Source organism: Pipistrellus hanaki, assembly GCF_964339955.1.
Source record: "Pipistrellus hanaki genome assembly, chromosome: 12".
Taxonomy (NCBI): domain Eukaryota; kingdom Metazoa; phylum Chordata; class Mammalia; order Chiroptera; family Vespertilionidae; genus Pipistrellus; species Pipistrellus hanaki.
The window spans coordinates 1,005,898-1,074,388 of NC_140514.1; the positions used below are offsets into that span (position 1 = coordinate 1,005,898).

The 68,491-nt window shown below is 59.7% G+C and overlaps 2 protein-coding genes across 5 annotated transcripts; one reads left to right on the top strand and one right to left on the bottom strand.

Moving 5' to 3' along the window:
- Nucleotides 1-12,600: 12,600 nt before the first annotated feature.
- Nucleotides 12,601-14,739, top strand: ID2 (inhibitor of DNA binding 2). Its single transcript, XM_084899998.1, has 3 exons — nt 12,601-13,074; nt 13,418-13,479; nt 14,179-14,739. Exons 1-2 carry the CDS (start codon nt 12,730-12,732, stop codon nt 13,472-13,474), a joined length of 402 nt encoding a protein of 133 aa, XP_084756124.1. The 5' UTR covers nt 12,601-12,729; the 3' UTR covers nt 13,475-13,479; nt 14,179-14,739.
- Nucleotides 14,740-22,490: 7,751 nt separating this feature from the next.
- On the bottom strand, nt 22,491-57,916 carry KIDINS220 (kinase D interacting substrate 220). Of its 4 annotated transcripts, XM_084900051.1 has the most exons (29): nt 57,783-57,916; nt 56,482-56,580; nt 55,209-55,307; nt 53,760-53,858; nt 52,871-52,969; nt 51,425-51,523; nt 50,531-50,728; nt 50,264-50,362; nt 49,999-50,097; nt 49,194-49,292; nt 48,050-48,227; nt 47,266-47,430; nt 46,485-46,830; nt 46,125-46,276; nt 45,694-45,983; nt 44,978-45,118; nt 44,019-44,259; nt 43,170-43,258; nt 42,049-42,193; nt 40,506-40,668; nt 34,337-34,515; nt 33,662-33,888; nt 31,733-31,846; nt 31,030-31,086; nt 29,232-29,267; nt 26,553-26,681; nt 26,143-26,241; nt 25,060-25,293; nt 22,491-24,791 (listed from the first exon to the last, which is right to left on the bottom strand). In XM_084900051.1, the coding sequence occupies exons 1-29, from the start codon at nt 57,888-57,890 to the stop codon at nt 23,553-23,555; spliced, it is 5,322 nt and encodes a 1,773-aa protein (XP_084756177.1). In that variant the 5' UTR covers nt 57,891-57,916; the 3' UTR covers nt 22,491-23,552. The 4 variants fall into 4 exon arrangements, with proteins under 4 accessions (XP_084756177.1, XP_084756178.1, XP_084756179.1 ...); XM_084900052.1 differs by lacking the exon at nt 31,030-31,086; XM_084900053.1 differs by lacking the exons at nt 29,232-29,267; nt 31,030-31,086.
- Between the last annotated feature and the right edge of the window lie 10,575 nt (nt 57,917-68,491).

Genomic DNA, 68,491 nt, shown 5'->3' on the forward strand with positions numbered 1-68,491 from the left:
CGTGCCGAGAAAGTGCCCAGCCCCGTGGACAAAGCAGAGGGAGCTGTGGGGCTGCAGGAAAGGGGACTCGGCTGAGGCCAGCGCTCCCCCGTCCAGCCGGCCGCTGCCCTCGCCAGCGCCCCGGGCTCACCCGCACCTCAGACCCACCCTCACACCGGGCTCAGAGCGGACTCCAGCGCCGAGGGGCCGGGCTCAGCCTGGGGCCCAGTCCAGCCCGGCTCGGAGGGGGCGGCTGGGGGCATGGGGACTGGAATAGATGAGGGTGTGAGTGCGAGTGTGAGTGTGTGTGTGTGTGTGTGAGCATGAGTGTGTGTGTGAGCGTGTGTGAGAGTGAGTGTGTGTGAGTGTGTGTGAGCATAAGTGAGTGTGTGTGTGTGTGTGAGCATGAGTGTGTGTGTGTGTGTGTGCATGTGTGAGCGAGTGTGTGTGTGTGAGCATAAGTGAGTGTGTGTGTGTGAGCATGTGTGTGTGTGAGTGAATGTGTATGTGTGTATGTGTGTGAGTGTGTGGTGTGTCTGTGTGTGAGTGTGTGTGTGAGTGTGGTGTGTGTGTGAGTGAGTGTGTGTGTGGTGTGTGTGTGAGTGTGTGTGTGGTGTGTGTGTGAGTGTGTGTGGTGTGTGTGTGAGTGTGAGTGGTGTGAGTGTGTGTGTGAGAGCGTGTTTCTTTGTGAGCATGAGTGTGTATGAGCATGTGTGTGTGTGAGTGTGTGTGTGTATGTATGTGTGTGTGTGTGTGAGAGTGTGTGAGTGTGAGAGTGTGTGTGAGTGTGAGAGTGTATGTGAGTGTGAGAGAGAGAGGGCGGGAGGGAGAGAGGGGTCTGACTAACGTATAGTTTGACTCTAAGCCAGACACACAGGCCCTGAGGCACAGCCTCTCCGCCAACGGCCGGGAGAGATAAATAAGGAGGAAGCCGCTCTCGCGTGAGAGCCGGGCGGCCGATAAACCGCTATCTGCCGGGGGGGGGGGGGGGGGGGGGGGGGGCAAACAGGCAGACCCTCCCCCGGCAGCCCCCGGCGCCCAGGCCGGACCCGGGCCCTCCACGCGGAGTCAGATTTCCCTCGGCAGCCGCGCTGTCTGCGGCCGATGCCGCTGAGGTCTGCCTCCGGCACAGTCCGCAGTGCGGCCTCAGATAAACTCACAATTCTTCACAGGTTTCAGTGTCTTAACGTTCACACACTGACCGCTGCCTCCTGCACGCCCCCCACTGGGGACCGAGCCCGCACCCGGCCTGGCCCTGACGGGAATCGAACCCTGACCCCCAGGTCCCCAGTGGACGCTCGCCCCGAGCAGAGCGGCGTGCGGGTGCTGACGCTGAGTGGACACCGTGTGTGGTGGGAACGGTGCTGTGAACGCCTCGGCTCTGCAGAGGCAGCTCCCCCGCTCCGGAGCAGGGATTCCCAGCGGGGCACCCGGCCTGAGCCCAGGGGTCTGCTCCCGAGAAGCCTCAGCGGCCGGGTGGCCCAGGAGCCCCTCACACAGAGGCTCCCCTCGGGGTGTGTCTGGGGGGGTGAGGGGGAGTCTGAGCCCGGATCCCAGCCTCGATGGACCGATCCAGAGGCCAGGCAGCCTCTGACCACCCCTGCAGCCCCCTCAGCACCGTGTGGAACCAGTGGCTTTCACCCTGAGTGGAGTCTAAGACCCCACAGGACAGTCCCAGCACCACCCTGAGAGCGCCCTCACCCCTCCCCACACCTGCAACTTCCCTGACACCCCCCCTCCAACACACAAACCTGAGGGCCCCTCAACAAAGCCGGCTTTCCAGGACTCCAGCAATCACAGGGTGACACCCCAAACCACCCTGCCCCTCCCCCTCTCCCCTCCCCACCCCGGGGGGCTCCGAGCTCCGGGCTCAGACCACACACCCTGCGCCCGGAGAAACCCCGGGGGACCCGAGCCAAGGCCCTGGAAGCAGACACCTTTTCAGACTGCAGAAACCAGAGGCGCAGGTAACCCGGCACTCCGATAAGCCCGCCCGTCTCTCCTTAGCTCTCACCCGGGCTCTGAACCCGCAGCCCCTCCCCACGCCTCCCTTCCTTTGTGGTGTTTCTAAGGGACCCACAATGGAGGCTTACAGGAGGAGAAATCTCAGGAGGGGAAGGGAGAGGGGAGGGAGGTGACGGGAGAGGTGCCAGGCCCCAGGCACTCACGCCGGCCCGGGCGGAGGCCTCTGTCCAGGCCAGAAACGGGCCCCCTGGCGCCTCACTCTCCCTCGGGGCCTACCCCACCCTCCTTGCTCCGAAGCTCCCTGCAAAGCTAAAGGTTCAAACGCACACTCTCTCACACACACACTCACACGCACACACACGCTCACACACACTCACACACACACTCACACACACACACACACACACACTCACACTCACACACACACACACTCACCCGCTCACACACACACTCACACACACACACACACTCACACACACACACTCACACACACTCACTCACACACACATACACACTCACACTCACACACACACACACTCACCCGCTCACACACACACTCACACACACACACACACTCACACACACACACTCACACACACTCACTCACACACACATACTCACACACACACTCACTCACACACACATACTCACACACACTCTCACACACACACACTCACCCGCTCACACACACACACACTCACACACTCTCTCACACACACACATCACACAACACACACACTCACACACACACACACACTCACACACTCTCTCACACACACACTCACACACACACACTCACCCACACACACACACACACACACTCACACACACTCACACACACACACTCACACACACACACTCACCCACACACACACACACACACACTCACACACACTCACACACACACACTCACACACACACACTCACATACACACACACACTCACACACACACTCACACACTCTCTCACACACACTCACACACACACACTCACACACACTCTCACACACACACATGCACACACTTACGCACACTTACACGCTCATGCACTCACACATACCCACATTTACACACACTCACACACGCTTGCACACACACACTTGCACACACTCACACAACTCATACACGCGCACACTTGTGCGCACTCACCACGGTCACATGCACATGCACTCGTGCACACGTGTGCACACTCCCCTCACAGGCTCTCCTTGCAGCAGCCCTCCACCCCCAGCTCAGGGCACTCGCTCCGCCAGAGAAGCGGGAGATGGCGGTGACGGGTCCATGAGAGGCCACGGGAGGAGAGTGAGCACTGGGCGCCAGCCCCGGGCCTGGCCCAGCGATGGGGCTGTGCTTCCCGGTGCCCCCCGCCCTGTCTGCGTGCTGCCCCCCGCGGCCCCCCGCCATGTCTGCGTGCTCCTCCCCGGTGCCCCCTGCCCTGTCTGCGTGCTGCCCCCCACGGCCCCCGCCCGGCCTCCGCAGAAGCTGGCTGTCAGAGTCACAGCCCCACTGTCCTCACAGAACCTGTTTGTCCTCCTGCGCCCGGAGCAGGACTGAACACCGCCGGCTCTGGCCGGAGTCAACGGCCGCTCTGCAGCCTCCGACTTCCTCGTTCCTGCCCGGAGCTTAACGGGGACGGCGGGCAGACCGCCCTGAGCCCCCGTTTCCTGGGGAAACGTCTGTTTTCACCCCTTTCCCTCCGTGGGGACCCAAGGTCCCCCATTCCCCATTCCCCTCCCGGCCCGAAGGCTCCCAGGTTTCTGCCCTCCCCAGCCGCCCGCCCGCCACAGACACACTCCTGGGAGGACACGCCTGGCCACCCGTGAATGCCGGCCTCCCAGGGCAGCACCTGCCCGCCGGCCCACCCGGCTGGCCGCACCGCGGAGGGGCCGCGGGGCCGCGGGGTCACAGGACACAGCGAGGACTCGCCAGGGCCGGCGGCTGCTCCCAGCCTCACGGCTTATTGAGACTCCGAGGAGCCCCCTGATAATCCCACCCAATAACCCCGTTCACCTGCCAGTGGCACCGAGAAAGCCAGGCCAGACTCAAATAAAGCAAATGCCGGAGGCCAGCGCCGACCTTGAGAAGTCCCCATCTGGTGAGAGGACAGACGCAGGCGTGGGTGACCCGCTGGGGCCCAGGCCGGAGGAGCACGGGGGGGGGGGGGGGGGGGTGCCCCAGGTGGGAGGAGCCGGGAGGCTCAGCCGTGGAGGCACACGGGAGCCGGCGTGGAAACAGGAGGTCTGAGGTCTGGTCAGACAGAGAATGGAGGAGGGTCAGCCAGAGGGGGCGGGAGGGCGTCTATTCCGTGACCTCATCGGGGATCTGTGCTCAGTGACCCCGGCCGCGCCCCGGGACCAAGACCGCGGTGAGGACGGGGGGCCTCAGGGTGAGACCGAAGGGCTGCCCAAACTCGGTGGAGAGGCGTTCACGTGCCACGTCTGAGGACCAGCACCGCCGAGGAGCCCGGCGGACAGAACACTGGTTTTCATACGAACTGGGGCCCGTGTGACGGACGCCACCTGTGTCTGACCGAGTCCCGTTCAATGCCACCCGCTCTGTTCCCTGCGGAGGGTGAGTGTGCTCGTGTGGGGGCGTGGTCGTTCCGATGTTTCCCCTGATTTCCGGGGGCGGAGAGGGCGACGACGACAGGAGAATGGCTGAGCCTGCGGCCCCTCCAGCCTGTCTGGCCTCCAGCCCACGGCCAGGGCCCCGCGGCCTCGGGAAAACCAGGACCGGTGTGGCTGACCCCGAAGCCAGGACCGCCCGTCCCCGGTGGGCATCCCGCTCACCGCCTCTTCCTCTGCTGCCCGGCCCACGGGAGGCCCAGGGCGGGCTGCGGGGCGGATGCGGGTGCATCCTGGGGAAGCCGAGCCAATCACAGCGGCGCCTGGCTGGGGGCCTGGCTGGGGGCCGGCGGGCTCCTCAGGAGGAGTGCGGGGTGAGTGCGGGGTGAGTGCAGGGTGAGTGCGGGGTGAGGGCAGGGGTGAGTCCAGGAGTAATCAGACCGCAGGTTCCAAAGGAAAGGCAGGACGTGACGCCCGCCTGGCAGGTGCCCAGCTCTCTCCCCAGCAGCACAGACAGACCAGGATGGAGGCCACTGGGCACGGCCGGGCGGCCCCGGGGTCCCTCTGAGCTCTGCCCGGCGCCCTCTCTCAGGCCCAGAGCCCTCCAAGCTCCCCCTGCACCCTCCGTCCCTGTGCATCTGCCCGGCAGGTCCTCCTCCGAGTTCTGGGCAAGCCCCTTCTCTCCGTCCTGAGGGGTTCCTCCCAGCTTCCCAGGGCAATTCCCACGTTTAGATGGAGCGTCTCTCTCTACGGTCTTACAATAAGATACATTTTTTAAAAAGAAGCTTAGAATTGTGGGTGAAACTGCATCTTCCCCCGATGAACAAAGCCGCCGCCGCCGTGGCAGAATCCCACCCGCCGCGGGGCCGCCGTCTCCCTGTGGCTGTTCCGTTCTCCTCCCGGGGGGCACGTGGCCTCAGCACCTCCACCTGGAAGCTCCCCCCGCCCCCCAGCGGCCCTCCCCCAGCCCCGGGAGGGGGTGGCCCTCTCCCCGGGCTCTCTGCACCCCTGCTTGGGTCTCCCCGGTTTGGCTGTGAGCAAGCCCAGGCTTTCCCCCCCGTGTGTTGTTTGATTGACGGGGATTCTGCTGAGCAGTGTGCGTGCTCGCCATGTGCTGATGGTGTGGCAGACATCCTGGCTCCCCTCACGCAGCTTGCTGAGTCATGCTGAGTCAGGCATCCAGAGAAATGGCCGCCTGGGGCTGGTCATCAAAACCAACAGATGCCAAACAAAACAAAACACCAGCTGGCTCTGACAGATCCAGGTACGATCCAGATTCTCCTAACGTGGCACTCAGAAGGCCATACCAAGAGCCGGGAAAAGCTCAGCCTGAGTGAGAAAGGCCAACCAGCAGCTGCCAACATGGAGTTGACATCAAGTGTTGGCGTTGATGGATAAGGACCTATAGCAACTGTCAAAACAGCCTTTCAATGAGCAATTGTGAACATGATCAAACGACAAAAGGAACTCTCAGGAAAGAAAAAGAAGACTTAAAGCAAAGGCAAATGGAGATTTCACAACGGAAAATCGCAACAGCCAAAAATAAAAAAATCTCGCTGGACGGGCTCACAGGTAAATGGAGAGGACAGAGGAGAGAACTGGTGAACCTGAAGACAGGACAACAGAGATGACCTAATCTGAACAACAGGAAGGAAACATTAAAAAAAAAAAAAAAAAAAAAAAAAGAGTGTTTTCTGTGAGACTCTAACGAAAGGTCTAGCATTCCTTGCCACCGGGATCCTGGAATGAGAGGAAAAAGAGTGGGGGTGAAGAAATATTTGGAGAAATAATCGCTGAAATGTTTGCAAATCTGACAAAAGACTTGAACATACAGAGTCAAGAAACGGAGAGGACCTGAAACTGGAAAAAGACAGAGAAACCCGGGCCACGCTACCTCCAGGGCAAAGTTCTGGAAACGGAGGATCAAGGAAGCCAAGACCAAGCGGCCCCTGTCCAGAGGGAAACGCAGCTGGAATGACAGCTGATTGCTCCCGGGATCCAGTCGCCAATGCGTCACGTGCTAGAGCAAAGCAAAGGGAATGCCAGCCCAGAATTCCAGACCCAGCAAAAGTAGCTGCAGGAACCACAGGGAAACAACTCTTCCTCAGAGGCAGTAACTACGGGAACTTGCCAACAGCCCGCCTATCCTAAAGGAGTGTCTAAGGATGCTCTTGAGCCCGGTGGGTGTGGCTCAATGGTTGAGCATCAACTTATGAGCCAGGAGGTCATAGTTCGATTCCCGGTCAGAGCACATGCCCAGTTTTGGGGCTCGATCCCCTGTGTGGATACATAAAATAAAATAAAGGATGCTCTTGAAACAGAAAAGAAACTCCTCAAAGCAAGAGCTAGATTGGCAGGAGGGAAAAGGGGAAATGGGGGTAAATAGAATCAGCTGGCCTTGGATGCTTGAATTTTCTGAAAACAAATGCCTATGTCCTCAAGGGACCCAAGATGGCTCATTCTCACCCGGTGGGCACCCCCTTCTCCCCCCCAATGGCAGGCGCCCTGAAGCGGCTCAGGGTGGGCGGTCCCGCCCCACCCCATCAGCATCGGGGTCAGCGTCAGCGCAGGAGGCTGGTTCCAGAGCTGGCTCCTGAGTCAGAGTGTCTGGAGGGGCCAGGACTGTGTGTGGAAAGGGTTCTTTCTTTCTTTCTTTCTTTCTTTCTTTCTTTCTTTCTTTCTTCTCCTCCTCCTCCTTCTTCTTTTTTTTTTTTTTTAGTGGAAGCAAAGGTTATGGAGAGAAGCCAGTCCTGGAAAAGGCGCCGCTGGGGTCCCAAGCGCAGGCCGGGGTCCAAGCTTCCGCTCCAAGCGGCAGGCAGCTCCGTTCCGCTCCGAGCTCATCAGAGCCCAGTAACCCGTGTGCGGCTCCCACACGCCATCAGCCCCGTGGGCACAGGGGCACACCTCCCGGAACCAGCTCGCACCAGAGAGAGGAAGAGGAGAGAGAGGAAGAGAGGAGGAGAGGGAGAGAGAGGGAGAGAGAGAGGTAGAGTCTTCTGTTCACTAAGGTCGACAAAGTCCTCTGGGCTCCCTGGACCTTTTGCCAATAAAGGGCCAGGCTCAGTCACTCCGCGTGAACGTGGAGGAAGGTGAGAAGGTGGTGTTTTGAGAAGTCCTGGCTCTGGCAGGCCAGCCTGCAGGCCTGGGCAGATTTCAAACTAAAGGAGCCAGCAATGCCCACCAAAAGTGAAGGTGGCACAGGTCTGCCCCACCCCTGGTGCCGCCCTCGGACGTGCCCCAGAGGGACCTGGCACTCACCTGCCCCTCCCTCTCCCTGAGATGGTCAGCTCTCTCCCGGCCTGACCCGGAGGAGGGTCACGGTGAGCCATTCTCACCCCGGTGAATGGTTAACCTCCCTGCCAGGAGGCCACAGTTGCTCTTTTTCCTGGAAATGGAATGTCTCTGTCCTTCAGGTTCCGGGGAAGCAGGGCGGTTGGAAGAAAGTACATGACAACGCACACGGCCTTTCCTCCGGGCCCACAGCCGTCAGCCCGGGCACGGGGCAGGCCCCTGGCTTCAGAGGGTCAGCAGCACAGGAAGATGGCAGGTCACCCCCCCCCCCCCAGAGCGACCACAGGCACCCGGGGACTGTCCCCCCTCCCGAGGGTGCAACCCTAGGTTCCTGCCCCTGCCCCCGCCCTGCACACACATGTGACAGGCGTGTGGCTGGGGCTGTAGGACCCCAGGGACTTCTAACTGGGAAGGTAAGGGTGTGGGGGGGTGAGAAGTGGGGGCAGAAAGCTTGGAAGAACGGAGTAGGGGAAAGTGGAGGGTATCCAACTATGTTATTTACTTGTTTTTAAAATATGCATTTATTGATGTCAGAGAGGAAAGGAGAGGGAGACACGGAAACACCGTGATGAGAGAGATTCATGGGTCGGCTGCCCCCTGCACGCCCCCCCCCCCCCAGGGGATGAGCCCGCACGGGGCATGTGCCCTGAGTGGGAATGGCACTGTGACCTCCGGGTTCACAGGCCCAACCACCGAGCCACACCAGCCGGGGGGCAAGGGTGTCAAGGATTTTAAAAACAAAAGTCTCTCCCCCAGCCCACCGGAGAGGACACGTGTCCACGGAGCCCCCCTCCCCCCCCAGCCCCTGATGGGGGTGTGGGCCGGCAGCGGGCGCCCAGGGCAGCCTGGGGGCGAAGGGGGGCACATGGCATGGGCCGAGGGCGCCTCCCCACTGAGGTCATGGGTTTGGCTCCCGCACCCGCATGGCCGGGGCGCGAACAAGGTTTGGGCCAGACGCACCATGTGGTTTTGGTTAGGGCCTCCGGGTTGGTTTGGGGCCGGTTACAGGATCGGGACAGGCAGGCCCTCCCGGGGCCTTGGCCAGCCTGGGGGACCTGGGGGCGTGCAGCGGGGGTCAGCAGCCGGGGTTCCCCTCCGGGACCGGGCGCCCTGTGGGGGGCAGGCCCAGCCGCCCGCCCGGGGTGCAGACTGGGAGCCGGCGGGACCGTTCTCATCGGGCGGATGGATGCTCCTCTGCCGCCGATCGCGGCCTCAGGCGGGAGACCCGCTGCGGGGACCACAGGCCTCACCGGCCGCCCCGCCCGGAGCTGCGCGTCTGCCCGCGGGGCCTCCCCGCCCCCCGCCCCCGTGGCCGCTGCGCGGGGCCGAGGCCTCTGACCCCGGGGCCGGGCTGAGCGGCCGGACAGCCCCCTCCATCCGGGGGGCTCGTGCAGCTCCGGGATCTGGGCCGGAACCGGGCCGGGCCGGGGGCAGGGGTGCCGCCCTGAGGCCGGGAGGGGGCTGCGGGTCTCAGGGACACCCCGAGGGCAGTGAACAAACACCCCCCGCCGCCTGCTTCCCGGGGTCCCCCCTCCCCATTCAGGCGGGTCTCGGTCCAAACGGGCTGGTCCGGCTCCTCCCGCCGGAGTCAGACACCCGGAGGCACAGCCGCGTCCTCCGGGCCCCGGGCCGGCGCGGGTTCCTAGAAAACCACAGCCGGGCGGCGGGGAGCAGCCGGGGAGCCGCCCCGGGGCCGGCGGAGGACACAGCCCCGCGGGCCGCCCCTCCCCGGAGGGACCGGTCTGCGCGCCCCGCCCCGGCCGCGGGGCCCGGCGCCCGCTGCCCCGGCGGGAGAGGCGGCCGCGGGGCCGGGACGCCGTGCTCTGCGGGGGCGAGGCCGGCGGGTGGGGCGCAGCCTCCCGGGCGGGGAAGGTGCGGTTCCGGAAAGCCTGGTGGTTAGTGCGGCCTCCGGGGACGCCCGGGAGGAAGCGGGGGAGGGGGTGTCTGCAGGAGCCCGGTGTCCGCCAGGCCCCCAGGACCCCCGGCCATAACCCCCAGCCCCGCCCGCCCCAGGACCTCGGCCGCGAAAGCAAACAAAGCGGCGTCTCTGGCTGCGGCCGCCGCTCAGCCGCGTTCCCCTCCTTCTCCTCCGGCCCAGGACGGTGTCTCCCCCCCGGTTTTTCTCTCCCCCTTTTCCTGCCCCCGGGCCGCGGCCTCCCCGGACCGCCGGACACCCAGGCCGCGGCTGCAGGTGCGGGCGGCGGGGCGCGCAGGGGCGGGGCCTCCGGGGAGGGAGGCGGGGCTCCGGGGACCGCCGGGCGCGCTGAGTGACGGGCCGTCGCCATGGCAGCCGCCGGAGCGGCGCCGCGCGGACAGGGCTCGGGGCGGCGGGAATGGGCGGCGTCACCGCCCGGCGCCAGCGAGTCTGCCCGGCCCCGCTCCGGCCCCGCCGCGGCCCGGCCCGCGCCCGCCGCCATCCATCAGCTGTCAGCGGCCGGGGTCAGGGCGGAGTGGACACAGCTGTGCGGACAGGCGGGCGGGGGGCAGATGTGCGGGGGGCCCGGGGCGCCCCCCGGTCTCCGGCACCGCGGCGCCGGCTGCTTCTGATCAGCGCGGACACCCCGGGCCGCGGAGGGCTCGCAGCCGGTTGGGGGCCTCCCAGGGCCCGCGTGTTGCTTTGGGGGCGTTGTCTGCACCCACCGGGGCCCTCACACCGCCCGCCCCGGACCCGCGGGCGGGGCGCTGCCGCAGCCGGACCGTGGGACCCTGCGGGGCAGCGCGCACAGCGCCCCGGACGCGCCGCTCGGCCCGGTCACCCACCGGGACCCCCGCCCCCACGAAAACGCGGTTTTCCAGCTCATTCCGCTTGGGCAGCTCCGCCAGAAACCGGGGTGTCCTTAAATCAGGAGCGTGCCCAGCCGCGGACCCCTAACAGGGACCTTTGGGTGTAGAACCGGGTGGCGGACCCACCCCGGGGGCTGGACGCTGGCACGGCCACGAAGGAGGCCACAGCCAGAAACCCCTCCAATTCTACCGCATCGGGGTGCAAGCCCGGCCGGGAGAAGGCCCTGCCTCGTGCATCGCCAGTGGGGGTCCCCGGCGGCACGGAGGCGGCAGACCGCGTCCTTGGAAAAGCGGGGAGGGCGTCCGCCCCCGGAGCCGCGTGTCCAGGGCCCACAGCGGCGATGGAGGGCCCGGCCGTGTGTGTTGACGTTGCTTTTCTTGTAAAACAGTCCGAGCGTCCCATCCCGCACCAGATGGTGTCAAAACAGTCTGTCCCCGTGGCGCGACTGCGACAGGCACGGTGCACGGAGCCCCCCAAAAGCTGGGGCGGGGGGGGGGGCGGGACTCGGGGTTCGGTCGCTCGGGGTGGGGCCCGCAGGAGCCGGTTTGTTTTTCCCTCCGCAGACCTCCCTGCCGAGCCAGGAAACCAGCCAGGCCTCCCGCAGGAGGAAGCGCTGGGTTTCCTGCAAGCGGCACCCACCTCAGCACCACCCACTGGGCCGCCCTCCGGAGCAGGCCGGGCGCAGGCACTTGGCCGGCCTGGCAGCCGAGGAATTAATTATTAATCGGAGAAAATAGTTTCCTGATTACGGAGCGTTTTCCTCCAGGCCTGCCCCCTTTCCTCTGGTTAAATGCAAAGGAAGGTGGAGATCAAGAAAAAAAAGTGAACACGGTTCTCGTCCACAGGATGAGCTCTGGGCTTTCCCGCAGATCGTGTTCTGGAGAAGTCTGACTTCCAGAACACACCACTGACGTGCTGTGGGCTTTGGGTGGGCTGGAATTATGTGTGAATTAACTGAAAAGTAGTTTAGCCAAGAGCCCCAAACTGTTTAAAGATGCAGACAACATGGATAAGTTTTTAAGGATTTACAGAAAACAACAAAACCCTGAGGCTGCATTCGGTACTCGTGTTGAAAGATCCCAAACCTCGCCCAGGACAGCATTTTTTAAAAATTATCATAAGAAGATGCCGGAGCTTTAAACACGCCGCAGGTGCCGGAACGGGACACCAGAAATCACTCTTCCCGCATAATTAACTCCGTCGCTGGCTTCCCGCGCCGCAGGGCCCGCAGACCGCAGCCTCAGGGCGGGGGTGTGAATAGGCTTCCGCCTGCAGATCGCCCTGATGACGCCCACCCGCGGGGTGATCAGCGGGGTCCTCGGGACGGTTCCTCCCGGTCTGGAAAGGCCCGGAGCCCGGCCTCCCGGAGCTCCGGCCTGAGACCCCGCGGCCTCGCATCCGCAGGCACGTGCCGCGCTCCGCCGGGTTCGCACGGAGCCCCCGCCGCCCGGGCAGGGCCCCGCCGGAGCGGCCTTTCTCTGGGTGCCCGCGGGGTGTTCGTTCTCCCACAGAGCGGTCCCTTATCTGAGAGCGGAAGCCGCTGCACAAACGCCCCTTGTCCGTGGCAAACGTGGTGCGTTTTCCCTTTGTGCGACCCGCTTTCCGTCCGAACGGCCGCCCCGCACCGCGGGGAGCGCGTCCCTCCCTCCGCGGCGGAGCTGGCCCGGGCGCGGGGGCCCCGGGGCTGCGGGGGGTCCCGGGGCTGCGGGGGGCTCCGAGGGCCGGGCACACCCCGGCCGGGCCCGGCCTCGCCGCTGAGGGAGAGGGAACCCAGATGCACATTCGGATTCCCGGGTCCCCCGCCCCGCCCGGCGCCCACTGTCCTCTATTTACCGCCCCAGCTGGCGCCCGCCCCGCCCACTCCGCACCCATTGGCTGCAAACGCGGAAGCGCGTAGGCCCCGCCCCTCGCACAGATTAGCCAATGGAGGCGCCCGCTCGGCCTGATGGACGTGGCGCTTCCCACCAGCGGGGACGCGGGACCGCGGAGCCCCGGCGCCGGCGCATAAAAGCCGCCCCGCCGCGAGCCCGGCTTCATTCTGAGCGGATCCGGCCGCGGCGCGGGCACCTTAGGCGGCGGCGGCGGCCTGAGCTCCGGGCAGCCCGCTCCCTCCCTCCCTGCCGGCCTCCCTCCGCCCCCGGCCAGCATGAAGGCCTTCAGCCCGGTGCGGTCCGTGCGGAAGGGCGGCCTCTCGGACCACAGCCTGGGCATCGCCCGCAGCAAGACGCCGGTGGACGACCCGCTGAGCCTGCTCTACAACATGAACGACTGCTACTCCAAGCTCAAGGAGCTGGTGCCCAGCATCCCGCAGGACCGCAAGGTGAGCAAGATGGAAATCCTGCAGCACGTCATCGACTACATCCTGGACCTGCAGCTCGCCCTGGACGCGCACCCCGCCATCGCCAGCCTGCACCGCCCGCGGCCCGGCCCGAGCGCGGCCCGGACGCCGCTGACCGCGCTCAACACGGACATCAGCGTCCTGTCCCTGCAGGTAGGCCGCCCGGACCTCCCGCTCGGCCCGGGACCCCCGCTCCGCCCCGGGGCCCCTTCCCGCCTCCCGCGGGCGATGGGCTGGGCGGCCCTGGCGGACCCGCTGTTGGAGCCGGGAACAGAGGGGACGAGCTCAGTAACTACTTTCCTAGAAACGCGCCGAGATGCGGCCGGTGAGACAGGGCCGGGGAGTTCTGACATGCGGACGCCTCTGTCTTTGAGCTGAATTGTAGCCTAAACGTGTCGGATGGGACTCGCTGTTCTAGGAACTGAGAGAGACGAAGAGGGAGAGAGCCCGGCTCCTGAGCTTGCCTAACGCCCGCCTTCATCCCCTTCCTCTCCAGGCCTCCGAGTTCCCCGCCGAGTTCACGTCCACCGACAGCAAGGCGCTCTGTGGCTGAGGACGGTGAGTGTGAGCTCGTGGCTCCCGGAGTGTTTTGTCCATGCGTGTGCGAGGCGTACTTTGTCATGCGTGTGCGCCTGTAAAAATGTGCATGTGTGTGCCCTGCGATGCATGCAGGAGCTTCTGGTGCCGGTGACTCAGGATCACAGGACACTTTCCTTAAAAAAAAAAAAAATTAAACTAAAAATAAAAGGACTTGCTGTGCGGTGGTCGGGGCGAGCAGAGCGTGTGCGGCTGCTGCCGGGCTGGCCGGTTATTTATGGGGCCGTGCTGCCAGGTACTGACCTCCGCGCCGTGAAGCCGTGAACCTCATCGTCCGGATTCCGCAGGCACCCTCCGCCTCCGGCACCCGGGCCGTGGGCTCGGCCAGGCCGCCCCGCGCCCCGGACTTCCCTCTCCGCGGAGAGGCTGTTTCCAATCACATAATTGTTCCCCGGCAGACAGGCGCCTGCGGCCGAGATCCCGGCAGGAGATTGGCGGGAGCCGCGGGCCTCTGCTGTTTTCTGTTTAGTTTGCGCGTGGGGCCGGGCGGCTGTGTGCGAGCATCTGGGCGCCGGGTTTGCCCAATCCCCGGGGTTTGGGTAAATGTTCAAACTGCGGCTTCCTCCTGGCGCCCGCCCCGGCGCCTCTCCCTCTCCCTCCTCCTCTCTCCCTCCCTCCCTCCTCCCTCTCTGCCTCACTCATTCTCTCAATCTCTTGCAGGTGGCCAGGACTTTCCCCTCCGCTTTGCACAACAGCAGATCCACAGGAACCTCCTTTTCGGCCTCGGGGAGGGCAGGGGTGAACCGGCCTCTTTTCACACATGGACATGAGCCTGGAGGCCCAGCCCCTGCCCGGCCGGCCGGTTATTTATGAGAAGACGGTGATGCCCTGTCTGGAGCCGGAAGGTTTCCTGGTCACTCTCCCCGCGGGGAGCGGACTCTAATCTGTGGCCGGTCAGCAGCTGCCTTTTCCTCAAAGGCGAGCGGGACTGCCAGAGGACCCAGCCTTCAGTGACTGCAGCGACGTCTGTGGGTCAGAAATTTGCCTTTTTGACACAGGCCTGCTCAACGCTGTGTGTATATTTATACGTAAATCTATCTATCTATCTATATCTATCTCGCGTGCAGCCCCGCGGACTCTCCGGAGTCGGCTGGGCGGGCGGCAGAGATGTCCTTTCTGCAGACAATGTGGAGTGATGTACTCATTCATGCTAAACTTTTTATAAAAGTTTGGTTGTACACTTAACCCTTTTATACGAAACTAATAAACCAAGTGTGTCTATTGGAGGGTGGCTGCCTGCTGTGTCCGGGGACCAGAGCCGCCATGTTTGTCTCCTGTTACCACTGAACCCGACCCACGCGCGTTCACGTTCGTAGACGGTAACGCCGACCGTAAACGGTCTGAGCAGCCCCGGGGCCCGTGGTTTCTCAGTTGCTCTCCTCTCTTCATCTCCCCCCTCCCACCGTCCTCTCTGCCTCAGAGCGGGTGTGGGGGTGAGTTTCATGCTGAGATGGGGTGTGGGGGGGCCAGGAGGCCTCAGGAGGGGCCACCTGAGCAGGTGTGCGGAGTGGAGGGAGGAAGAAAGCTGCTCCCTGAAGAGCTAGCGCGGCGGCACCGGAGTCCGCACAGGAGGGCGAGGGCAGGGAGGCCCCGTGGCCCCGTGGCCCTGCCCCGGAAGGGACTGAAGGGACTGCCCGGACTCCTGTGCCTCCTCACCGGCCCGGCCCCGGAGGCAGGGCTCCAGGGAGGGGGAGGGGGGGCGGAGCTGCTCTGGCTCCCACAGGCCTTCACACGGGTTCTCAGCGCCCACGGCGGGGGTGGGGTGAAGAGGGTGGGGGTGGAGGGGGGTGAGGATGGAGGGGGGTGAGGATGGAAGGGGGTGGGGGTGGAGGGGTGTGAAGGGGGTGAGGGTGAAGGGGGGTGGGGGTGGGGGTGGGGGTGAAGGGTGGGGGTGGTAGGGCTGGGAGGCCTGTCCGAGGTGGGGTGCAGGGGGAGGCTCCCCTGGGACCCCCCAGCCCAGCAGGTGTCGGGGCCCCTGTGCCCGGCGCCCGGCTGAGCCCGCGCTGGGATCGGGCAGCACCGGGCGTCGTTGATAATCGTACCGGGAGGCGGGCTGTGCCACCGGGACGGCTGGTCACCCCGCCGCCCCCTCCCCGCCTGGCCTGGGCCCTGTGCTGCGGGCCGGTCCCGCCCGACCCCATACCCCCCCCTTCCTCCCCCCAATCCGGACGGAGGGTCACCCACCTGCAGCGGCGGGGGATGGGCCGGCGGGCCGGTCCTGGGGTCCCGGGAGTGCGCCCCGTCGGGCCGCGGTGGAGGCCGGGCGCCCCCTGCTGGCCCGGGAGCGGCTGGCGGGCGGGGGCAGGGCCTCCAGGAGGATGGGTCACCCTCCCACCGCGCCCAGCCCTTCCTCCGGCCCCGTGTCTCCCCTCCTCCCCTGTCCCCCTCCCCCCACCTGCCCCCGCTGGGGGTGAGGGTGGGGGCTGGGTTCAGTGCCTGCACCTGCTGGGGGGGCCACCCCGGGTTCAGGACCTGCACCTGCTCCCCCTGCGCCTCGGCCGAAGGAGAGCCAGGCCCCTCTGTCCCTGAACCGCCTGTGGCTTCGCTCCCCACCTGCCGGCCACGCCGGGGCTGCGGGCTGCGGGCGGGGCTGCAGGGCCGGGGTGCGGGGGGAGGGGGGGTCAGGGCAGGACGCCCTGGGCTGCTGCTGGGGGGGTGGCCTGGTGGGCAGGGCAGGGCAGGCGGTCTGCTTGCTGAGTTTTACTGCGTCCTTGCAGGTGTGTGTGGGGGCGGGGGGCTGGGCTGTTTGCTGCCGGGGTGCCCGGCCTTCCTGTGGGGCGTCCTCAGGACAAGGGCGCGGGCCTGTGGCTAATGTTCCACCGGACCCGGCTGTCCGTCCTTATCTGGGCTCCGAGTCAAGGTCGGCCCAACCGCGGCGGCGGGGGCGCGGGCAGGTCAGTTTACTCTCCTTCCAGTTCCCAACACGGCCGGGGCCGGGCCTGGGGGCGGCGGCCGGGGCCCTCCCCTCTGTAGAGCGGCCGGAGGGCGGAGGGCGCAGGGCAGGCCGCCCACTGAGAGGGCCGGGGTGGAGCAGGGACGGAGGGTTCCTGAGGGTCCGAGCAGCGCCCGCCTGAGCCTGCAGAACGCCAGGAGAGACATCACTGAAACGGAGTTGTTAAAGGATAAATAATTTAATGTTGTTAAAGCATAAACACCATCCAAAGCAACCCGCAGACTCAGTGCAGTCCCTATCAACGTCCCAATGATCCATGTTTTATTTTTACCGAAACAGGAAAGTCCGGGAGTGGCCAGGACCCCTGGGGGCCGGAGTGGGCCGCGGGAGCTGCGGGGGGGGGGGGGGGGGGCGGGTTGGGGTGTGTGTCTGCGGCCGGGAGAAGCAGGAGTGGGGAGGTGGCCGCCGAGTGGAGCAGACGAGATGCCATCGCTCGCCAGCCCGGATGGGAAACTCACCCTGGAAACCCGCAGCCACAGGCCCACATCAGCGTGAACACCCGGGGCTGGCAAGCCCAGCAGCCCCTGCGAGAGAAACCCCCGACAGCACACACAATCCTCACACTCAGTGGCCTGTGGGGGGAAAAAATGTACTTTTAAAAAATATATATAGTTTATTGATTTTCTTACAGAGAGGAAGGGAGAGGGATAGAGAGCTAGAAACAGCTGCCTGCTGCACACCCCCTACGGGGATGTGCCCGCAACTAGGGTCCATGCCCTTGATCGGAATCGAACCTGGGACCCTTCGATCCTCAGACCGACGCTCTATCCACTGAGCCACCCCGGTGTTGGCCAAAACTGTACTTTTAAAAAAATATATATATTTTATTGATTTTTCACAGAGAGGAAGAGAGAGGGATAGAGAGTTAGAAACATCGATGAGAGAGAAACATCGACCAGCTGCCTCTTGCACACCCCCTACCAGGGATGTGCCTGCAACCAATGTACATGCCCTTGACCGGAATCGAACCTGAGACCTTTCAGTCTGCAGGCCGACACTCTATCCACTGAGCCACACCGGTTTCGGCTCATTGATTTTTTTACAGAGAGGAAGGAAGAGGGATAGAGAGCTAGAAACGTCGATGGGAGAGAAACACGGATCAGCTGCCTCCTGCACGCCCCACACTGGGGATCAGCAGCCCAGGCTCAGCTGCGGAGCCACGCCGGGCGGACTAAATGCTGTGTGGCGTTGCACCATCTGACTCTGACTCTGTAGTCACATCCCGGATGGGCTGGCATCTCCACACGGCCACGCAGAGGACTGAGGCCAGCGTTCCCAGCCCCCCCCCCAACCGCCCCCCCAGGGCTGGGGTCGCCCTCCCGAGCTTCACACAGGCGACCTCTGGGAAGATGCCCAGGTCACACAGAAAAGCCTTTGAGGCCACACAGGTGAAGGGTGAGGGGCGGGGCTGGGCTGGCCCGGACGACCTGTGCGCACAGGTGAGCCTCCTGGTCAGTGCGGTTTGGGGTGGACCCTGCAGGTAGGCCATGGTGCCTGTGTCGCCCACACATACACACAGGTGCTGCCCGGCGCCCCCTGGCCTCACCCAGCCTGACCTCACCAGCCTGGCCTCACCCAGCCCGGCCTCACCAGCCTGGCCTCACCAGCCTGGCCTCACCAGCCTGGCCTCACCCACCCCGGCCTCACCAGCCTGGCCTCACCAGCCTGGCCTCACCCACCCCGGCCTCACCAGCCTGGCCTCCCAGCCTGGCCTCACCCACCCCGGCCTCACCAGCCTGGCCTCCCAGCCTGGCCTCACCCACCCCGGCCTCACCAGCCTGGCCTGACCCCTCACCACCCTGGCCTCACCAGCTTGGCCTCACCAGCCTGGCCTCACCCACCCTGGCCTCACCAGCCTGGCCTCACCAGCCTGGCCTCACCCACCCTGGCCTCACCAGCCTGGCCTCGCCCACCCTGGCCTCACCAGCCTGGCCTCACCAGCCTGGCCTCACCAGCCTGGCCTCGGCGCTCCCGCCCCACCCCAGCAAGGTCTCCTGTGAAACTGGAGGACACAGGACAACAAGACAACAACTAAAGACACAGAGAGTGAACAGAACCAGGTGAAAGCAAGAGGAAGAACAACAAAACTCCAAAAGAAAGTGGTTTCTTTAAAAATAAAAGCAGTTTACTTTGCGTTAAGTGTAACAACCTGCAGCCTGTACACTCTCGGGAACACAGCCGGGGCAACGGGCGAGCCAGGAACTGGGATTCTGAAAACCATCGGCCACCGTTCCAGGAAACCCGAGCCCAGAAGCCCCGAGAGGAGGCCGCAGGCCACGCGCTCACACGCGTGCTTCCCGCTCTGCGCGTGGCTTCCCCCGCACGGCTTCTAACCGGACCAACTCAGACTCAACAGCCAAGAAGCACAGCCTGCTGGGGCGCGTGGGCCCCTCCTCCCGGCCTGCCGGCAGCAGTGTCCTCCCCTCCGCTGGCGAGGAGCCTGTGGCAGAAGCTCAGCCGGTGGAGGACCGGGCTCCGGGCCGGAGACGAGAGCCAGGCCCTGGCTGCCCTGGAGGGGACGGTGAGGAGGCATCGGCAGGGCCGTGAGAAAGAGACGGTGAGCCAGGCAGTCTCCGTTATGTGGAGCAGCTGCTTCCCTTGAACAAGGAGTGTGCAGCTCTGCGTCCTTTGTTAAAGTTTCATTTGTCCGAGGCTCTGATCAGTGTTTGACAGAGATGAAGGGAGAGAGAGAGATAGTTAGAAACATCAATGGGAGAGAAACACCGATCAGCTCTGAGAAAATCCAAAAAAAACCAACTAAGTCCTAATAGCCCTGGCCTGGTGGCTCAGTGGCTGAGCATTGACCTGTGAGCCAGGTTGATTCTTGGTCAGGGCACATGGCCAGTTTGCAGGCTCCATCCCCAGTGCGGGGTGTGCAGAAGGCAGCCGATCAATGATTCTCTCTCATCATGGATGCTTCTCTCTCTCCCTCTCCATTCCTCTCTCTGAAACGAATAAAAGCATTAAAAAAAAAAACTCTTTAAGGAATCATTCTACTATTGGTCTGCAAATGATTGTTCTCCCTTCTCTACTGACTCTTTACTCTTGTGATTCTTACCTCTCTTCACGCCACAGTGATGGGAGTTCAGGATGGAGCCCCTCCTGCTGCCACCCAGGCCCCTTTCAGACCGCGTTGTGCTCTCGGTGCCGAGGTGGGATGCCCTGGCCACGAGGCCGCTGGCACCCAGGCCCAGGCCGCTGAGCCGAGTTAACCAGGCCCAGGCCGCTGAGCCGAGTTAACCAGGCCCAGGCCTGAGCCGAGTTAACCAGGCCCAGGCCGCTGAGCCGAGTTAACCAGGCCCAGGCCTGAGCCGAGTTAACCAGGCCCAGGCCGCTGAGCCGAGTTAACCAGGCCCAGGCCTGAGCCGAGTTAACCAGGCCCAGGCCGCTGAGCCGAGTTAACCAGGCCTTGGGAGATGAGTTAATGAGACTCCGGGCAGCTGAACTGACTTAACCAGGGCCGAGGCAGGAGGGCTGAGATAACCCGGCTGGAGCAGTAGAGTCTAATTAACCCAGCTTAACCAGGCCCCAGGCAGCAGCTCTGAGTTAACCAGCACTGGGCTTCACTAGCAATGCTGCCTGCACAGCTTGGGCTCTGTGGGGGACAGTGGTGGGTTTCCAGCCATTAGTCCAGAGGCTTCTAGCTTCACTCTGTTTCTCAAAACGGGAGGAGGCGAGCTCTCAGGGTGCCGGCTGTTTTTGGCGCTGGCTCCCCGTGCAGGGCGGGGCTCTCGCCTGCCTGCCTCACACCGGTCCTCTGCAGGTGCCTCTGGCCCTCGGGCAGCAGGTCTCCCTGGCAGGAGAGCGTTTACAGTTATGAGACTAGTGCACGAGATGGTTGCCCATTAAAAGAGGATTATAGGAAATATTTTAATATTGCTATTTGCCCTTTATAATAGAAGTGTCAGAGAAAGAAAATTAGTAAAATGTATATGAAAACCTTCCTCCTATCAGAGTCTCGGACTCACCACGGGACCCAGAGTCAAATCCCCACCCATCCACATGCACCTCAAAATCGTGTGAGACCCAGACCCCCGCCCCTCCCCCACTGGGCTAGATCCAGGCCTGGCCAGTCCCACCCTTGTCAAGTCCCACTGGGCAGAGGGCATAGCCTCAGGTCCCCTGGTCCGGCACCAGGACAGGGGGCATGGCCTGAGGTCCCCCAGCCCATAACCCTCCTGGTCCCCCCCTGAAGTCCCCCGTCAAGCCCTGCCAGGCGGGGGTGCAGTCTGCTAGGGTGGGGCCACAGCCTGAAGCCAAGCCTCGCCTGGTGGGGGTGTGGCCGGAGGTCCCCTCGCCTGGAGCTGGGGTGCAGGGAGCAAGCAGTCTGAGGTCCCCTAGCTCAGCACCAGGACGGGCAGCTCACCTGAGGTCCCACGTCAAGCCCCACCAGGCAGGGGGCGTGGCCTGAGGTCCCCTGTCAGGCCTCACAGGGGCAGGGGAGGGCGTAGCCTCAGGTCCCTGCTGACGGCTCGTAAATGCTCCTGATGGGAACTTGGCCTCAGCTGTGGGTGCAGCCATCTTTGTGACGGAGTGATGGTCAATTAGCATATTCCTCTTTATTAGAGAGGATTCTCCATTCCATCTCTACCTCATTAGCCTCAACCAAGGACCCTCAGCCTTTCGGGAGTGACGAGCCAGGAGCCCGCCCAGCGTGGCCCATGGCGCACAGATCTCTTTCTGGCTGAGATGAGCTGAGGCGGCCCTGGGCAGCAGAGCTGAGGAAACCAGTTCACTGCGTGTCGATGGTCTCTTACAGCGCGGAGGCAGGGAAGAGGAGGGCACCACAGGCTGGGAATTAAAGGTGCGATCGTTGCCGGGACCGGTTTGGCTCGATGGATAGAGCCCCGGCTTGGGGACTGAAGGGTCCCGGGTTCGATTCCGGTCAAGGGCATGTACCTTGGTTGCGGGCATATCCCCGGTAGGGGGTGTGCAAGAGGCAGCTGATCGATGACTCTCTCATCGATGTTTCTAACTCTCTATCTCTCTCCCTTCCTCTCTGTATAAAATCAATAAAATATATTTTTAAAAATAAAAAAATAAATAAAAAGGTGCGATCTTTTCCGTTAGCCACTCCACCCTGAGCAAATGCCCACCTCTCTCCCCTGCTGCCCGCCGCCCGCAGCCTGAGCCTGGACGGCAGGAGGGCCCCGGCCTCCGCCAGGAGGGGATCTGACTGCACATTCCCTCTAAGCCACTGGTCCCTGCAGTAAGGAAACAGCGCCCCCTAGTCCTCCTTTTCCTGGGAGTTACGTTGATTTAGTCAGTTATCCAGGAATGCAGGGCTTTCAACTCTGGGAAACTTCTAAATAGGCTGAGCATTCCTGGTATTACCAAAGATTACGTAATATTAAAACTATTTAAATGCAGTTTTTTAGCCAGAAGGAAAAATATTTAATTTCATTCAAAAACTATTTTTCTAAAGGCGTTTGTAAGGAAAAGATGATTGAAATAGACTTTACTGCAGTCTGTAACACGCAGTCTAAAGAGTGGCCAATTTAAGATGACGACTTTAGCAAACAAGGTTCTAAACGTACCAGGCTGGGCGATTAGAATCACTGTCACTACAGGAAGCTCACGTGGGTGAGATACACCACACTCCCAGAGGATGGACTCAGCTCTGAGTGATCCTGGACGTGCAGCAACGGAAGGCGCTGGACAAGAGCCATGTGAGAGCCAGGCCGACCCACACGTCATAAACACACACACACACACACACACACACACACACACACAGACTCAGATTCCGTGGGTGACGGTGTGACTGGTTTGCTGACTCTGACGTGTGGAAAAGCAAACTTCCAGAGAGTTCATTCATCGAATAACTGAGAGCCCCCAGGACTGGGACGACCGACTTCTTGCAGAAACAGACGCGCACGGCCCAGCTCCACACGCGCTGGGACGGGCCCAGATCCGGGGCCTGTGGGGCGGCTCAGAGCTGCCCGGACGTCCCTAACAGGCTCCGGGCACACAGAACGAGCACCGTCATCGTCGTACGAATAAAAACTCCGAGCCAGCATCGCATGCAATCTCTTTATTTTTCCAGCGTTTTGTACACGAGGACCAGGGTGTGGCTCACAGCAGCACGGACACTGCGTGCACGGAGCGCGTCCGCTCACCGGAGGGAGGGGTTGCCTCGGAGATAATCACTGACTGCACGGCACCGCACGCTCACACACACATCCCAAAGCCAGCGGTTCAGGATCCGAGGTCCTCCACCCGTCCCGCCTGACTGGTTAGAACACGGGTAGGTCGTGCAAGATAACACGCTGTGAAAACGTTAGACACTTGAGCCTCAGGCGGGGAGATCCTAAACAGCAACTACGTCAAGCTAATAACTTATCTGCACACGAATGAAGGTCGTGAAGGAAGCCATCGGAGGGACACTGCACTAGGTACTCACACTACAATCACATCTGACATCTTCCGATGGCGATGCTACAAGAATTCATCTACGTGAGCTAGAAACCCCACGCCTGGCGGGCCCCTCCCCCCAAGGAGTCAGGTCCTCCTCACTGCAGGGCCCGGAGGGGAACCCCGGCACACGCTTCCCCGTTCCAGAGCGATGGCGGTCCCGGGCCGGAGAGAGGAGCCCAGGGGCTTTAGACCCTCTTAGAGCCCCTTTATCGTGTATTTCCCACTCAGAGTTAAACCCTTGGATAAGCGATCTGACTAGGTCTCAATTTGCCTCCAGTCTCTGGCTGCTCCACACCTGTCAGTCCTTCTCTCTAACCCTAAAAGCGAACTGGGCTCGAGCCTGCCTCAGTCTGCGAGCGGTCCCCAGGGCGCCGTTTTCTTGGCGAGTTACAGCCTTTGTATGTGAGATACCTGACCCATCCTTATCCTCGGACCCTCTCAGACGTTTTCATGGGGTTGGTGCCAATGGAAGGTGAAACAGCAGGGAGTCTGGAAGCTTCTAATCCTCTAGGTACAAAGGCAGCGGGCAGCCTGAGCCGGCAGGGGCCTCTGCCCCCGGCCTTGCGCTCACTGTACACACACAGCAGACACACGGGGATGGAAGGGTGCCCCCGCCCTACAGCCCGGCCAGCTGCCACGGCCTCGGGTGCCGCCTGCGGGCTCCCTACAGGATGCTCTCCCGCTCCTCCCCGAAGCCGGTGCCGTCGGCGGCCGCGGCCAGCAGCTCGGAGGCCTCCTTGGAGAGCCGGGCGTAGCTGGCCCGCGGGCCCCGCTTGGGAGCCAGGCCCCGCAGGTTCTCGTTGTGCAGGGCGGTGGCGCTGGGGCTGGGCCGCAGCAGGACCGGGCCGGTGTCCCGGGGCCCCTCCCTCTCGTCGAGGCCCTGGGGGGGCCTGCCGGCCGGGGCGCTGTTGTTGTTGAGGGTCGCGGTGCTGGGCGTGCGGTTGAGGTTGAAGGCCTTGGGGCCGGCGGGCCAGGCCTCCTCGGGGCTGCTGGCCACCAGGCTGCACTCGGACGGGCTGGGCTTGTCCTCGGAGCAGATGGACATGCGGGCCAGGCCGGGCTCGGGCAGGCCGCTCAGGCTGCGGGGCGGCCCGCGGGGGCCGTCCTCGCCCAGCTCGATGAGGTCGGCCTTGTCCGGCCGCGCGTCGCCCGCCTCGTTGAGCAGCGAGTGGTTGGGCGAGCTCTCGCAGGAGCGCACGCCCGAGTCGGACGAGTCCTTCTTGTCGAGCAGGGCGTCCGACAGGTACTCCTTGGCCTTGATGAAGGAGCGCAGGGGCTCGGTGCTGCGCTCGGGCGAGCGGGCCGCCCGCTCCGCCCGGCCCTCGGCCCTCCGGGCCTTGTCCTCGCGCAGCAGGGGCGTGTGGTCGGACTCCTCGGGGCCGGACTCGTCGTCGCTGGGGAGCTTCTGGTAGCGCAGGCCGCCGCCCTTGAGCTTCAGGTCCGTCTGGAAGAGGCTGGGCCGCTCGGAGGACCTGCGGCCCGGGAGCAGCTTGCTGGCGGCCTGGTCGGACTTCTCGTCCTCCTCGGTGATGGGGTCCAGCGGGGAGGCGTCGCTGGTGGAGACCCCGGACGAGGAGAAGTCCAGCACGTCGGCCCGCTTCAGCAGGAATGGCTTCCGCCCGTCCTCCGGCTTCGGCTCGCCGTCCTTGGCCTTGTCCGGCTCCAGGGCCGCGTGCAGGGAGCCCCCCGAGGCGCTGGGCCCCAGGTAGCAGGTGCTGTGCGGGGAGGACCTGCCGCTGACGGCCGCGGAGCCCGGCCCCCCTTCCAGCTGCGACATCTGCGCGATGTACTCCCTGTAGGCGTCCCGGTACTCCGCCTGCACCTTGTCCGTCAGCTTGGAGATCTCGATGCTGGAGTCCTGCGAGTTGAGGCTCGACAGGCTGGGCGTTCTGCGCGGCTGCGACTGCGAAGACAGAAAATAACGTCAGCGTCAGGGAACGAGAGGGGGCGGGGCAGCCAGCCCGCAGGCCTCGGCGGTGGAGCAGCGAGCTATGAACCACAAGGTCAGGGTTCGATCCCCCCGCCCCCCGCCCGCTTTCCTGTCTGCGCTCGCCCCGCCCAGCCCCCGAGCTTCTCCCTCGGCCCTCCCTCGGGCAGCACGGCCCCCAGCCCCCATCGCCGACCAGGCCTCCCTCCCTCCCAGCCCGGCCGGAGCCGCGGCGCGGGCGCACCTGCCAGCTGAGGTTGCTGTGCTGCGGGGCGCCCTCCTCCAGGCCCAGCGTGTTGAGCTCCTCGAAGCTGAAGTTGAGGGTGTAGGGGGCCTGGCCCGGGAGCTCGGTGTGCGGCAGCTCGTGGGGGGCCCTGCGGGCCGGCTCCCCCGGGGCCGCGGGGCCGCTGTTGTTCTCGTTGAGCAGCCGCAGGTCCTCCGCGGCTGCCTGCTGCTCCGCGCTCCGCAGGTCCAGCACCTGCGGGGAAAGCGCCCCTGAGACATCCACCTCCAGAACCTTCTGGAAGCCCCGCACACCCTGCCCGGCCGCAGGCAGCGGCATCAGAGGTCACTTAGACATAGAAGCAAGTTATCCTCTGGAGTGAGCAGACACTCCGTAAGCACATGTCCACGCGTGTGTGTGTCCTGTCCCCCTCGTGTGCACACGGAGAGGAGGAACGGGCACAATCACATGCATGTCATGCTCACATCTGACCGTCCCGTGGCTGTTTTAACCAAAGGACAAAACAAAGGGCAGCGGGGAGTGTGGGGACCGGGCTGGCGGTGCTCCCGCGGAGAAACCAGCCGTGATCAGGAGCCACTGCGGGGGGTTGGGGGGAACACAGGACCCCAGGGAGCACGGGGCCCAGTCCGAGCCTCAGGAGCAGAGGCCAGCGGGTGGGGACGGCTGAGGGAGCAGCCAGGGCCGGGGCTCTGTGAGCCTGCTGGGCGGATCCTGGCCGGAGGCCGGCGGGGGCCGTGTCCTGGAGACGCTGGGATGAGGGCCACAGGGGTGGGGGGTCGGACACCGAGTGCAGTGTTTGCTGAGGAGACACAGGACTCCGCTGTGAGGGGCGCGCAGGCCTGACCAGGACGAACGGAGGCCACGGCCTGAGCTTGGGCGGAGGGGAGGCGGCGGAGGGGAGGGGGGAGGAGTGGGCCTCTCCAGGGGAAGGCCGAGGGCGGCCATCGGGCTGGGTGCCTGCCTAGCAACACGCAGCGGCAGGTGCCCACACGCCTCCTCCGTGCCTTTCAGGACGCACAGGCCCTCAGCCTCGGCTAGACCCCGCCCGGCCCTGCTGCCCGGACGCCGGGAGCACAGCCTTACCGCGCTTCTGAACAGGTGCCAGTCCCCGAAGTTCATGTTCATCTCCTTCTTCAGCTCCTCGATGTTGCACTGCGCCAGCACGCGGCCGTTGATGTTGGCCTGCGGACGGGCAGAGGGAGGTGAGGCTCGGGGCCACCGGAGGTGAAGGGCGCGCACAGCTCACACGGCCCAGGGCCGGCCGGGGCCGTCCCACACCACCGGCCGCGAGCGTGTCCAGCGTCCTCGCTCAGTGACCCACCTCTTCCGGGACCAGGCAGGGGCCGGCCTCGGGTTCTGTCCATACCCCCTCCCGACAACCCTGCCCCATCCCAGCATGCACTGCGGCTGCCGGGGGCGGGGGATGGGGGGGACGGAGAGCACAGCTCAGAGCTGCGCACAGGCTCTCCCCCGGGCAGGCAGGGCCGGCTCACCTTGCGGATGGTGGCACAGTACTGCGGCAGCATGCTCGGCTCCAGCCCCTCGATCTGCTTCAGCCGCTCGCACACGGCATCCACGGTCATGGCGCTCAGCGCCCCCGCGCCGGGGGCCGGGCCCGCGCCCTGGAACGCGCGGGAGAACGTGTTAACGGAGGGGAGAGGCGGGCACAGCCGGAGCTCGGGGAGACACACCAGCACTCACTAACAACAGTGTCACTATAGGACAAGCAGGGAGCGTGGGGGGCGGGTCCCGCTGCCCGCGTCCTCAGCAGCTTTCCCCGCGCCACGGCCTGGCAGCCTCTGCAGGAGGGCAGCCTGGGCACGCCAGGCCCCCAGAGGGTGCACTCCGAGCGCCTGGGGCAGCTGAGCCTGATGTAAGGCAGGGACCGGGTGCCCTCAGGGAGCCAGTGCTGTCCCTCCTCAGACCAGCTCAGCAGCAGACCTGGGCCATCTCCGGCTACACTTCCCTCACGCTGTTCTATACCACGTATCCAGAAAGCAGTCCCTCTTCACACGTGAGAGCAAACAGCCCAGGACAACACGGTCTCCTCCAGAGAACCAAAACAAGTCCCTGGCGTTCACTGAGAGGGGCGTCCATGGCAGAGGATCCGCTTCTTTGGTGAAATGAGCTGCCCTGTAACCCACCAAAGCCAGTCTGGCTCGGCTTCTGCGCTGAGCTCTGGGGAGAGGGAGGTGCAGCGCACTGAACGTCAGCGTGCTTCTGGGGACAGGCGGCGGCGTTACTGCAGGTTTTCTACGATGGCCGCCGTCATAAAACTAGCTGGTGCCCGTGAATCTCACGGAGGAAGGAGAAACAGAACAAGCGCGATAAGGAAAAAGCAAACGCAATGACTTATCGGGTAAACACTCACTAAAACCTGACTCGATCACTGGGCACAGAACGGCAACACTAAAGCCCATCACGCGTTCTCACTTGGAAACGGCCTGTGACAGATGGTTTCAGCACACGTCACACTTCCTTCTTAAAAAACTTCCTAACACGAAAACTGGGATCAGAGGACGTCGGTTTGCTGAAACTGCTGTGTAAATGTCAGGGCGCACACCGCCTGGGACTCTCAGGCCCACGGGGCGTTCACAAACGGACTGGAACCGCCTCGATGAGCACCGGTGTCATCGGGGGAGGCGGGACCAAGCCCTGGCCCACCCACCCCGGGGAAGGGCGGGAGGCGGAGGGGCGCGGGCAGGGGCTGCGGCCGCTGCGGAGGCCCCGCGGGCGCGCACACCCAGCAGGCAGGCGCCAGGCTGCTCCGGCGGCCCCATGGGAGGAGATCTCGGAAAGTGTCGGTACCCGTCTCTGCGTGTTAAACCCACTGGCACACGGCTGCAGGGAAGGAGTGAGAGAGAATGAAGGGCACAGGTGTAACACACACACAGGACACGCACAGCAGCACCCGTCCCTTTCTCTCTCACACTCGCCTCCACGCAGCACCAGCGGGGGGCACCCACCCCACCACCCCCGCAGGCCCATCTCATGAACACGCCTGGCAGTTTCTAAGTTGCACTCTCGTTAAAATGTATGTTCTACTGGAAGAAGAAATTATTGGCCGTCCATTCAACAACAAAAAAGCCACGTAAATCAAATTTGTTCTGAAAAGTCAATAATCCTGCTGCCTCCAAGTTTAAAGTTAATCGTTAAATATTACGATTTAAAAATGCAATGACTTATTGCAGACCAATTTAACAAGATCTAAATACTTGGAATCCACATGATCATGTCATAAAATGAAATATTTTCTAGCTACACTATAGTCAATGTTCAAAACCACACTTTTCCAAATCTGTGTTGTTTCACTGGGCGTGAAGCACATGTATACGCACTAAAAACACCATTTAAAAGTAAGGCCTTTGCAGCCTCACAGCTCAAGCCAGCGTGGAGGGTGAAAACCCCTGCAAACTAGGATCCACATAACCTTTCTGGTGACGGAGAGGGTTTTGCTGTGTTGTTGTTTTTAAATATGTTTTTATTGATTTGAGAGAGAGAAAGGGAGACAGAGAGAGAAACCTTGGTGAGAGAGGAAAATTCGGCTGCCTCCAGCGCGCCCCCTACTGGGGATGGAGCCCACACCCTGGGCCTGTGCCCTGAGCGGCAGAAACCCTGACCATGGTGTACCCGAGCCGCACTGGCCGTGGCTCGGTGGGGAGATGGGAGTTTTTAAAGTATCCTTCCAGTCAGACATGGGCCGTGAGTTGTGTTTCCGTCCTGATGAGGGTGAAGGTGAAGGTTCTTAAAAGGGCCACAACCACCCAGAGCCGACAGCCCTGGCCCCTGGTGATGGCAACAGCACAGACGCTGCCTCTGACGCCGCGTCACCCGCACCGGCGGGGACCGTGTGGTTTGGTGTCAGCCCCGGTCTAAGGCTCTTTACAGAGCGGCTGTGTGTGTGTGGGAGACCGGGAAGCTGTCAGCGGTGCTGAGGGACAAGCAGAGGATGCCATTGGTCCTCCCGCTGGAGATGTCACCTCCTCCCCTCACGTGAGAGAAGCAGCGGCTCCGAGTGGCCGGCGGGCTCAGCACCGCGCGTTAAGGACAACGTTTAAAAACCAAGTGCTGAGCTGCTGCCGTGAACATGGTACAAAGTTTTAACCGTCCTCTAAATGCCAACCACGTCACACTACAGCCTCCCGTGCCCGTGACGACGGCTCAGCCCTTACCCACGGCGTCGGCGGCTGTCCCGTCCACGGCCGCGCCTGGCGAGAGAGACAGCGTCAGGGACACGCACTTGCCCCGCGCCGGGCTAGGCCAGTGGTGGAAACGGGCTGCCTGGCCGAGCCCATGGCTCTCCTGCCCCTGGGCCTGGGGACTGTCCCGGGAAGCCCAGGCCTGCGCGTTTAACCCCTTCGTGAGCGATCTGAATGGCGCTCTCTCGGGCTGCGGGCTTCTCTGCTTCCCTCCAGCTGGACGTGGCGGCTGTGCGCTCTGGCCCATGCTGGCTCCTCTACAGCGGCTGGCACCTACCCCCCCCCCTCCCTGCGAGCCCTGGCCTCCTGCAGTCCCCTCACAAGATACCCCCCCCCCCCACCGGCCTCGTGGTAGACGGGCCGCCCGTGCTCACAGGATGTGCCAGGCCAGCTCCTGACGTCTGCCCTCCTGCTGCCTGCTCTAAGCTCCTCACGTGTCTGCACTGACAGCCTGTCACCCGGTGCTCTGCTGAGGGACAGCTGAGCGAGCAGAGGGGCTCCATCGGAGACACAGGGTCCCCCGGGACCGGAAGCCACGGGCCACGAGGTAACCCTCCTCCCGGCCGCCGCGTCTCCACGGGCTCAGCGTGAGGCCCAGGCCGTGCCCCGCCGGCTGCCCCCGTTTCCACCACTGCTCTTAGTCGGTGTGAACGTGTCTACTGCGACCGGGCTACGCACACTCTACAGCTACGGCCGCCGTTAGTTTCCTAAAAGCAGAGAAGCTCGGTAAGGGCCAGTACTCACTAGGCAGGTCAGCACCGTTAACGTGAGGAAAGCGGCAGACGGCTATCTCACTGCACAGGGGCCGCGCCCGCTCGGGTGCCCCGCCCTGTCCCGGGCTCCTTTCCGGACGAGCTCAGACCTCCCGGGCTCAGCGCCCTCGCCGCCGCCCCCGGGCCCCGAGGACCCGCAGGCACTAACCGCGCCCGTTCACCCCGCCCGCTCGGGGCCAGCTGTGTCCCCGGGGCTGTATGGCCACCAGCGCCTCAGTGTCTGCCGTCCATGCGGGGGAGGGGCTCTGCCCGGAGAGTGTCCTCCTCTGGAGGCCCCGGCGGAGCGGCAGTCCCCCTGCGACGGGCAGCGACCGGGCTGCGGGCTCCTCCGGCGCCGAGCGGGCGGACGGCTTCCTGCGTCCCTCTCTCCTGGGAGCCACTCACGCTCCAGCTGAGCGCCAACGGCTTTACACGGCTCACCGAGCCCTCAGTGAGAACACCAGAGGGTTTCCTCTCTCTTAGGAACATTAACTAAAATGACAGTAAGAAAACTGTCTTCCCAGCGGCGAGCCCCCGCGGTGAGCCCGGGAGGGTCTGAGCCCCCGCAGCCCGGCGCCCGGCCCGCAAGGAGCTCCACCTGAGGGTCCCTCCGCCCGGGCCGGTCTGTGAGCAGCCAGAAGCGAAGGAAGCTTCTAGGCTCATCGAGTAAACGCAGGTCTGTGAGCGAGAAGCTGAGCAATGAGACACAGCGGCTTCCTCTCGGGGGCGCTGCTGAGACACCCGGCCTTCGCCCTCGGCTGGCATGGCCTTTCCTTACGCAGCCTCGGGGGAGGGGACCTGCACATGCCCTTGACCGGACGAGGAGGGGATGTGCCCTGTTTCCAAGATTATTCTCCCTGCGGAGGCTGGAGAGCCAGCAGAGGGAACACCACCCGAGCACTGCCCGGCCGGGGGCGGGAGGACACGGGCACCGGGCACACGCCCGGGTCATTAGCGGCCACACGCGGATGCAGTTAGTGGGCCGAGCGGGGCGGGCCACGCCACACACACGCCGTTACCCTCGAGGGGCTGGTGGGCGCGGGCAGCCCCTCAGCGGCGTCCTCCTTGATGACCTCCTAGCGACACAGAACAGAGTGGTGAGGGCGCGGGAGAGCACACGCGTTAGGGTCCCAGCACCTGCAGTGACACACGTCCCGCCCAGGGAAGGCTGGGTCCTACGCCTCTGCCCCGGCTGTACGACCTGTTCACAGGGACTTCCTCCTTTTTTAGGTTTCTTAACGAACCTGACCAGCAGGAGCACCTAATGTTAACATAAATGGGCTGCTTTGGATTAGATTAAAAAGTAACTACATTTGAATAACTTCCTTTTCCTATTTAATTTCTGCCATTAAACTTAACATGTTCTTTCCATGTATCACCTGATTTTTACACAAAAGGGCTAACATACATACAGATGCCACCTATGCGTGTCCTTTAAAGACACTGGGAACCAGCAGGAGTGAAGGCCTGTGTAACGCGGTGATAAACGCGCACTGTAAGCAGACACGCGCTGTCAGCTTCTCAGCCTTCCCCCCAGGCCGCCGGGGCCCTTCACAGAGTCCACAGGAAGGAAAACACGCTCACGTTGGTGACAGCTGAGCTTTCCTGAGGCTGTTTACAAAGTAAGCTGCACTCTCTCTCCACAGAAAGGAAATTACCCACTCTAATGTTCCAGATGGTTCTTAGCAGAGTAAGACTTTAGTTACCCCTTTTTATACTTACTAGGCCATTGGTTTGATCTCTGGACAAACTCGATTTTACTGTTGGACGTGAGATGAGATGTTGGGAACCGCCAGGGTAATACCGTGGCGAGTAAAAGTAGGGGGCAAAGAATGGCTATGGAAAAAACACGCAACAAAAGAATGGGATAAACAATCACGGAAATCAAAGGGCAATGAGACTTATCAAATGAAACTAAACAACAAAACACAGACTTTAATGCAAATGACAAACGAAAGAAAAAAGCCTTTTTCATATTCTACCAGATATCAAACCCCAAACTTGACATATTAAATTATTACACTGACTTACTAAAAGCTTTTTTAAAAGCAACTGAAGTCTTACACCTTATAATTTAACACACGAGTGTCTCTTTATATTAATAATTTTATGGGCTAATTACCAAGTGTTAGGTTCTAAATGATTTATAAATATTAACATAATATCTTACAAAAAAGCAGAATGGAATCTTAATAGAAAACTATCCTTTACCAAAAATGAATAAATAAAAGTAAATAAAAGGTTAGCCTCGGGTAAGACCAGATGGTGTGGTCTGTGTGACAACAGCCTGCACAGACCTCAGAGGGGAAGCCAGTGTCCCGGCGGGAGCTGAACTCTCAGCCTTTATCCCTGACGAGCTCCTTGTTAGCGGGAGCGGCCAGGCTGCGTGGGCAAAGGCCAAAGTTAGGTTCCCCCGCTTCAGGGCCCTACAAGGACACCTTTCTCACTCCTGCCACTTTAAGAAAATTATTCTGCTTTTACTTCCTGATTACAAACATCAAATAACTACAAAAAAGTAACTAGACTTAAAAATGTGAGAGAACTGTAAATGTTTTAGAAATAATAAAACATTATTAAAATATCACATGATTGTTCTTCACGTGAAATGGGTGAACACGAGGTCTCAGCCTGGATGGTGTGGTAATTTTTGAAAAATAAGTTCATGGTCTCAAAAGCTCAACTGTCCCCAAATGGTCAGCGGAGCCGTTCTGACTCCATGTCGGCGGCTGGGCCGGAAGTGCCCGCACCGCCTGCCGAGCGCCGGGTGTGCAGCGGGCACCCCTTCGCCCCGCACTCCGAGCAGCCGGGATGGGTGGCCAGTGACCCACGGGGCCAACGCTGTTAACAAATTTCATTTAATTTAAATCGCTCACGTGGGCTGAGTGTGGCCAGAAGACCAGCTGTTTCTGGATTAGACTGAAGCAGGAGACAACGCAGCTAACGTGACGAGCCGGGCACGGGGCACTCAGCTGCGCTCCCTCTCTCCAGCAGGAGGCTCCCAGGCCCCCGAGTCCCAGTCACACGTGCCGAGACGACCTGAATGAGACTGTAACGGCTGAGGCGCTAATTCGGCCAAGCGTTAGTCCCACAGGCAGTATTCCCATTACCGAATCCATTTAAAAGCTACACTGCAGCCCTAGCTGGTTCGGTTCAGTGGATGGAGCGTCAGCCTGTAGACTAAAGGGTCCAGGGTTCAATTCCGGTCAAGGGCATGTACCTTGGTTGCAGGCACATCCCCAGTGGTGGGTGATGCAGGAGGCAGCTGATCGATGTTTCTCTCTCATCGATGTTTTTAACTCTCTATTCCTCTCCCTTGCTCTCTGTAAACAATCAACAAAAATTAAAAAAAAAAAAAAGCTACACCGCACACGAAGCAGTCGCTGACCCGCTGCAGCAGCTCCGTCCGCACGTGTCCAGCCCCCGGGAAGCACGTGCAGACGGACCGTCCGGCCTGGCTGACGGGCACAGCGCGGGCTCCTTCCCTCCGGCTGAGAGCACACAGCCTCGCCTGACCTGAGACCCACTAACATGCAGCGTCTCCATGTTTAAAATATCATATAACTTAACCTTTCCCTAGTTTTAAAGCTAAAGGACAGCTTCTAGGTAACCCAGCCCCCTCAGCAGGAACGCCTGCTGCTCCCGCCGGCTCACCCGGTTGTAGAAGGGGTGCTGGGGCCCCGTCATCCCGCTGTAGTAGCTGCTGTGCGGCTGGGGGGACACCACGCCCCCGGCGAAGGGGCCGTTGAAGGAGGTGGTCGAGGAGCAGACGGACGGGGGCTGGCTGTAGCCGGACGGGGGCCGGGGGGCGGCTTCGTGCAAGGGCAGCGGGGGGTATGCCAGGCCACCGATGTTGATCTGCTCCCGGGCAGCGCGGACATCTGGAAGGAAAGGGGTTCCCGAGGAAGAGAGCGGACGTTAGTGCTCAGTCATCCGCGCCTGCCCCTTCGCTGGCTCCGTGGGTGGAGCGTCGGCCTGGGGACAGATGCCGTGTGCGCACCTGTACGCAGAGGCCCCAGCACAGTGTAATCACCCCACCACGTCCTGCCCCGCCCTCCGCGTCCCCGCTCAGGGCGAAGGCGCCGTCTCCCCAGGGAGCCGGGGGACAGAGCGGGGAGACAGCACAGGGCGGCCCGGAGGCCCGACACGGACGGAATGACTGCCAAGCCGGGGCGGGGAGGGGGAGCACAGAGCGGGGCTAAGGAGCGGCACTTCCCTCCTGCCCCGGACCCCACCGGCCGTCCTCCGCGGAGACGGTCCGGCGTGCTGGGCGCTCACGGGGAGGAGGGAGGCAGGACGTGAACAGCAGCGTTCTGGGGCGGCACCCACCGGCGATGATCTCCCGCAGCTTGGGGTCCAGGTTCACGGTGCAGGGCAGGAAGGTCTTCACGTCGCGCGCCACCAGCACGGGCGTCCGCGAGGCCAGGAACACCTCGAAGTTCCTGACGTCCCCGTCGATCTCCAGCAGCGGCTCCACGTCCTTGGTCGTCGGGATGTTCTTCGAGATTCTTCAGCAGGAAAGAGACGAGAAAGGTCACTCACGTCCCCACCAGGAAGGCAAACTCCGCAGAAAACTAAGTCACGTTACACACTCTGCCGCCATGAAATCTTTTCAAAGGAAAAACAGGCGGCACAGCTGCCCGGCAGTCAGGACACCATGGGTCCGCGTGGGCCTGCCTCTGCCAGCGGCACGTGGCCAGGAGGCAGGAAGGAAGGAGCGTGCAGCACACGCCGATGGAGCTGTTTGGGACAGCGACGGGCACAGGGGCCTCTGCTTTACTTGCCGGGATTCTGCAAAGGATTTCATTTGAAAGGTCTCCAGTGGGGACCACCCCGAGGCGGCCTCACTGCTGGCAAGTGCTCAGGCAGGAGCGAGTCAGATGCAAACAACACCCCCCAGGCCGGGGCCGGGGCCAGTGAAGAGGCAGAGAGGCAAACGCTCCGAGCCCAGCCCGGAGCAGGGCCCGCAGGACGAGCAGAGCCGCGCTCACAGCCCCCGAGGCTCACGCCATGGGCAGAGACACCCCGACAGCAGCTCTTAAGAGGCAAGACCCACTTCCACAGCGGCTTGGGCGGCGCCAATAGTGCCACAGGGGCTGCCAAGCGATGAGTGTTCACGGTGCTGTGCCTTTAAGAAGTCTTGAGGAGTTTTACACGAATCGTTCAGAGAAAGCAAATGCTCAGTACCACGCTGAGGAACTGGCAGAGAATGGGGCACTGCCCTCAAAGTGTACCCAGGAATGTCTCAGACTAAAGCAAACCCTTCGTTCTCAGGCTATCTTAAAGACCTAGTTTTACTAAGCACAGCACCCAAATTCTACAATGCTTAGGATTTAATATTTTTAAAAGTAAATACAAATGTGTTAAGACCAATAAAAACCGCCGAAACTGGTTTGGCTCAGTGGATAGAGCGTCGGCCTGCGGACTGAAAGGTTCCAGGTTCGATTCCTGTTAAGGGCATGTACCTTGGTTGCGGGCACATCCCCAGTAGGGAGTGTACAGGAGGCAGCTGATTGATGTTTCTCTCTCATCGATGTTTCTAACTCTCTTCCTCTCTGTAAAAGATCGATAAAATATATATTTTTAAAAAGACCAATAAAAACCTCCTCTCTTCATCTCCATCCTTTCCCAAATGTGAATGGAAAAGGTTTTAGAAGAAAAGGCACAACTGAGCTTTACAACAATCGAGGGTCAGGCGACTATCCGTCGGCCTGCAAGCATGATCCTCGGGGCTCATCGGTGGCCTGCGGGGCCATCTTAAAAAGAACAAGAAACGGATATTGAACTTGAGAATTGGACTCATTAAACTCAGCGTTCCCTGGCCTTTGCGCAGTGAGGGAGAGCAAAGCGCAGGTCTTGGCTGTTTCTGGGGGAACACTGCCACCTTGTGGACTTTATGGATATTACTGACAGGCCGCTCAGCGGGCTTGCCCTCAGCACCTCATCTAGCCTCTCATTAGTTGTGTTTTGTTGTAGTGACCTTTGTCAGCTCTCAGGCCGGGGACAATGTAAAAACACTTCTACTTGAGATGCGGAGATCACAGGCCTCCACTGAAAAGCATCCGTCCAGGGGCAATCAGCCTCCACCTGATCTCTGAAGCACATTACTGTAATGTTTTGGTGAATTCTTCAACAATGAGGTTTATTTTTAAAATGTAAACATGCATAATACTCTTACTGTATTATAAGATAAACTATAAGTCTGCAAGGGTAATGACTTTTTACCCATTAAAATATATATGTTAGAGAAACTGATTTTGCTATTTCTGTTTTCAAACAGCCTTAGTTAATGCACTTGAGTTTCCCATGCTGGAGTTAGAAACACACACTTTGGAGCATTTAAAACCCCTCCTTTGTTCTGCCCTAGCATTAAATACTAAAAATGGCATCGTGACAAGTTTAAATGAGAATGTATTTTAAAAATCCATTCTACCCTCGGAAAAGCAGAGGAAAGCGATTGAGAAGCGACCTAGGGAAGAACGACAGGCACAGGGCACCCATAAAAGTGGCATCGAGGCTGGAGCAAGCAGATGCGCCAGCTGTTTCGGGGGAGGCCTCACAGCTGAGTTCCTGCGGTCTCCATCCGAAGCTACTGCAGCCAAGGACACATTCAGGATTTTGCAAAAACCAGGGCTTCTTTGTAAAAAGATGAAGGTATCAACAAAGCAGGGGACTCTGGAAAGAAGCATCTGCACTATAAACACGTTAAGGGCAAGTGTGTTTTCAGAGTGAAGATGGAGCAGTAACCACACAGACAGCCATCTAACGGGCGCCGAGTGCTGACAACACCGCACCTACGGGCGGGCACGCTGTCCCGGAGGCAGACTGCGCTCCGTTCCACAGGACACAGACACCAATGGCCCGCAGAACATGCGGGGAATGAGCACAGGGGAACCGTCAGTACAGGACATACCTGGTGCTAAAAGCAGAGAACTTTTCACAAATCTAACATCTCACGCTGTTCCAGTTCACACATGCAGAGAAACAAACTGGTGCATAATCGGGCCACACCCGGGGCTGGGGGTCAGGTAACAGTCGCCCGGAACACGAGGGAACAGGAGGTGGTGAGGGAACAGGAGTGAGTGAGAGCCGGAGGCAGGAGGTGCCGAGAAGCGACAGAGTTAAGCTTAGAACTCCGCTGAGCGCCAGGCAGAAACACCATGATGTGATGTTCTGTTGTGAAAATATCTCCAAGTATGGAAACAGCACTGCTTAATTTAAAACACCAAGCTCCCGGCTGGCGTCGCTCAGCCTGAGCACCAAAGGGCTGCAGATTCGATTCCCGGCCCTGATTGGGGGATGTGGGAGGCAACTGATTCTTTCTTCCTATCTACCTACCTACCTACCTCTCTCTTCCCCCACTCTCCCTGTCCCTCCCTCCCTTCCACTCTTCCTGAAAAGTCAATGGAAAAAATATCCCCAGGTGAGGATTAACAAAAATATAAAACAAACAAACAAACAAAGAAATAAAGATACTGGGTTTAATATAAAGGCTTCTATGATGTCTGTTCAATGAAATGAAAGATGGCTCCTGTCCCCAGGCTCTCTGGGAACGCATCTGACCGTGTTTAGAAATGAGTATGCAGCATGCAAATAAAGGTTGGCATCATCCTTATCACAAAACTGTTCTGACCACAGCATTCTGAGCAGGACTTCTTAAGCAGTGTCAAAACAAAAGTGTTAAACGTTATCTTCATGAAAACGCTTAACGATGATCTTTTCAAAACCTCTATCATTGCTTTCTAGAAAATATGAGAAATAAAGTTTTATAGCTAAAATATTTCAGTGGCTGTCTAAAACACTATAATAAAAAGAAGACAGAAGATCTTAATCTACAGTTTTAATTTTACTCCCTTTCTTCTTACTAAATATATGTTAACAAAAAAACACCCCTCAAATGATCTAGACAAAAGCTTTTAGCTCAACACATAATTGCAAGGAAATTACAATAATTGTACCAATTAAAATAATCTTGAATGAACAGTATGTCATCTTAATGTTCCAATGGTTTATAGAGGGATCTACTTAATTAGCTGAAATTGCTTTTCAGTGTTATATCAAATGTCATTTGTTAAAAGTTGAACAATTTAGAAAATAATTTAACAAAGCAATTTTACCAAACACTAAGAGCCAACATTTTCTTTTTCAGAGAATAAAGCAAGCAGCTGTGTCATCAAATTGCTATAAAAGTAAATGAGGCTTTTTATAGATTAAAAAAATTTTACTACCAGCGTTAAAAACACTATTTTCTGATTGTTTTTACCAAGTCAGATTTCTTTAATAAAATAAATGAATATCAATTATATACTGCTGCTTTTTGTCGGCTGTAAATAAAACTTTTTCTTATTTAAAGGACAATGGCATCAAAGAACACAACTCCAGCTAATTAGAAAGTCATCGATATTATTCTAACATATTCCAACATGATTTTTCAATATGTTGATCAAACTCTCTTCCCATAGTTTTCCATTCAAATCATCTTAAATTTAGTTCTTTTGAGTCAAGTTCTTCATGAATTCGCCAAGATATTTACTACATTGTATTTTCTCTTCCTTAAAGTATCTACAAATCATTATTAAGTATTAGTAGGTATATAAGACATCTATTTCTTTTAAAATATATATATTATTGATTTTTTTACAGAGAGGAAGAGAGAGGGATAGAGAGTTAGAAACATTGATGAGAGAGAATCATTGATCAGCTGCCTCCTGCACACCCCCTACTGGGGATTTGCCCACAACCAAGATACATGCCCTTGACCGGAATTGAACCTGTGACCCTTCAGTCCGCAGGCCAACACTCTATCCACTGAGCCATACCGGTTTTGGTGTGGACGTCTATTTCTTAAAAGAAAAAAAGGGGAGGGGGCATTTCAAAATCACCCTGAACCCAACCCGTCCATAGGCAGCAAGCCCACGGCGGGCTGAGGGCTACAGGATGGATAAGTAAGTGGCAAACAGTCTCCCCACCTCATTAGGCCTCCAATATCAATATTCTCCATTTACTTGAACAAAATTCCCCTATAAAAATTCACTACACTGTTTTCCTTGTAGAATAAAGATACTTCCTAAAAACATTTCTTTGGCAAGTGTTCTTTTCACAGAATGAAAAAAGTACTATTCTCTTTGAATATAAATAATACATCTCTTCTGTCCTTAAGACATATTTTAATTAAAAATGTCATTTTGGGGAAATTTCCTTGAACGTTAGGATGTCACAGAGCTTGCATCCTATGCTCAGATGAAAATCAGGGTGGGAGCTTTCAGAGGGCAGGCAATCCTCCATCGGCAAGGACAGCAGTTTCAGCGAAAGTTTTCTGTCCCTGAAAGAACCGGTAGCCCGATCCTGACCACACGTCCTGATTGGCTGATCTGATCCCAACCACATGTTCTGATTGGCTGGCTGAGCCCAAGTGGCTGCTTCCTCCAGTGGTTTCTGAAGTGCTGTGTGCTTTCCCTCTCGGCAGAACACACACTCCTGGACGCTCCAGTGTGAGAACAGAGGATGCGTGTGTGACAGACCTCGAAGGGTCCACCTCAGGGCATCAGGTGCTGCTCACATCTGTCCCCCATCCCGCACCCCGTCCTGGGCCCCGAACACAGAAGGCGAAGCTCAGTAAGAGCTCACACTGAGCCCACACCAAGTGAAGAAAACGACTGAATGTAAAAGAACAGTAAGTTCCTTTATTACTTATAACTAGAGGCCCGGTGCACAAAATTCGTGCACTTGGGGGATGGGGGTTCCCTCAACCTGGCCTGTGCCCTCTCGAAGTCCGGGAGCCCTGTGGAGATGTCTGGCTGATAGCTTAGTGGGCCTAAGCTGACATCCTTAGCGCTGCCACAGAGATGGGAGAGGGTCCCACCGCCGCCACTGTGCTCGCCAAAGTGAGCCCGGCTTCTGGCTGAGCGGCGCTCCCTCTGGGGAGCACACTGACTGCCTGGGGGCAGCTCCTGCATTGAGTGTCTGCCCCCTGGTGGTCAGCGCACATCATAGTGACCAGTCATTTTACCATTCAGTCATCTGCATATTAGCCTTTTATTATGTAGGACGCAAAGAATCTGCTCCCATCAGTATTCAGAGTTTCTAAAACCCTTCAGATATAAAGCTGAGAAATACTTGTATCAATGACTTGGAAAATGTAACCTCCTTAATAGTCCATGAAGACACTAGGAATAAAAAGTAAACTGGAAACAAATAACAATGTCTCAGGCACTGCATTTCATAGATATGAGTACGTAAAGCCACCAGGACTGTTAAGCGCACGTTTCTCACATTCGGTGTCAGTGGAAAGGAAGCCATACATGTCTGTGATGGGCACACACGGTGTGAACACAGCTCCTGGAGTAAAGGAATCAGTGAGAATCGTCCACTGAATGTGGACGTGCGCATTTTATACAGAACGCCAGGACTTTGTATTCACTGTGCTCTATACGCCTTAGCTTGTTTCTGAAAAGCCAGCGCGACGTAAAGCCAAGTTAAACGTAGGGGGATTCCGTACCTCTCGTAGATGGTCTTCAGGGTCATCTGGTCCGGAATGCCCTCCGTCTCCTCCAGGTACAGGATGAGCCAGGACGTGCGGTACGGCCACTGCTCCGTGAGGTTGATCCAGCTGGCCAGGCGGTCCCAGTTAAAGCTAATCTGATTGGCTCTCAGCAGCCGCCCTTCAAGGAGCACAAGAACATTTGTGAATTAAGACATGTGAAGTCATGCTAAGCAAAACACTGAGCATAATCATAAGTCATTTAAAGTCCCTAAGTCTTTAAGATTAGCTACTTACTGTACACAACATACTCAAACTAACTAAATGTAAGTCTATATATATAAAAGCCTAAGCAACCATCTGACCGTCTGACCAGTAGCTATGATGCGCACTGACCACCAGGGGGCAGATGCTCAATGCAGACGCTGCAGAGCCTGCGGTGACTTGGCAGCTGCCGTTCTCGGGTGATGCACCGGAACCAGAGAGGAGGGAGCCCGATTCCGGGGTGCGTCACCAGAGAACTGCCTTCGTGCAATCCGGGACCCCTCGGGGGATGTTTCAGCCCAATCCCCGCAGGCCAGACCAAGGGCCTCTAGTGTGTGTGTGTGTGTGTGTATATATAAATACATATGTATATGTATACATAGCGTCTACAATCCAAAGAGCTCTACGGGAAGCTCCTAGAATTACACAAATTCTGTTTAGCTGTAACATGATTCTGTGACGTCCCCCGGCGCCGCACTGACCCCCCGCACAGCAGCCTCAGAACCGCGTGAGACACACACTGCTCCTGCAGCGGCCCACCCTCCTGCAGTGCCCGGAGTCTGCTGGCCCGGAGCACACAGCGTGCGGTCCTCTCGCTCTCCTAGGGAGAGTGTGCGCGCCCCCCCTCACTGCTGGGCTGTGGTGCCGATGGGAATGCGGACGGGGTGGCTGTAACTGGCCCCGTCTGCCGGGTTCTCGGGAGTCCCGCTCAGGACTAGGCCCGGGAGAGCTTACCAGGGGCAGCTGCCATCCTCAGACTTCTAGCCCACGCCTTGTTTGCTGCCTCATCATTTTATCCCCACTTTTGCTGGGATTCAGAACCGCAGATATTTTTGCTTTTTAATTTTGAACATTATCCGTTTTACTTGATCGTTATCAGTTTATATCCAGTTGTTCCGGCTCAAATGAATTCCCCCTTCCCCTGTAACTGCTATACAGGCTCCCCTCCCCCCGTTCTCCCTGCCTCTCCCCCTCGGCCTCACCCCCGGCCGCCTGCCCAGCCCCGCGCACTGCAGCACCGCGGCCGGGCTGCCCCTCCCCGGAAGGGTCTGCGCTGGGCCAGGGCCAGGCCTGCACCTCCCACCAGTTAAACGGAGGTGAACTCGGAGGTTTCCTTCCGTGTCACGTTTTGAAGTAACAGTGCACAGCGGACGGCTGGTTTTTGTTGTCAAACTCACGTGGGCTTTCCTCCACACCCTAATGCACATAAACCGGCCTCAGCAGCGCTCACGCCCTGCGGGGACTGCCTCTGTTTCCGCAGCCGCGCGGCTCGGTCCGGGAGGCAGGGAGAGGTCACCTGTCACGGAGACGATGTTGAGGAGCCTCCGCATGGTCTGAGGGCTGATGTCGCTGAACCAGTCCTCCGTCACCAGCAGCTTCGTCAGGTCGAAGGACATCTGCCGGGTGACGGTGCGCTGCACCTGCCGCCGGCGGTGCGTGTCCTGAGGAGCGGAGCGGAGGATGAGCTGCCGGAGTCGCTAGCACAGGCTTCCGCTCCACAGCGACAAACCTCACCCTGCAGGCCGAGGGCGGGAGCGCACCAGCCGAGCCACAGGCCGCCACGGCGGGCTCAGGCCTCAGAAAGAACACGGTGGCGGCGGCCCCAGGCCCTGGCGGCTGCGAGGGAACGAGCTTCCTGGCTGAGCAGCCGAGCGAGCTCGGTGCCTCGGAGATGAGATCCCACGCGAGAACATTCCACCAAGAACTGAACGGGGACGCGGGCAGGAGCGCGGGGCTTACAGGGACTCGGGAATAACGAAGCCATAACTCCGTGCTGGGCTTCACGGGCTCCGCGTTTCCCGGAGTCAGACCCTGCTGGTGACTGAGCGTCGTCACCTGTCACTCTTCACACTAATTAGCATCCACGTTTGCACAGGGTAGAGGCTTAAAATGAGAACGTCAAAACGTCACTGAAGACATGTTTAAATGCCCAATATCCAAGTTTAATGGCAGCAAACTGAAAGCCAAACAAAACCACATAAAACAGTGCCAGTCGGCGCCAGCCCAACCTCGCCAAGCTCAGCGCTCTGTGCCCGCGGCCTGCAGTGCCCGCCCCCGCTCCACACGAGGAGTCTGGGGGTGGGCAGGACAGAGGGACCGGCGGGTCAGGAGGGACCCACGGATCAGCACTGGGGAGGGAAGGTCTCCCTCACAGCTGTGGTGCTGCGGGTGCCTGGACCGCCGAGGGGCTCTGGTCTGGGTCTGGGCGGCGTGGGGCCGAGGACCGGCTGGGAAGGACAGGGACTCCTGCGTCAGTCACTGGGCTGTAGGCAGACATGCCCTCAACACCGCTGGCAGGAAGGCACCAGGGATAACGCAGTGGTGAGCTCGGTGCCCAGTTTACAGAAGGCGGTTCCGTGCCACCGGCTGTCTTGTTTGAGGAACAGAACAAGCGCGGGGCTCAGAGATGAATCTTACCCGTCTGTTGAGGGCTGTCTTGCTGCCAAGCTTGGCCATGTCTCCGAGGCTGATCTGGGAGACTCTTCTGTCGGCATCCTCCTGTGTCCCTGAGGGATCCCCGGAGCACCGTTAGCAGGCGGCAGGACCGCTGAGGGGAAGCGGCCGCCCACAGCCCTCAAGGTGAAGGTGGGCCGCACACACAGGGCTGCGTGCACACAGGACTGCGCACACACAGGACTCCGTACACACAGGACTGCGCACACTCAGGGCTGCGCGCACACAGGACTCCGTACACACAGGACTGCGCACACTCAGGACTGCGCACACACAGGACTGCACACACACAGGGCTGCGAGCACACAGGGCTGGGCGCACACAGGACTCCGTACACACAGTACTGCGCACACACAGGACTCCGTACACACAGGACTGCGCACACTCAGGACTGCGCACACACAGGACTGCACACACACAGGGCTGCGAGCACACAGGGCTGGGCGCACACAGGACTCCGTACACACAGGACTGCGCACACACAGGACTCCGTACACACAGGACTGCGCACACTCAGGACTGCGCACACACAGGACTGCACACACACAGGGCTGCGAGCACACAGGGCTGGGCGCACACAGGACTCTGCACACACAGGACTCCGCACACACAGGACTCCGCACACAGGACTCCGTACACACAGGACTGCGCACACTCAGGACTGCGCACACACAGGACTGCACACACACAGGGCTGCGAGCACACAGGGCTGGGCGCACACAGGACTCCGTACACACAGGACTCCGCACACACAGGACTCCGCACACACAGGGCTCCGCACACACAGGGCTCCGCACACAGGGCTGCCCGCACCTGTGCCGTCGGGGCAGGCGATGTCCCCGTTGGTGGCCGTGACCAGGTACTTCTTGGCGCCGCTCAGGCCCCGGCTGTTGAGGAACACGGGCAGGTGCACAATGTTGCGCATGTAGTCGTGGCCGTTGATGTTGGAGTCGCGCAGGACGCTGTTGAGGTTCTGGTTGATGGCCTTGATGATGATGTGCGGGTCGCTCGCAAAGATGGCGATGAAGGGCCCTTTGGAGAACAGCACCCGGACCTGCCGGAGGAGGAATGTGGACGCACAAACTTTAAGTCACCAGCCCACAGACAAGCGCTCCCTTTGGTGGCTGGGTATTTCTTAAAACTGTTTTTCAGCCCCAGCCAGTGTGGCTCAGCGGATAGAGCGTCTGCCTGCAAACTGAGAGGTCCTGGGTTCAATTCCGGACAAGGACACAGGCCTGGGTTGCAGCTCGATTCCCAGTAGGGAGCGTGTAGGATGCAGCCGATCAGTGACTCTCTCCTCACTGATGGTTCTCTCTATCCCTTATCACTCCCTTCTGAAATCAATAAGAAAATTTTTTTTAAAAAAACTGTTTTCTGTCCAAGCATTACTCTGTCTGAACACCGCTGCTACTGAAGTCTCCATCTGGTTTGCACCATCCGGCAGTGACACGCGCCCTGGGACGTGCGGCCTGAGGCGAGGTGGGCTCAGCACGCGGGAGGCGCTCGGGAACGTGGGAGAGGCACGGGCTCCGGTCTCAGCGGCACAGGCTGTGGCTCAGCACACACCTCAGAGGCGCGGGTGTGCGACTTCCACAAACACGGCGGACTGTGCGCTGCTTCTCAGCCCCACGTGTGCACACACGCTGGGCCCGCGGGACCACCAGCCCCCACGCCCCTCTCTCACTCCCCAGCACCTTCCCGCATCTACACCTGTCTACCAACATGCACCCGCTGTTTCTGCACAAAGACGGTGATTTCCATCTCAAACACACCGTGTCCAGCATCTGCAGCACTTTGTCCTGCTCGCAGGCGTCCAGCCCGTCGATGATGACCACCAGCCGGGTCTGGTTCTGCGTGAAGCTGTCGATGGTCTTGGCCATCCTGGCCATCAGCTCCACCTCGCACTTGAGAACCTGCAGAGACAGACAGGCAGGTGCGCTGAGGGCGGTGCGTTCCGAGCGCCCCTCAGAAGCCCCCGCGGAGGACACAGCGGCTCCCTGCAGCCTCAGTCCCTGGCCCGGAGCGCGGCCCCGCCGGGACCAGGGCTCACGCGGCAGCAGCCCCGCCCAGGAGCCCCGGACAGCCTGCGAGGAGGGATTGGTCAGGCTGAGGGACTGCTGCCCCGATCACGCTCCGCAGGCCTCGAGGCTAAGACTCGAGTGAAAACCCCAGTGACCCACCCGGCGGCTCCTGACGGGACATGCCCCCAGTCCCCGCTCCGCCAGCCCAGCTGCTGGCCCACAGGCCGAGGCCCGCCCCACGAGGAGGAGGGTCACCGTGAAGGCACCCGTTCGCCCGCTCCTGTGGTTTCTAGTTACAAAGCCGCGTCGTACGACTTTGCCCGCGTCACCAGGCCCTCCCCGGGGAAACCTGGGCGGGAGCCGGAGCCACGCAGTGCTGGCCCAGAAGCGCGCCCCACGGCCCGAGGCCAGGCCCGGCCGTACACGGCCGTCCCCGCGCCCGCGCCCGCCCCCACGGCCCGGCGCACCTTCATGAAGCCCTCGCTCTTCAGCTTGTGCAGCCGCGAGGCCGCGCTGTGCAGCCGCTTCCGCTGCGAGTTGAGCAGCGAGTCCAGCACCTGCCACCAGGTGCGGCAGTTGAGCAGCAGGGCCAGCCCCACGACGGCCGCGATGGCGATGAGGACGGCATTCACCGTCAGGTGCTTCGCGTCCACTCGGAAGACGGCCAGGAGCGTGACGCCCGCCACCACGCAGCCCAGCACGAACAGGAAGATGACGAAGGACGGGAGGCAGCACGTCTTCTTCCACTTCCTCTTACCTGCGGGACAGCAGCGGCTGACGGCCTCACGCCGAGACCCACACGCCCGCCGGCACAGGGAGCCGGAGCTCTGAGGGCGGCTTCCCGCCGCCTCCCTTCCCGGCCCCACGCAGGCAGCGCCCGCAGCAGGAGGCAGCCTACCCTGCGAGTCCTCCGTCTTGAACACTCGGAAAAGCCTGGTCGCCAAGAAGCCGAACTCCCTCTCGCAGGCGTCCGAGAGGGTGGCGATCATCTCCGCCATGGACGTCTCCCCGCCGACGCTGGACAGGCGGTTGTAGTCCGTGAACAGGAACCTGCGGGAGGAGGCACGTTTCAGTCCCAGAGGCCCTGCGCGCTCGAGGCCTGGGTCAGGCCCTGACCGTCCTCACGCCTCTCCCGGGCGGCTGTCTATAAATCTGAGGAGGGAAAGAACCAGGAACTCGGCGTCTCAGGGCCCACGTTCCGGAAGCGAGCCGGGAGAGACAGCACCTCGCCGTGCTCCGTCCGGTCGCAGGGACTCACCGCACGGGCAGGGCCTTGGTGGTCTGCTCCGGCAGCTCGGGCGGGTTCACGAACATCAGCTTGAGGAGCAGCTCCAGGTAGCCGATGTGCCGGGCCAGCCTGGTGCTGAGCGCCCAGGCCCAGTTCCAGCTCTCGCCTTCCCTCCGGCCGCCGAAGTAAATGACGGTGAAGAAGATGTACAGCAGGGCCAGGCCGCTCAGCGCCACGGCCACGCCGAGGGTCAGGTCCACCGTGAAGGCGAACAGCAGGCCCAGGCCCCCGCACAGCAGCAGCGTCAGGAACACCACCAGCCACGAGAACTGGAACAGGGGCTCGATCTGCTGCCCCGCGAACGTCTTCATCTCATCTGGAGAGAGAGCGGACAGCGTTAGTCCTGCCTTAGGAACAACTCCTCACTTCACATCTACACACATACCAGCCCCTCTGCCTCCTGGGGGAGACACACATCCCTGCCAGGCTTCCTCGGTCACGGTGTTGTCCTGTTTGTGTTTTGTGTTTGTATTATACAAGCAACAACTGTTGTCTCCGGATGTGAATGGAAAACCACTCATACTCTGCTGTGTCTTCACAAGTAACACCTCATCCACGCCTCCCTGTACCCTCCTCACCCCTCTCCTGCCAACCGCATTTGAGAGTCACAGTTCCTAAAGGTGTGCTGAGCCCAGGGGAGCTCAAATAACTCATTCTTTCTACCAAGATGCACAGGTGCCCGCACACAAAACTCTTCACAAAACCGACCCCGCCCGCGAGAGCCTCGCCGTGCACGGACGGGAACACTGACCCTCCAGCTTCCGGAGCAGGAAGGACTTGCCGCTGCCCCACTGCGCGTACAGCCCCACGCAGATGGGCGGCTGCATGGTGGGCTCGCTGAGGATGTCCGCCAGCGCGCTGCTGTACAGGTCGTAGCCCAGCATGTCGCCGTCCGTCTCCGTGGGCGACAGGTGTCCTGTGAGGATAAACACCAGGGCCTTACGTAAGACATTATAAGGAAACATCACTTCGTATCTATCGTTTATTTAATCAGTAAAAACCCATTTTAAATGGTTAGACCTGTGGAAAGACAGGTTCCGATGCTCTTAAATTAATGCCATGTTTTATAGACCTCAAGATGCCTGCTGAGTGTAGGACGCAGCATGATCCTGTACGACCAGGAGAGGAAAAACGCTCCCCCTTGTGGCGCAATGCGGAACTCCTGCCCCGACGCCAGGCGCACCCAGTCCCAGATGCGGAGCCCGGAGCCCGGAGCCCGGTGCGCCCGGGACAAACACGTGTGTGACAGCTGCACACGGAGCGGCTCCGCCACCGGAGACACCCGGCCCCGGACTGACAGGCCTCAGCTTTCCCCAAGCTCACCCGTCACTTTAAGGCACTTCCCATCAAAACCCAAGAGGATATTTTAAAAACTGAAAAGCAAAGACATGTGGAAGCAGGTAAGAAACAATGTTAAAGACTACGAAAAGCAGCTGTCCATAAAGTTACCGTAATTAACACATCACAGAACCCGCCCAGGATGGGAACATAAACACTGTCAGTGCCCAATGCCGGCGCAGGGACCCCGCACTCACTGGCCCCGAAGATCTGCGTCAGGATGCTCTTCTGGTGGCTGCAGTCGATGTTGTAGGGCGTCTCGCCCGCCTTGTTGGGCCGGTAGAGCAGCCGGCCGTCCTTGGGGTTCCTCAGGAGCATCTCCGCCAGCTTCCGGCTCCTCCCGCGGATGGCGATGTGCAGGGGAGTGTCTCCTTTCTGCGGGGAGCGGGAGGCGCCCAGAGAACAGCCCTCACCTTCCGCAAAACCACTGCCAAGGCCGCCTGCGCCCTGCCCAGACCCAGCGCAGGAACTTCCCGCTCCTGCCCCACCCCCCAAAATGGCCCGCCCTCTCTTCTCCTCCGCCGGGCCACGAGGAAAAGCAGCAGCTCCTCCTGCCCCCACCCCCCACCACCACACATGCACACACGCACACACGCACATGGCCTGCCTGTCTCCTCCGCGGGGGGAGAGGGGTCAATAGGAAGCAGAGGCTCCTCCTGCCCCACCCCCCCCGCACGGTCTGCCTCTCTCTCCTCCGCCGGGGTCACGAGGAAAAGCAGCAGCTCCCCCCCCCCAAAGGGACCACTCCCGCCCCAGGCGAGTAACCGCCCCGCACCCGGCATTTCTGTCCACGGGTGCCAGCTCCTTCCTCAGCTAGCGCCCACCCGCTTCACCCCTGCTGCCGCCCGTCTCCCCACACCCCTGCTGCCGCCCGTCTCCCCACACCCCTGCTGCCGCCCGTCTCCCCACACCCCTGCTGCCGCCCGTCTCCCCACACCCCTGCTGCCGCCCGTCTCCCCACACCCCTGCTGCCGCCCGTCTCCCCACACCCCTGCTGCCGCCCGTCTCCCCACACCCCTGCTGCCGCCCGTCTCCCCACACCCCTGCTGCCGCCCATCTCCCCACACCCCTGCTGCCGCCGTCCGCCACGAGCAGGGAGCACGGCGAGGTGAGGGAGCCCCTCCCTCCGGGACGCCAGGCCGCCTTCTCCGAGGCTTCCCCTCCGGCCCCTGGGTCTGCCCACTGTGCATCTGCGGCAGCGCTGCCCCACGGCCTCCTGGCCCGCAGCCTGGGGCCCGCCAGGGGGCTGTCCGCCTGCGATCACCCCCCCCCCGCCCCCCGGTGCCCACAGGCGAGCTCCTCCGCACACACCCACCGGCTGCCCCCCGCCCCCGCGCTCACCCTGTCCACCGCGGACACCTTGGCCCCCTTGTCCAGCAGCAGCTCCACCACCTCGATGTTCCGCATCTTGGTGGCCTTTATCAGCGGCGTCTCGCCGTCCTGCGGGCACAGAGGAAGGTGTCACGGGACAGCTCCCTCCTTTGTGCGAAGGTCACATCACACATCTGTAGGCGCTCCGTCATGGGACTCCGGCAGCACTCTGCATTAATGTTCCCAAGGAAACAGCCGTAAAAACCAGCGCGTGCTCTGCCTGTCACAACCAGGCTTCCGTGTCAGGATAACTCGCCGTCACTCAGCCGAGTGTGCGATGGGCCCATACTGCCCGCACTGCGGCCGCCACGCTGCGGCCGACCCTCCCTTCCTCCCCGAAATCAGTGAAAACGCATTAGAGAGAAGAACGGAGGTCAGGGACCCTTCCGCCCTGGGCGGAGGGCGGCATCACTGCCTCAGAAAGGTGCCGTCCGTCCCGGAAATGAAGGGCGTGTCAATAAGAGTTCTCACACGTCACTCAGCTGAGGCGCTCGGTGACAGCCCGCAGCACCCGCTCCGGGAGCCGTGCCCGCCCGCAGGGCCTCGGAGGACCTGTGCCCCCCACGGGCAGGAGCCCGTTCTGGGGAACGACTGTCCCCGCTGACTCTGCTTTCTGGACGTATTAACTAACGCAGGAAACACTGCGCCTCCCTGCGACACAACCCGACGGGATCACAGCACTCCTCAAAGCCGGGAGAGTCCCTGGTGACACCAGTGTCCTTCCAGCGTCAAGCACGCAGGCCTGACGGGCTGGCGAGGGCGGAGGCCGGCCTACCTTGGTGCATATTTCCGTGTCGGGATTGCACTGCAGGATGTCTCTCACCATGGTCGCGTTTCCTTTCTCCACAGCCCAGTACAGAGCAGTTTTATTGTCCTATGGATACAAAATCAGTGATCGCTGATTGCGAGATGCATGCTTTAACATGCTTCTGCACATATGAGGAACCTTCCTGCGGACAGCAGTGGGAGGCTCACCACAGCGGTGTGGCGGGAAGCCCTGGGACCCGCACCGCACCCCCCCCCCCCGCGGCCGCACGCACCTGCCCCCGGATGTCGATGTCGGCGTACTTCTGGAGCAGCGCGCGGACGATCTCCACGTGGCCGCCTCTGACGGCGCCGATCAGCACGGTGTCCCCGCTCTGCAGACAGGACCACAGGGGATGAGGCGGCGGGCACGGCCGCTCCTCCAGAGGCCTCCCTCTGCGGGAGGGCTCGGAGGAACCGACGGCCACACCCCAGAGCGAGGCCCGGGAGGAGGCGGCTCGGGGGTGAGACGGAGGCCCCCGCGTCCCGGCGCCGGCGCCTACCCTGTCGGGGATGTTCACGTAGGTGCCGGCGTCCAGCAGGTCCTGCACGATGTCCGTGTGGCCCTCCTTGGACGCGATCATCAGCGCGGTGTTCCCGTCCTTGTCCGTCAGGTTCACGTTGGGGTTCCTCTTCAAGATCTCCTTCACGGACTGGGTGTAGCCGCCTTTCACAGCCACGATGAGGGCGGTCATGGAGTTCTAAGCAGAAACCAGCCAAGAAATGAGTGTCTCCCAGAAAATGTGATTCTGCCACAGGAACACACCCGTGTGTCCAGAAGGTGGCCTAACAGCTGTTTCTGACAATAAAGCGTCAACAGAAATAACCACGTGCCAGGAGGCGTGCTTCCTGCTTTGGGAAAAGACTCATCCTCCCGAGCCCACAGGATCCCACACAGTCAGTGCTCTCAGTGTGCCCGGCCGCGGCCCGTCCACCGTGAACACGCTCTCCCACAGGTGATGGAGATGACCCACAATGAAACACGTTCTAAACTAAATCATCCCAATAAGGCCTCTCAGACTTCAAACAAAGAACTGTTTATAACAAAATCTACGGGGGGAAACTGAAAACAAAGACTGAATAATTACTGACTATTTCTTTAAAAGTATATTCTTCCTTTTCACAGAGATCTAGAAAGCCCATTCTCAAAGACTCTTATTCTAGAGGTTCTAAAAAAACTGCACATCTAGTTTATAACAGGAAATCACCAGCACACATTTTATGGGCATTAGCAACAGATCCCTCAAAGCAAAACTCACAAAATATCTGTAATGTAACCCTCTGATCAGCCTCACAGAAAGGACGCTGGTTCTCTAAGAGTCAGGGAGAACGTAGGCTGTGTCTCCGGGGCTCAGAGGAAAGACTCTCTGAAAACGGCGAGAACAGGGGGTACGCACCGCGCCTTCCTGGTCCACGTCGGCTCCCATGGCCAGCAGGTGCTTCACGCAGTCCAGGTGGCCCTTGCGTGCGGCCCAGACCAAAGGGGTGGTCCCGTACTGCGGGGCAGAGACAGGCCAACGTCAGGGCGCGCTCAGGGAGTGTTCCTAGGTTACTGCGGACAGCATCGTAATTTTCATTGCAGCTAAACCATAATCCCCCTTTATTTATCCAGGCTAGGGGATTAACCACTGCGTGAAGTATCTTTAACCAGCTTTACCTTTTATAATCAGCGACTGAGTTTCCCATCATAGTCATATGCTATGATTTCCCACAAGTCCCCACTGCTTCCACATCGTGTGAAGCACAGTTTAAAGTTCACAGTGTGCCTCCAGGGGAAACCGTAACAGGAAGTGCCAGACACGTTCTCCCGACCTCATGTGTGAGCCCATGGGCTCGGGTCAGGTCATGCGAGCAAGTGCAAGTGGCAATGTCGCATTTCCCAGATCAGCAACGAGGCCGAGACGCGGCTCCACGTCACAAAGCTATTAATTAGGAGGTGGAGTGGGACCCTGAACCCCAGCCCGGCTCAGTCCGGCTCTTACCCACACCCCCATCCACTCTGCCCCGGAAGGTAAGCTGCAGCCTGGGAGCGGCACTCACACCCTCTGGCTGGAACCCAATGCAAAAGGCATCGGACATAACCCGGCAGGAGCCAGCCATGCCCTGCCTTGGGGAGCGCGGCGCTGGCCAGACCAGGGCCACCACAGGGACCGCCAGCTCCAGGAGCCCGCAGGCCGCACGAGCCTCTGACTGCGCCCCGGGTGGGTGCTGTGGAAACGCCCATCACTGCACAGCCCACAGCAGCCGCCCGTCCCCTACGGTCCTGAGGCCTGAGCTGGGCAGGTGGGACTATTTCATTTTATCTACTTCAGCTGATTTCAGTCTAGGCAGTTATGCGGCCGGTGGACACTGAGCGGAGGTACCACTCGTGGTCACATCAGACACCCCAGGAACCACAGCGCCATGGAGCAACCTCAGGGATGGAAGAAGGAATACTGGAGGAACTTCCTCAGTTCCAAATTCTTGGACATCTTCAGAGGTGCTGTGACTGAGCGCTCCTCCCCTGGGCACTCCTCTCTTCCAGAGCGGCCTACCCCGGACCATCTGCTCCACACCCACCTCCTGCCCTCCCCCCGGCCCTCACCCACTCCGCAGGGCTCTCACTGCGCAGGGTTCCTGCATGAGGTGCTTGGACCGCCTCAGTAAGTCCCGCTTTTTCCCAAAGCCTGCCCCCCTCCCCAGGAACCTAACGGCTCTGCGGGTGCTGCGGGCCTCTTTCCCTTATTTCCTCTGGAAGCGTGCCCAGTGATCTCCTCCCGCGTCCGAGCAGCCTGAGACCGGGGAGCCCTGTGACTCACACCCCGAGGGACACCACGTGGGCAGCCGAGGGGCGGCTGACCTACCTTGTCGGAGCAGTTGACCTTGGCGCCGTTCTGCAGCAGCAGCTGCACTATGTCTGCGTGGCCTCTGCCCGCTGCCCAGATGATGGGGTAGACGCTGTACTGTTGGCGGAAGGCGGGCGGGCAGGGGGAGACAGAGGGGGCAGGGGGAACGGCAGGGAGAGAGGGAAAGAAAACCTTTAGGCAGATGTCACAGCACACGTTTGCTAAGAAAAGTCAATAATAAATGGACAATATGAAGTAATATTTTTAAAATCAGGTTACAGACCATTCTCTGCTTTAAAAACACGCAGCACTCTAACATAATTGGCACTAAGACGCGCCCCGCCTTAAATAAATATATGCCCTGAGCGCACTTATTCTCAGTTTCAGCACATTTAACGGATTATCTGGCCAACAGGCATGTGCAACTTTTCTTACATAATCCTTCCACTAACTTGAATAAAAGTTCTTTGTTTCAACTTTATTGAGGCATAGGGGACAAAACTGGGAGAGAGTTAAGTGTACACTATTTGATATACCATCAATAAAAGTTTCTTAATCTGCGATCTGAGATCAAGTCGCACACAAAGTAGTAACGAATATATCGCATCTGTAAGACACAGAAAAATGTCTTTTTTCTTTAAAATAAAATGTAGATCGAGATACAGGCCCCCAGAACACAGGCAGGAGGGCTCAGGCATTTCGGGGCTCCTTCCCATGTCAGATGGCTGTCATTCACATGGAAGTTCAATGTTGATACAAAGTAAGCCACAGCTGAGCTTGAGAATGAACTTCTCATGAGCTTCTCTTTAGCAGACCCGGATCACTCTGCCGCCCTGCAGCCCACAGTCACTCAGCGCCCGTCTGCCCTCCGGCACCCTCCCGCCGCAGACGCGGTGCGCATGCTTACCAGGCCGGTGACGTTGGGGTTGGCTCCGTGCGAGAGCAGCAGCTCCACCACGTCAGTCCGGCCCTTGTAACAGGCCCACATCAGCGCCGTCCATCCGCCCTGGAGAGGGGGGGAGGGGCACGATGCTGGGTGGTCTCCAGCACAGAAGGGCCAGGAATTACAGAGCTGGATTCAGGCAAGTCTCACATTGCCAATATTTAATCTCTAAAATGCCTGCCCACATTGTTTTAATCCCATGCCCACTTTAATTTATACAATGTCATCCTATGCAAGACTACGAGATAAAAATTTTATCTGGAGAAAACCATGTTCAAGTTTGCAAAGTGAAAAGTCTGGAACCGACCGCCTTCAGCACAAGTTGTGGGAGGGCGGCCACTGAAGGTCTCTCAGGAAAGAACCCCATGGACTTCCTGACGTCATAGCTGGACGGTCCCACCCCAGGGAGCTCCTCTCCTACCAAGTCCAGGACCACGCCTTCCCTCGAAGCTCGGCGGCTACTGCCACCCTCCCTCCCGGGCCAACCCGATATTGAGGGAGACACGGTCCTGCTCCCCGATCTCTGTGTAAAGGTTTACAGAGACCTTCGCATGGTGAAAGGCGTGGTGATCATTACTCGGGGGAATGAGAACCATGGAGAACCTGAGAGCTTGGGAGACCATCTGTTACAGTCTGACTGAACTCTGCACGGTCATGGTGTGTCCGCGCACTTCCTGACTCCCTTGCAGACAGGTTCCAAACTCAGCCTGCCTGCTCATCGCTGAGGGCCTGGGCCCAGGGCGCGCCCTCAGGCTCATTCCCCAGCCCCGGGCACTGCCCACAGGAACCCTCTAGAACACAGCAGGGAGGGCGAGGTGGGAGGCTGCAGATTCTTAGAAGCTCAGACCACCTGCACCGAAGCAGCATGGCAAACACCACGCTTTCTTTCTGAGGGCAGAGCAGCTCCCTTCGCTGTCTATTATTACAGTGAACTTCCCAGAAGACCAAAACTTCTGCAGAAATAAGCCAGCCCTTTCTTAACCCTTATGCTTTAAGCAGATGCCAAGATCAAATAAGAGCTGATAATTAAGATTCACATCTTACTGAGCTTATAATGTATAGATGGCATGTCCAAACACAATTACATAATTCTGAAAATTATGACTAAATAATTGAAAATATTTTTAAAACTTACTATGTCCCTCTTAAAACTCCTCTTAAGGGAAAAATTCTCTCCTAAGTTCTAAAACCCTGACATACTAAACGGCAGTGAGTATTTTTAACAATATTTCAGAATTTTAACCTCTACCATGAACTGGAGATGGTGACAGAGGACCTCTAGAAGAGGTGGATTTAACACCACCTGGGCTTAAACATTCTGAGGGTCCCTCCAGTGACAGCCTCAGACCGCTGAGCCACCCGCCGCGCTCTCCCCGGGGCCGGGGCCGGGGCCGGGGCCGGGGCCGCGCCCACCATGTCGCGGTGCTCCAGGTTCGCCCCGCACTTGAGCAGCTCGTCCACGACGTGCAGGTGCCCCTCCTTGGCGGCCGATATGAGCGCGGTCCAGTTGTCCTGGAACACAAGACACGTTTCCCGCTGCAAGCCCAAGTGGCACTCAGAACGCGGACAAAACGAGGCACCGGAGAGGTGACTGCGCATCAGCACAGGGTCATGCCAGGCGCCGTTTACCACGGACGCTGACGCGGCCCTGAGGGCCCGGCGGGGAGGGGGAAGGGAGTGTCTGTCTGCCTGTACCACCACGGCGTGCAGAATGGCTCCACAACTGCTGGGTCAGTCTTTTCCCCAGACGTCTAACCACACCCTGGCTTTCTAAGGAGCGGAGATGCCTAGCAAAACCTCAGCTACTCCTGTGGCTACCAGCCGTCGCTCTGAAGGCAATTAAAGACCGTGAAGAGGCTTAAGGTCACGCTCCCAGGCGTGTGATAGAAACCGTGCGATAAAGAAATCACTATTCTCCTCTATTTTTTAAGGAAAGGCTATAAGTATCCTATCCTAACTTTTATTAATGAGTGTAATTTAACTCAAATGACCAATAAAAATCATCAACTGAAAATAATCTATTAAAAAAAACCCACACAGATGTAATCCTAGCCAGTTTTCCTCAGTGGATAGAGCATCAGCCCGCGACTGAAGGGTCCCAGGTTTGATTCTGGCCAAGGCATATGTCTAGGATGTGGCTCGACCCCCGGCAGGAGGCAGCCGATCAATGATTCTCTCTCATCATTGATGTTTCTGTCTTTCCCCTCTCCCTTCTTCTCTGAAATCAATAAAAACATAAAATAAAATAAACAGATGTAGGTACGTAACCCTAAAAAAATAATTCCTGGGAAACAGCAAGAGAAAGGAGAGCCTCTGGAACAGTGACCACCCCCAGAAGTGGGATCAGAAGGCTCTGCACCTCCAGCTAGGATCACGTATGACGTTTATAACAGCAGCTAGTGCTAGGAGGGATAACTGATAATGACTCACACGTGGATATTTCTCAGGCAGGCGTTTGATTTCATGTGTGTGTGCTCCCTAGTCACAGGGCCTTCTACATATGACAACACGGAGAGCTGAGAACTTGCACTCAAAGTAAAAATTTCTCTCCCTTTTTAAAAAATTAACAGCGATTAGGCGAAGTTGCTATGTAACAGACAGTGTAATTGGTCACCTATCAGTCTGGAATCATTTCACCCAGCAAACAGCCAGCTAAGGAAAAGAGAGACGCGCGTGCAGTAGGTACCAGGTCTTCCAGGTTGCAGTTGGCTCCATTCTTGATCAGCTCCTTCACGATCTCCAGGTTGCCCTGCTCGGCAGCGATCATCAGCGGGGTCTGGCCGCACTGGGGGACAGAGAGGACACATGCTGGTGGAGGCTGTGCGGGGCCGAGAGGCCTGAGCACACGCTCTCCTTCCACAGGAGGCGCCAGCTCTGTGAACAGGGTGTCTTGAACTCACAAACACCTTGGAAGTCTTAAGTTTTCCATTTACTGACGATGTGACAATCAGAGAGAGGACAAAGCTTTTCTTTACCACAGCATGACTAGCCTGTTAGCAGTCCTGCAATGTCACTCAGAATCTGTAAGTATGGTTAGTGCTAGCCTCTGACAGTAACTGCCACAATGTCACAAAAATCTCAGGACACCAATGAACCAAACTCTAACACGAAGCTACATTATGATACACAACGTGGCTCTAATAACACATGTTAGGTGTACTGTCAGGACTAAAGGGAGAAAGGCTCACACATACACACATACATGTATATGTGAAAACTACAATAACTTTGATCTTATCCACTGGCAAAAAAAAAAAAAAAAATTATGCTACATGGACAATACAGTTTTAAGAAGCAGAATTATTTTTATTACTATGTTTTATAGAACGAGTACATACTTGGCCATTAAGAATTCATACAGAAAGTCTATGAGCTCATAAAGTGTTGCAGCTGTTCATGATGAGCTAAGATCAACACTATTTATACTCCCCAGTCTACTGTTGACTAGAAATATCTACTATACATCAATGAAATGGTAAGTGTATACTTCCCTGTCTTCTTAAATAGAACTTAACTCTCTCTTAAAGGTACAGGGCCTTTAAAATCCCAAGGCGTATGGCATGCACAACTCAGAAAGGTAACTGGGGCTCCATTTCAGAGTCCTAATTCTGTTTGGCTCATCTATTTATAGAAGCTTTCTGAAGCGTCCTAGAAGCCCTTTAGATTTCAGTAATCAAACTTCCTGAATATTGATTATTCCGCCTGCAAAAAAAGGCAATCATAAATCTAAATTCAACGCACACTAATGTATGTAAGTCCAAATGCATTCCGAAAACATGGGGTTGGAAGTACGTTGACTACCAGAAATGGTCATTATTTGAAGTCAGTGTCACCGAGGGAGGAACCCATCTTGCTTCCTAGCTCGCCGTGACGGGCACACGGCCTGCACACGGCCTGCACACGGCCTGCACACGGGCACACGGCCTGCACACGGGCACACGGCCTGCACACGGGCACACAGCCTGCACACCGTACCCGCGGCCTCACCTCGTTTCTCTCGTCCACGTCTTTGCATTTCTCCAGAAGAGCTTTCAGGGCGGGGATGTTTTCCTCCTCCACGTAATTGATCACACTCTGCGATATCAGAACCGACATGTTGGCAGGAAGTGCGGTGTCTATCCCAGTACCTGTGTGAGCAGACAGATACACACAGAGCCTGTGATCAGAAAAACAGCGCCTCGGCTTGTGCAGATCCCCTCCATGGCAGGACGGACGGACGGACGGACGGCAGAGCGCCCGCTCAGCTGGCGAAATGCCCGCCCCGGCTTTCCAAGGCTCACGCTCCCCTCAATCCAACTCACCCCCTCCCCCCCGGCTCCCAACTCCAGACCCCCCGTCTTCCCAGTGAAGGAAGCGCTCCCCGGCTCCCCTGCCGTCCTCCAGTCTCAGTCCGGACAGCTCCAGCTCCTTCTTCCAGGCCCGGGCCTGCCTAGGTCTCCCTCAGCCTCTCCGCCGCGCCCCTCTCCCAGCACACCCACCCTCCTGGTCCCACAGAGCACAGATCTCAGACCCGATGGCTCCTCGCCACCATCCCCACCCCTGGGCCAGCAGCCGTGACCTGCGCCCACATCCCCGGCCCTCCCCATTCCGCTTCGCCTCCCCACAGCCACCCCACAGGACCCGGGCCCGGAGCAGCACGGCTGCGCCAGAAGCACCCACAGGCGTGTGCCGCAGCGGCCGGCCGTCACTCAGAGCCGGCACACGTCTGGGGAGCCCTGGGTCTGTAACCAGCGGAGCCAGCTCCCTGCCGCGCCGCGGAGCCGGAGCCGCTGCTGAAGAGCCACCTGAGCAGCGCTGAGCCCGACGACCCCCTCGGTGCTCCCAGCCCTCCCGTTCCCTTCGGCCTGCGGGGCCTGGAGCTCCACTCTGACCTCGTCTCCTCCCCCCTCGCCATCTCACCCTGTGGGCGGACAGCACTGCCCAGACCCACACGGCCGCCCCCCAGCCTCGGTCCCCTCACCAGGACCGGCTGCCCGTGTCCGGTAAAACAGGAACTCACACTGACTGCACAGCGGTCCCGGCCCCCCACCCGCCCGACTCTGTTCTCCGTGGCACTTGCCACCATCACCACACAACAGGGTGCGTTTACTGCCACTCAGCACAGCCAGAACACAAGCTCCAAAGTGCAGGAACTCCTTTTATTCAACCGGACACTCAAAGGCGAATAAACAAACAAACCGCAGCTCATTCGTGCCTTACACCAAAGACACACACTAACGCAAAGTGGACCTAAATGTCACACCAAAAGCACAAAACGACCAGGAGAAAACAGGCTATTTTGGATTAAGCAAAGATTTTTTTTTTATATATATAACACTAAAGTGTGTTTTATTAAAAAAAGAAAATTGAGAAATCAGAGCTCCCCAAAATGAAAGCGTTTGCTCTACTCAGAGAAGAAACCTGTTCGGGACTGTGACAACCGTCCCGCTCAGACAGGGGTCTGTGCCGGCTCCCAGCCCGCCCCGCACTGCGCCTCACAGCACACGCTTTCCCTCGAGGGTCACAGGTCGCAGGTGGACAGGAAGCGGCCACGGGACAGACTCCACCCAGAGCTTCACCCCGCCTGAGGTAGGGGGTGGGAACTGGAACGGTTAAGCTGAAGAAGCAGCTTTGGACGCTGAGTTGAGCCTGCAGTGCGCTGAGACTTTGGGGGCCTTGGGATGGGGGGAATGTGGGGTGCGTGTGGGATGGAAGCCTGTCTCTGGGGCCAGAGGACAGGAGGTCCTGCACTGCATGATTCCATTTCTGTGACATTCTAGAAAGGGAACACGGGACAGACAAAACCGGATCGGAAGTGGTCGGCTTAAAGGGGGGAGGGGATGACTACCATGGGGTCTAGGAGAATCCGGGGAGAAGACTGTCGGGTGTCCTCACTGTGGTGGTAATAACACAACTCTATGGCTTTGCCAAAATTCAAAGCTGGACACTAAAACGTGAATTATAGTCTATGCAAATTATACCTGAGTGATACCTTACTTTTAAATAATCATCAATAAAGGTTATGTTATTTGATCCAGTAACTTTACTCTAAGAATCAATTCTAGAAACACAGACACATGGAGAAAGATTTTAAATACATCACAATTTTAGTCGTGAGTACAAAAATCTTAGAGATGGGGATTCCATAAATTATGATATATCCGCACAGTGGAAAAAATACAGTCATCAAAATGGTCCCAAAGTATGTCCTGACAGAAAAATGCTTGTGATACATTAACTGGGAGAAAAAATTAACTAAGAAAACTATCTATACAGCATCTCAATGATATACATTTACATTTTTAAAAATTATTTTTAAATACAGAAATTACATCAATGTCAGTTTTACTTTCTTTAGAACCTCTAATTCCTAATCTCCTAGTTGGAAGCCAGTAAGAGACTTTGTTAACAGTCATCACCACATCCACGACTCCATTTACTCCCATTCCTACAGGATCACATCTAAGGCCTGTCAGGCTCCCAGGCCTGGCTCTCCCTCCCTCTCCCTTTTACCAGCGCGCCGCCCCCCCCCCCCCCCAGCCTGCCAGGCTGACGCTCCAGCGGCCCCTTGGCCCGGCTGCACCCTCCTCTGTGGGGCAGGCTCACGCCCTCACTGCACACGGCGCTCACACGGCTCCACGCAGCACCTCCTCTCAGGCCCAGCAGGTGCCATTTCTCTGCCGTTGGCCTCCTGTGTCCGCCATCAGCCAGCCGCCCCTCAGCGCCGGCCTCCCATTACACTGAACTAGCACTCCTGGCCGTGCCAGGCGCAGACTTCAGCGAGCAGGCACTGGCTCCCTTCCCCTCGCCACGCCGTGGGGAAGGCGGGCGCCCGGACTGCACACGCCCGCAGAATCTCCCTCTATCGGCCGAACCCCCTTTCACACAGACCAGCGTCCACACAAACGGGGATATGGCTGCAGCAGCTGCCCAGCCCGAGTCCATCGCTCTACAACCAGAGGGAGTGAGGGTTTGTCCCCAACTCCACGTCCCAGAAAAGGTCCGGCTACTCAGATGGGGTCAGGTGCCAGCCCGCAACCACTCCACCGCAGTCCCAGCCACAGTCACACGGTCACATGGTCACGGCCACCGTCACACGGTCACGGCCACAGTCACACGGTCACATGGTCACAGCCACCGTCACACGGTCACGGCCACCGTCACAGTCACAGTCACAGTCACATAGTCACAGTCACGGCCAGAGTCACACGGCCAGGGTCACAATCACAGTCACACAATCACACAATCACAGTCAGTCATGGCCACGGTCATGGTCACGGCCACAGTCACACAGTCACACAATCACAGTCAGTCCCAGCCACAGTCACACGGTCACGGCCAGGGTCACAGTCACCGTCACACAGTCACAGTCAGTCATGGCCACGGCCACAGTCACACAGCCACAATCACGGTAACGGTCATGGCCACAGTCACACAGACACAGTCACAGTCACGGCCACAGGCTGGGAGGCATCACAGGTCACATGGTGCAGGCACTGCTTCCAGCAAAGCAGAGACTGTTGTGGTCGAGGCGTCTGTCCTGCAACACCTGTCACCTGAGTCAGCATGAGAGTCCCCCACCGCGTCCCCTCTCCTGTCCTTCCCTCCAGTCCAGTGCCACACTGAGCCTGAGGAATGGAAAACCCTCCGTCAGCAGAGACCGTGGCTGTGCTCTCACAGTGCCTCTCGGACCCGAACCCCTGAGGCCTTCCAAAGCCGCCGTAAAGAGGCGGCGCCACGGTTCTAGGGTGGGCTTCGCTCTGCGCAGAGCGGTGAGGGTCTTGATGACGGTGGGAGGGCACGCAGGTCCTTCCCAGTCTGGCCCCTCACCTTCCCTCCGCCTCCTCTCCCCTCCACCCAAACCGCTTCCCCACTCACAGCCACACACCGGCTCCAGCCACACCCATCTCCCCCCGCGCCTGCTGGTCCAGGCCTTTGCTTAGGGCCCGCCTCCTCCAGAGCCCACCCAGTGCAGCCTGGACAGCAGGCCCCCAGGCCGCCCGCCCCCTCCCGGAGCCTGCGATGGCCCCACTCACTCCACACTCGGCAGGGACGCTCCAGGCTGCCCACACCTAAGCTCACCCACCCCACCCTCCAGCCTCCTCACCCACGTCCACACTCCCCTCCACCACAGCTTCTGAGGGAGGGCCACCTCGCCCCTGGCATCGGGTGCCTGCCTACAGGGGCTGAGCAGGAGAACAGCGCCCCCGGGGGGACGGCCCGCCCTGGTGAACATGACCTCCAGGACACCAGCACCAGAGGCGGCGCTCTGACCGCCATGCGAGACAAAGGCACTTGGAAACCAGGTCTGAGCGGACAGAAACAGGGCCCTGGCCCACCTTCCGGCAATGCTCTCTCTGCCAAAGCACAGAGCCAGGCCCAGAGCCAGGCCCCGGCCCAGCCGCGAGCTCACCGCCTGCTGTTCTGTCCCCTGGGGCTGGATTCTTGGCCGCGGGGTCCGGGGATCCCCATCTTTAAATAACGGCACAGTTCGGTGATGAAAGGGGCTGACGCTGTGCCTGGCACATGTGCAGACGGGCACCGTCAGCTACTGCCCACAGCACTGGTTCCTCCCCTGTCCCCGGACTGCAGTCCAGGTCCCCGCACAGGCCTTTCCGTTCCCTCCCGCGCCGCCCTGCCCTGTCATCGGCCTGGTCCCCGCGGCCCGGTCCCGCCCCCTGGCCGTCAGAGCGGGCCCGGTCTTTGTTTCCGACCCAGCGCCGGTGCCGGTGCCGGAGAACAAAGGGCGCACCGGCCTCGGCTCGCCGGCCGCCCGGCGGCGCCTCAGACCCAGCCCCGGCCTCCGGGGCGGGCGGGAGCGGACAGAGGCCCCGGCCTCCGGGTGAGGCGCGGCCTGGCACCCCCGGGGCGCGGGGGGCGCGGGGGGCGCGGGGCCGGCGGGCGGGCAGCACCGGGGCCGGCGCCCCTGGCGGCCGCGGGGAGGGCTGCAGGGCGCCCGGGGCCGGCGGCGTCCCGAGGCGGTTCCGAGGCGGTTCCGAGGCGGTTCGGCGGACCTGGGTCCGGGGGCCTGGGCCCGGGGGAGGGGGGGTGACAGCGCCGCCGGCAGGAACGCCGACTCCGTCCCCAGGAACAAGCGGCGCCCGCGTCCGAACCGACGGCCGGAGGCGCTGGGGGTCCCCTCCCGCGGCCCGGCTCCCCGCGGCCCCGCCCCGCCCAGCCCGCCCCTCGCCCCGCACCGAGGCCGCCCGCCCGCCTCACTGACCGAATGGCCCCGGGCCCAGCGGCTCCGGGAGGCAGCCCCGGGGAAGGCAGCTCCGGGGAGGCAGCTCCGGGAGGCAGCCCCGGGGAAGGCAGCCCGCGGCGCGGTCAGCAGACGGGAGACGGAGGGAGCGCGGCGCCCTTCACACGCCCGGCGGCCATTTCCCCGTCCGCCCGAACTGGCAGATCACGTGGCCGCGGAGGGCGGGGCTTCCGGTGGCCACGCCCCGGGCGGGCCGAGGGCGCGGCAGTGCGCGTGCGCGAGAGCCAGCTGCTGGGGGCCTGGGCGTGTCCTGGCCCCGCCGCCCTCACTCCTTCCTCTGCCTCGGAATAGCTGTGATTTTTTTTTTTTTTATAAAATATATTTTATTGATTTTTTACAGAGAGGAAGGGAGAGAGATAGAGAGCTAGGAACGTTGTTGATGAGAGAGAAACATCAACCAGCTGCCTCTTGCACACCCCCCATCGGGGATGTGCCCACAACCAAGGTACATGCCCTTGACCGGAATCGAACCTGGGACCTTTCAGTCCGCAGACCAACGCTCTACCACTGAGCCAAACCGGTTTTGGCTAGCTGTGGCTTTTTAAAAATATATTTTTTTATTGATTTTTTTACAGAGAGGAAAGGAGAGGGAGAGAGAGTTAGAAACATGGATCAGCTGCCCCCTGCACACCTCCCACTGGGGGTGTGCCAGAAACCAAGGTACATGCCCTTGACCGGAATCGAACCTGGGACCTTTCAGTCCACAGGCCGACGCTCTATCCACGGAGCCACACCGGTCCGGGCAATAGGTGTGTTTTGACAAGTGCCAGGGCAATATTCTCCCCACGGTCAATGCCTGTCTTCTTGCTATGTTTTTTTTTTCTTGCTACGGTTAATTGACTGTTTTTTAAAAATATTTTAATTGACTTCAGAGAGGAAGGGAGAGGGAGGGACAGAGATAGAAACATCGATGATGAGAGGGGCCCCCGCACTGGGGAGTCCAACAAGGACCTCCTGGTTCCTAGGTCGGCACTCAACCACTGAGCCACCCTGGCCGGTGCTGTGGTTCCCTTATCATTCAGCATCACCCTCGCAGCTGATGCAGAGCCCTCACCCGCAATGGTCACTTCGCAAAACACTGCAAAGGCAGGCCAGCTCCAGCCCCTTCCTCGGAACCCCGAAGCGAGGTCTCTGCCTTCCCCCGCACAGGTGGGAGCCCCACCCCTGGTCCTGAGGGCCCACCTGCTCCCCCGCTCCCTCTCTCCCCCCTCCGAAGCTCCCCGGGTCTGGCTCCCGCCCCATCTCTGCAGAGCGGACCTCTGACTCGCCCCATCGCAGGGCTCTGCTCCTCTCCATCCTCTTCCCGAGTTCTGTTCCCTCACCTGGCACACCTGCCATTCACTGGTTCTCTCTCCTCATTGATGCTTCTCTCTCTCTCCCCTCTCCCTTCCTCTCCAAATCCTCTCTCATCACTGATGCTTCTCTCTTTAGCCCTCTCCCTTCCTCTCCGAAATTAATAAAAATATGTTTTTTAAAGTTACGTTTAGTGAGTGGGATCTGTTTTTGATGGTAAAGAGTTCCTAACTCACACCAAATGCGATTCCTTCCGTCCTTTCGGACGCCCAGGCTCCTGTCCTGCGATGATGAAACGCTTTCTCCTGGTTCGGACTCGGATGCGTCTCCCCGCACCTGTGTCCGTCCGTCTGTCTGCAGTCCAGCCAGCTGGCCTAAGCTTTCCTGGCGAACGCACCTAAGGGTGCTTCAGCAGAACCACCGACGTCACCTCGCGAGTGTGGCTCTTGTATGTGCCGCGTGGTGGTGAGTGGACGGAAAACTATGAGTTATCCTCCCAGTGCGCACCACTCACCATCAAGATGGCCATTTAATCGCCCACTCGCCGCTTCCAGCAGCTCCAGCCGGATGTGGGGTGGGGGTGTGGGGGAGGGGAGCAGGGGGGTGGTGTCAGCAGGCCAGTCTGTTTATCTGGATTCCATGTCATTGCCTATACATTTCCCGTAGAAACCTTAAGATGATTTGAACACTATTTAGCTTTAAAAAATGTTTTTCCTCTGATTATAGAGGGCACACGTGTTCACTGTAAAGTACACACGCAGAGTCCCTGGGGAATTCAGAGATGCCTCTCTTACTCTCACCGCTCAGTCCCCTGGCTTCTTAAACCGACACTTGAAACAAAAACTGTATTAACCGGCCCGGTCGGTGTGGCCCAGGGGCTGAGCGTTGACCTGTGAACCAGGACACCGTGGTTCGATTCCCGGTCCGGGCACAAGCCCGGGTTGTGGGCTCCGTCCCCGGTGCGGGATGTGCAGGAGGCAGCCCAGGTCGATGATTCCCTCTCCTCGTGGATGTTTCTCTCTCTCCCTCTCCCCTCCTCTCTGAAATCAATAAAATATATTTTAAAAATGTTATTAACCAAAGCCCTTATTGAAGGGGACCCAGGATGCTCTCGTTGGTGATGTTTGTCCCTGTCACTTCCCACGAGGCCTTTGCCAGTCTCGTCGCTGCCCCGTGCGGTCGGCGTGTTCCTTCCACATGAAACACACGTGGAGGGACCCGTGTCCCGGGAGGGCAGCGGGAGAGGAGCACAGGGCAGCACCGCGGACAGACCGAGAGGCACCGGGGAAGGAAAGGTGGGGCCGTGTCCACGCGGGGCCCGGGCAGAGAGAGCGCAGGGGGCTGGGGAGAGCATTACACGGACCCCCCATCCGCTCCAGGCAGCCACGCCAGCCGCCGAAGGGAGACGCCCTCGGTGCTGCCGAAGAGCAACGCGGCTGTGAACGCAGAACACGCGTGCCCCCGGCCAGTCCTCCGGGGATCACATGCCGGAGCACGGGATCGCGGATGCAAACCCCCCCCCCCCCCCGTTCTCCCTTCTGAGTCAGCGCCTCCCGAGCCGGTGACTCGGAAAGTCAGGCGCTGGTCACGGCGGCTTCCTCCTGCCCGCCGCACCCTCCTCCTCAGCCCGCGGTCTGCTCTGCTGTCGTTCTCGGTGAACGTTAAGAGCATTTTAAGCCGAAACTGGTGTGGCTCAGTGGATAGAGCGTCGGCCTGCGGACTGAAAGGTCCCAGGTTCGATTCCGGTCAAGGGCATGGACCTTGGTTGCGGGCACATCCCCAGTAGGGGGTGCGCAGGAGGCAGCTGGTCAATGTTTCTCTCTCATTGATTTTTCTGGGACTCTCTCCCTCTCCCTTCCTCTCTGTAAAAAAAATCAATAAAGTACATATTTTTAAAAAGAACATTTTATTTTTTTAATTTAATTTAATTTAATTTATTTTTAAATATATTTTATTGATCTTTTACAGAGAAGATGGGAGAGAGATAGAGAGCTAGAAACATCGATGAGACAGAAACATCGACCAGCTGCCTCTTGCACACCCCCTACCGGGGATGTGCCCGAAACCAAGGTACATGCCATTGACCGGAATCGAACCCGGGACCTTTCAGCCCGCAGACCGACGCTCTACCACTGAGCCAAACAGGTTTTGGCAAAAAGAACATTTTAATTAACAATCTGCCGATGGCCTCTTGTCCGGGAGCCAGGGTCAAGGTCAGGCAGTCCTGGCGAAGGGTAAGCCGGGTAAGCCGGCTCGGGAAGGCAGGGAGGAAGTCCTGCATCTCACGCTGCGCCCCGGGCCTCTCCCGTCCCCTCACACCGCATTCCGGCTCCTTCCCAGGGCCGTGTCCGTCCCTCTGGCCCGGAGGCCGCGCACACCGGGGCAGGCCGCCCAGCCTCCCGGGGCCGTGGCCCTGTCGATGCCGGATCCCTTTCTCCCCGCGACCACGCCAGGAGCGAACGCACGCCGCTGGCACGTCCGTGTGCACAGAGCCAGAAACACGGACCCCGGGGACGGAGGTACGTGTGACCTTTCCGGGAAGGGACCACAGGACCATCCACACGCGGCTCCTCACAGGAGTGAACCCGGACAGAGCGGCAGGACGGGGCCTGGGGAGGGCAGCGGGCTTTTTCCGTCCCGGCACCTTCCCGGGCGCCTCGGGGGCCGTGAGTCACCCTGCCGCCTCCGCGGCCACCGCAGCTTTGGGGCTCTCGTTCCCGCCCGCTCCCCGCAGCAGCAGACACGGGGCGGGGGACGGCCTCGCGGCCCTGGGAGCTCCAGACGTGGCTGTGTCTGGGCCGCTGACGGTATTTATAGCTCCGGCTCGGGCGTGTCTGCCTGCTCCCGGGCTTCACGGAAAGTGTGTGGGAAGGAGGCCTGCTGGAGGCAGCAGCCCATCGGCATGAGCACGCGTCCCAGGCTCTGCCCCCGGCCTGGCCCAGCGCCTCGGCTCTCCCCGGGGTGGGGGCTGCGGGCCAGGACCAGCCCGTTAGAACCGGGAGCAGGTAAAGCAGCGGCAGCCCTGCCCGCAGCCCCGCCCTTCCCATGGAGCCGGCCCCTCCTGCCCACAGCCCTGCCCTCCCTATGGAACCGGCCCCTCCTGCCGCCGCTCCCAGGGCAGCTCCTCGCAGATGGGGGGGGGGGGCGTGTTCCCACCAACCCAACAGGGATGGTGCCCCGGACAGCCCTCCCCAAGGAGAGGACCACAGGGGGCCGAGTGCCGGTGCTGCAGACAGCGCTGGGGCACCCCACATCCTCGGCTTCCAATCCACCCCAAGGGATCTCTTCTTTTATTTATTTTTAATTTGAAAAAAATATATTTTGTTGATTTTTTACAAAGAGGAAGGGAGAGGGATAGAGAGTTAGAAACATAAGGAGAGAGTCATCATCAGCGGTCTCTTGCACACCCCTCGCTGGGGATGTGATGGTAACCAAGGTACATGCCCTTGACAGGAATCGAACCCGGGACCCTTCAGTCTGCAGGCTGATGCTCTATCCACTGAGCCGCACCGGTCTCGGTGAGATCTCTTCCTTTAAAGGAAAACCTTTCCCCTCAGCGTTAGGACCCTGCGGGGACGAGGTTGCAGAGCGGGGATCCCGGGCCCCGCCCCCCCCCGTCCATCCACGGGGTCAGGCGTGGGGTCAGGCGTGGTTGCGTCCGGGACAGAGGGCGGGGAAGACTCCGACGCTGAGGTCCTCCCCTCCGATGGGCGGGCTGTGGCTGGGGAAACCCCGCAGCATCCTGGTTCACACCCAACGCCCCGGACAAAGGCCGGCTGGCAGCACCAGCAGGGCCTCGGACACCAGCATCCCCTGAGGCGACGGTTTTCTCCCCGTTAAAACGTGTGACCCTCCAGACCAGGAAGGAACGGCTTGTAATGACAGTTATGAACAGTTTGTACTAAAGAAACATACAACAAGGCACCCATACCCAGAGAGGTTCACGCACATTCAACAATTTAAACAGCAAGAATGGATGTCCTACGTGCAGGCCAGCCCCCAAGTTAAAAGTATGGATTTTGTAGTTATTTTATTTTTAAAAAATATATTTTATTAATTTTTTACAGAGAGGAAGGGAGAGAGATAGAGTTAGAAACTTCGATGAGAGAGTCATCATCGATCAGCTGCCTCTTGCACGCCCCCTACTGGGGATGTGCCCGCA

What these genes read in the sequence shown, in the direction of transcription:
- ID2 (XM_084899998.1), top strand. Translation starts at nt 12,730, where the DNA reads ATGAAGGCCTTCAGCCCGGTGCGGTCCGTGCGGAAGGGCGGCCTCTCG. An exon ending in TCAGCGTCCTGTCCCTGCAG is followed by an intron (nt 13,075 to 13,417) that starts GTAGGCCGCCCG and finishes CTTCCTCTCCAG; the next exon opens with GCCTCCGAGTTCCCCGCCGA.
- KIDINS220 (XM_084900051.1), bottom strand. Translation starts at nt 57,890, where the DNA reads ATGTCGGTTCTGATATCGCAGAGTGTGATCAATTACGTGGAGGAGGAA. An exon ending in CAAGACGGAGGACTCGCAGG is followed by an intron (nt 45,984 to 46,124) that starts GTAGGCTGCCTC and finishes GCTGTCCCGCAG; the next exon opens with GTAAGAGGAAGTGGAAGAAG. An exon ending in ACTGTGCCACCATCCGCAAG is followed by an intron (nt 26,242 to 26,552) that starts GTGAGCCGGCCC and finishes GCCCGTCCGCAG; the next exon opens with GCCAACATCAACGGCCGCGT.